This window comes from Caretta caretta, chromosome 23 (assembly GCF_965140235.1).
Source record: "Caretta caretta isolate rCarCar2 chromosome 23, rCarCar1.hap1, whole genome shotgun sequence".
Classification (NCBI taxonomy): Eukaryota; Metazoa; Chordata; order Testudines; family Cheloniidae; genus Caretta; species Caretta caretta.
Window position 1 is genome coordinate 10,160,122 of NC_134228.1, and position 72,089 is coordinate 10,232,210.

Sequence of the window (72,089 nt, forward strand, 5' to 3'; positions counted from 1 at the left end):
TGGTTTTGTGTACATGTATGACAAAACACTGACATGATGTAAAACAAGACTTCTTCATTTAGGGTGGAGAAGGAGGGCCATGTTTACCATAATGCTAACTGGCTGTTGTGGATATCTCCCTTGACCCACTGATAAACTTGACTGTCATTGGCCACATTAAGGACAAATTGTTTAATTGCATCCCAGCTAAAATTACTTATATTTTCTGACATGATGATTTCCCCTCTAGTCTTCTAGACTAACCCATTCAGAACTTTGCAGTGTGTCCCTTTTGTAAATGCCATTGGCCTTCTTGGCAACAAGGGCACACTGCTGACTCATATCCAGCTTCTCATCCACTGTCACCCCTAGGTCCTTTTCTGCAGAACTGCTGCCTAGCCATTCAGTCCCTAGTCTGTAGCGGTGCATTGGATTCTTCCGTCCTAAGTGCAGGACTCTGTACTTGTCCTTGTTGAACCTCATCAGATTTCTTTTGGCCCAATCCTCCAATTTGTCTAGGTCCCTCTGTATCCTATCCCTACCCTCCAGCGTATCTACCTCTCCTCCCAGTTTTTTGTACGTGGTTTTGTGTACATGTATGACAAAACACTGACATGATGTAAAACAAGACTTCTTCATTTAGGGTGGAGAAGGAGGGCCATGTTTACCATAATGCTAACTGGCTGTTGTGGATATCTCCCTTGACCCACTGATAAACTTGACTGTCATTGGCCACATTAAGGACAAATTGTTTAATTGCATCCCAGCTAAAATTACTTATATTTTCTGACATGATGATTTCCCCTCTAGTCTTCTAGACTAACCCATTCAGAACTTTGCAGTGTGTCCCTTTTGTAAATATTTTTTTGCCTGGTTAGCTTTGAGCAGCTGCTTGTTTTGTGTCTAAAGGGAGCTGATAGTTATAACATTATTTTCCTTCAGATTGCAGCTAATTTCCTGTTTGTCTCTGTGTGCTTTGCCATGCTTCCAGGGTGATGAATCGCTTCCGTCGGGCTGCCCGCCTGGCTTTAATTGATTCCCGCTCTGGTCTCTTATGTTTTGACTCTATGGAATCTATGGAATCTGGTCTCTTATGTTTTGACTCTATGGAATTAGTGCACAGCAAGCTGGTGTGTGCTACAGTGTGTTAGCCTGCTGTGCATTAACTGGCTTTGTGGACCCCCACTAAATGCACTAAAATATCTCTAGTGCACTTAATCTACTGCTGCGTTGCTGCTTCCACAGCAGTGCTGGACTCACCCGTGTGAGTCACAAGGACTTGTGGGGCAGGTCCCAGGGTTCTTAGTGCTGCCCCAAACTGTGCCACTCTATGAATTTGTTCACAGTGTATTGTGGGGATGTGCATTGAGCCCACCAACTGAGAAAAGAAAATTGATTCCTGGATGCGGCCTCCGTTGCAACTGGTGGACAGGCAGGGTTCCTACTCTGGATGACCTGTTCCAGCTGTTGGCCTTGATAAAACAACATTTTGGCAACACCAGGCAGTTATAGGATTGAGATACTACAAATGGCATTTTGACAGTGGCTTGTTGCCCAGAGAAGGTGGCTGCATGCCCTGGTAAGGAAATGGTGCAGACTGAATACAGACATGGAACAGTGGAGATAGCTGATGCAGGGGTTAATAGCTGTGGATTCTGTTTGTGCTAACCAGTAGCTCTGGTACAGGGCCACAAGCTGAGAGCGGTGGGATCACATTTTCATGCATGATGCAGATCTTGGATGCTCAGCAGTGAGTCCAAGACTTCCGTATGAGGAAGGACACTTCCATTCAGCTGTGTGAGGAGCTCCCCCTACCCTCCAGCACTGGGACATGCAGGTCAAGGAGGTCATACCAGTGCAGAGGCGGGTTGCTGTTGCCATCTGGAAGCTGGCTGCCCCAAACTGCTACAGGTCTGTGGCTAATCAGTTTGGTGAAGATTGCTAATGTCCCCCAAATAATAGTTGGCTTTGAGCAAATGGGCTTCCTGAATTATACTAGGCTCATCAAACATTGTCTCCCCTGCCCATCTCCCCCCACCCCCACCTGCCCAAGGTGCACATGAATATGTAAACCAGAAAGGTCCCTGATGGCTCCATTTGTAGGGCTTGGCTGACCATAGAGACAGAGGTTCATGGCCACCAGTGTGGGATGCACTGGCAGAGTACATGATGCCTGGATACTCTAGAGATCCATTGTTTTCCAGATTGAACAAAATGGGGTTTTATTCCCAATCAAAGATATGGATGCTGTGATGTTGCACTTTATATGATTTTATGAAAATTTGCTAATGAGTGTGAATATAATGTAACTGGAATACGCTTCATGCAAAAGATCTCTTGTAAGGTATCATTACAAAGCTTATAATCTACTGAGTGTGGTCATCCAATTTTTATAAATATATCATTCTTGTATCTGAAACTAGAAATATGAAATATAACTCAAAGGTCCTATTGTAATTATGCAAAGTGTGGGCCATTAATGGTAGCTTGGAATCTTGATGGCTCCCATTAACCAGGACAATTGGTTGTAAATGGCTCTGTTTACTTGTAAGCCTTCCTGTATACATGTGTGCTGGCAAGTGGGTAATGAAGTCTTACAGTGACATGTGATCATGTCACCAGAACAGGAATCCATCTTTAACCTGGTGCTTTTCCATTTAGAAGGAGGGGTGGGAACCCAGAGAGGGACAAACGATTCCTGCCTTATGCACAAGATATATAAGGGGGTGGAACAGAACAAAGGATCTTAAACATAAAAAAGAAGCTTACAAGAAGTGGAAGGTTGGACATATGACCAGGGAAGAATATAAAAATATTGCTCGGGCATGTAGGAATGAAATCAGGAGGGCCAAATCGCACCTGGAGTTGCAGCTAGCGAGAGATGTCAAGAGTAACAAGAAGGGTTTCTTCAGGTATGTTGGCAACAAGAAGAAAGCCAAGGAAAGTGTGGGCCCCTTAATGAATGAGGTAGGCAACCTAGTGACAGAGGATGTGGAAAAAGCTAATGTACTCAATGCTTTTTTTGCCTCTGTCTTCACTAACAGGGTCAGCTCCCAGACTGCTGCGCTGGGCATCACAACATGGGGAATAGATGGCCAGCCCTCTGTGGAGAAAGAGGTGGTTCGGGACTATTTAGAAAAGCTGGACGTGCACAAGTCCATGGGGCCGGACGAGTTGCATCCGAGAGTGCTAAAGGAATTGGCGGCTGTGATTGCAGAGCCATTGGCCATTAACTTTGAAAACCCGTGGCGAACGGGGGAAGTCCCAGATGACTGGAAAAAGGCTAATGTAGTGCCAATCTTTAAAAAAGGGAAGAAGGAGGATCCTGGGAACTACAGGCCAGTCAGCCTCACCTCAGTCCCCGGAAAAATCATGGAGCAGGTCCTCAAAGAATCAATCCTGAAGCACTTAGAGGAGAGGAAAGTGATCACGAACAGTCAGCATGGATTCACCAAGGGAAGGTCATGCCTGACTAATCTAATCGCCTTCTATGATGAGATTACTGGTTCTGTGGATGAAGGGAAAGCAGTGGATGTATTGTATCTTGACTTTAGCAAAGCTTTTGACACGGTCTCCCACAGTATTCTTGTCAGCAAGTTAAAGAAGTATGGGCTGGATGAATGCACTATAAGGTGGGTAGAAAGTTGGCTAGATTGTCGGGCTCAACGGGTAGTGATCAATGGCTCCATTTCTAGTTGGCAGCCGGTGTCAAGTGGAGTGCCCCAGGGGTCGGTCCTGGGGCCGGTTTTGTTCAATATCTTCATAAATGATCTGGAGGATGGTGTGGATTGCACTCTCAGCAAATTTGCGGATGATACTAAACTGGGAGGAGTGGTAGATATGCTGGAGGTCAGGGATAGGATACAGAGGAACCTAGACAAATTGGAGGATTGGGCCAAAAGAAATCTGATGAGGTTCAATAAGGATAAGTGCAGGGTCCTGCACTTAGGACGGAAGAACCCAATGCACAGCTACAGACTAGGGACCGAATGGCTAGGCAGCAGTTCTGCGGAAAAGGACCTAGGGGTGACAGTGGACGAGAAGCTGGATATGAGTCAGCAGTGTGCCCTTGATGCCAAGAAGGCCAACGGCATTTTGGTATGTATAAGTAGGGGCATTGCCAGCAGATCGAGGGACGTGATTGTCCCCCTCTATTCGACATTGGTGAGGCCTCATCTGGAGTACTGTGTCCAGTTTTGGGCCCCACACTACAAGAAGGATGTGGAAAAATTGGTCAGAGTCCAGCGAAGGGCAACAAAAATGATTAGGGGTCTGGAACACATGACTTATGAGGAGAGGCTGAGGGAACTGGGATTTTTTAGTCTGCAGAAGAGAAGAATGAGAGGGGATTTGATAGCTGCTTTCAACTACCTGAGAGGTGGTTCCAGAGAGGATGGTTCTAGACTATTCTCAGTGGTAGAAGAGGACAGGACAAGGAGTAATGGTCTCAAGTTGCAGTGGGGGAGGTTTAGGTTGGATATTAGGAAAAACTTTTTCACTAGGAGGGTGGTGAAACACTGGAATGCATTACCTAGGGAGGTGGTAGAATCTCCTTCCTTAGAAGTTTTTAAGGTCAGGCTTGACAAAGCCCTGGCTGGGATGATTTAATTGGGGATTGGTCCTGCTTTGAGCAGGGGGTTGGACTAGATGACCTCCTGAGGTCCCTTCCAACCCTGATATTCTGTGATTCTATGATTCTATGAAAGCAGGCTGCAGTCATGAGAAATCCCCTAGCTACCATCTGAGCTGGAACAAAGACTGTACTAGGGGAAAGGATTGGGTCCAGACTAGGAAGGCAGCCAGTCTGTGAAAGAAGCTTATTGAAACATCTCTGAGGGTGAGATTTTATCTGTATTCAGATTTCTACTGTATTAGGCTTAGACTTGTACGTTTTATTTTATTTTGTTGGTAATTCACTTTGTTTTCTGTTATTACTTGGAACTACTTAAATCCTACTTTTTGAATTTAATAAAATCACTTTTTACTTATTAATTATCCCAGAGTATGTATTAATACCTGGGAGGGGTGAGCGGGAGAACAGCTGTGCATATCTCTCTATCAGTGTTATAGAGGGCAAACAATTTATGAGTTTATGATGTATAAGCTTTATACAGGGTAAAACGGATTTATTTGGGGTTTTGACCCCATTGGGCGCTGGGTATCTGAGTGCTGGAGACGGGAGCATGTCTTAAGCTGTTTTCAGTTAAGCCTGCAGCTTTTGGGGGATGTGGTTCAGACCTGGTTCTGTGTTTGTAGCAGCCTAGCGTGTCTGGCACAACCAGGCAGGGCACTGAAGTCCCAAGCTGGCAGGGAAAATGGGCTCAAAGGTAGTCTCAGGACATCACGTGACAGCTCCCAAGGGGGTTTCTGTGATCCAACCCATCACAGATGCCAAAGGAGATGACTGAGTCACTGTTACTTAGGGTAACTCAGCCTATCCTCTACTACCTTGGCTCACAAAGCCTATCTTGACTAAATTCACAGCTTCTCTATCACTCTGATAGTATTTACATTCTACTAAGGTGAGAGATCTGGAAGCAAATGCAATAGGTCTTCCATTGCGATCTTCCAACACATTTGAAATCTCTGCTCCTATCTATATGGGGAAGCATTGTAAGCATCAAAGAGGCACTATAGTGTGTAAGGATCTTTTAGGAGGATACAGCTTCTTGGTCCCATCCCACATAGTGTGTGGGCCAGCACCTTTCCTGTCCAACATTTCATGTGGAGGATGTAACTCTGTGTTAGGCAAGAACCTGTGGTAATTGTGGCAGGCTGAAAATTTCCTGTAATATCCAGAATGAACTTTATCAAATTAACATCAACATTACTGAAGGAAATTTTATGTCTCTGCAGTTCATTGCAGTAACAATACAAATATTTATACAGTATTCTGGGATTGTGTGGAACTTCAAAGGACGTTCTGGAACAGTGCATGTGAAGTGGATTTCCTAGGAAATCCCTTGAGGTGCTGGAAGTACATTTTCCCCACTGAGGCCAGCCATTGAAGCAACCCCACTGGGGAGGTGTGCATATACTAGTTCAAACTGGATGTCCAGGGACCAACAGACAAAGAAAAGATTTTTGGATAAATAACCTGTTTAGACTGGGTACTTTTCCCCGGATCCTGCACATGGACAGGACCTCTAGCTCACTGACTGCCTCAATCCTTAAGAAAGGACTGAAAGTACGTGGCCTAGTGCAGCCACATAAGACTGAGGGGCTGAAGCTGTGATGAATTTGTGACCACAAAGGAATCCACTTGGGTTAGGGTTTGAAGGATACATCCTGCCAGAATCCATGATGGAGTTGGGGTTGAACACTGATAAGCTTATTAGCATGTGTGTAAATTATTTTATTGTTTTTAATGTGTTTTCTCTGTAACGCTTTTTACCTTAATGATAAAGGACGCTTGCTGTCATAAATATAAAGGGAAGGGTAAACCCCTTTAAAATCCCTCCTGGCCAGAGGAAAAATCCTCTCACCTGTAAAGGGTTAAGAAGCTAAAGGTAACCTCACTGACACCTGACCAAAATGACCAATGAGGAGACAAGATACTTTCAAAAGCTGGCAGGAGGGAGAAAAACAAAGGGTCTGTGTCTGTCTGTGTGATGCTTTTGCCAGAGACAGAACAGGAATGGAGTCTTAAAACTTAGTAAGTAATCTAGCTAGGTATAGCTGTGCTGAATAGAATGAATATTCCTGTCTGTGTGTCTTTTTTGTAACTTAAGGTTTTGCCTAGAGGGATTCTCTATGTTTTGAATCTAATTACCCTGTAAGGTATCTACCACCCTGATTTTACAGAGGTGGTTCCTTTTTACTTCTATTAAAAGTCTTTTTGTAAGAAAACTGAATGCTTTTTCATTGTTCTAAGATCCAAGGGTTTGGGTCTGTGGTCACCTATGCAAATTGGTGAGGATTTTTACCAAACCTTCCCCAGGAAGTGGGGTGCAAGGGTTGGGAGGATTTTGGGGGGAAAGAGGTGTCCAAACTACGTTTTCCCAGTAAACCCAGATAAAGTTTGGGGGTGGCAGTGGAAGTTCAAGGGTAAAATAGTTTATACCTTGGGGAAGTTTTAACCTAAGCTGGTGAAAGTAAGCTTAGGAGGTTTTCATGCAGGTTGCCACATCTGCACTCTAGAGTTCAGAGTGGGGAAGGAACCTTGACACTTGCATACAATGTGATGTGTGATACATTATAACTGTGGAAGTTACACCCGATAGCTGTTTCAGAAGAGAAAGCAAGCTGGTGTCCTGGGCCATCTCTCTGTGCTGGGAAATACATAGGGAAGGCAGGGAACTTTGCAGCTTCGAAATAACCTGGTGAGAAGGGACAGAGACATGGGTTTCTGTCCAAGAGAAATGATGGCTGCAGCTAGCAAGGGATGTAAAGAGTAACAAGAAAGGTTTCTACAGGTATGTTGGCAACAAGAAGAAGGTCAGGGAAAGTGTGGACCCATTACTGAATGGGGGAGGCAACCTAGTAACAGAGGATGTGGAAAAAGCTAATGTACTCAATGCTTTGTTTGCCTCTGTCTTCACAAACCAGGTCAGCTCCCAGACTACTGCACAGGGCAGCACAGCATGGGGGGGAGGTGACCAGCCCTCTGTGGAGAAACAAGTAGTTCAGGACAATTTAGAAAAGCTGGATGGGCACAACTCTATGGGGCCGGATGAACTGCATCCGAGGGTGCTAAAGGAGTTAGCGGATGTGATTGCAGAGCCATTGGCCATTATCTTTGAAAACTCATGGTGATCGGGGGAGGCCCTCGATGACTGGAAAAAGGCTAATGTAGTGCCCATCTTTAAAAAAGGGAAGGAGGAGGATCCGGAGAACTAAAGGCCAGTCAGCCTCACCTCAGTCCCTGGAAAAATCATGAAGCAGGTCCTCAAGGAATCAATTATGAAGCACTTGGAGGAGAGGAAAGTGATCAGGAACAGTCAGCAAGAATTCACCAAGGGCAAGTCATGCCGGACAAACCTAACTGCCTTCTATGATGAGATAACTGGCTCTGTGGATGGGGGGAAACTAGTGGACGTGTTATTCCTTGACTTTAGCAAAGCTTTCGATATGGTCTCCCACAGTATTCTTGCCAGCAAGTTAAAGAAGTATGGGCTGGATGAATGGACTATAAGGTGGACAGAAAGCCGGCTAAATAGTCGGGCTCAACAGGTAGTGATCAATGGCGCCATGTCTAGCTGGCAGCCGGTATGAAGCAGAGTGCCCCAAGGGTCGGTCCTGGGGCTGGTTTTGTTCAATATCTTCATTAATGATCTGGAGTATGGCGTGGATTGTACTCTCAGAAAGTTTGCAGATGACACTAAACAGGGAGGAGAGGTAGATACGCTGGAGGGTAGGGATAGGATACAGAGGAACCTAAACAAATTAGAGGATTGGGCCAAAAGAAATCTGATGAGGTTCAACAAGGACAAGTGCAGAGTCCTGCACTTCGGATGGAAGAATCCCATGCACTGCTACAGACTAGGGACTGAATGACTAGGCAGCAGTTCTGCAGAAAAGGACCGAGGGGTTACAGTGGACAAGAAGCTGGATATGAGTCAACAGGGTGCCCTTGTTGCCAAGAAAGCTAACGGCATTTCGGGATGTATAAGTAGGGGCATTGCCAGCAGATCGAGGGACGTGATCGTTCCCCTCTATTCGACACTGGTGAGGCCTCATCTGGAGTACTGTGTCCAGTTTTTGGCCCCACACTACAAGAAGGATGTGGAAAAATTGGAAAGAGTCCAGTAGAGGGCAAAAAAATGATTAGGGGGCTGGAGCACATGACTTATAAGGAGAGGCTGAGGGAACTGGGATTATTTAGTCTGCAGAAGAGAAGAGTGAGGGGGGAATTTGATAGCAGCCTTCAACTACCTGAAAGGGGGTTGGACCAGATGACTTCCTGAGGTCCCTTCCAACCCTGATAGTCTATGATTCTATGTATAGGGGCCCGAAAGCCTGAGATTGGTTGCCTTGGCTGCGCTGCTGAGGGGAAATACAGGTGCAGTTGTCCTGACCTGTGACAATCATAACTGACTATCGCTACAAAGGGCCACAACTGTGACACTTGTTGTGCTTGAGGTGCCACAAAGACATCTTCAGTTGTGTACTGTGATTAATACAAACCTCTTCAATCAATGGTGTGCCTGCAGTATGCAACTGAATCTATAAATATCATATTTCTCCCTGTTTGCTCTAAGCCCACAGTCAGACAGCCTTATGGGTACCTTGGGAAGTGTCCATAGTGTTCTTAATCACCAGCTCCCATGATCAACTATTGTCCAACTAACATCGGTGCCAGGAGTACCCTTTAATATCTAGTATCAGAGGGGTAGCCGTTTTAGCCTGGATCTGTAAAAGCAGCACAGAGTCCTGTGGCACCTTATAGACTAACGGACGTATTGGAGCATAAGTTTTCGTGGGTGAATACCCATGCATCTGACGAAGTGGGTATTCACCCACGAAAGCTTATTCTCCAATATGTCCATTAGTCTATAAAGTGCCACAGGACTCTTTGCCGCTTTAATATCTAGTCATTTATTGTCTTCTAAACTAAAGAGTCATAGAGATGTTATAACATTCTCAGTGGGCACCATGTTGTCACCTGCACGCTAATGCATCCAAAATCCTGTGGGTAGGGCTCTTGTGTTGTAATTATTGTGCATTGTTCACGGACATCCATATTACTGTGTGAGCCTCAGTTTTTTGTGGTTTCTACAGGTTTTCTCCTTAAACCAACAGTTAGTTGCACTGTGAGACGGTTTTCCAAATGAAAACACCCAGTCTGTGTGTGAGCACTGTCCATGTTGTGCTTCCACTTGACTGCCAGTTTGTTTATTGCACAGATCACATGATGTGGTTGCAGCTCCATGATGTCTTCAGTAGCAGTTTCCATTGATACAGCAGGTTCGAGCACATGTTGTAGGGTCCAATCAGCCTCAGTCAATAGTTTGTTTTGGATTCCATCATTTTGCTTATTACACAATTACATCATTTAAATTCTCCCGAAACTGGCCATATTCTGTTAATATCCTTGAATCAGCCACAGATTCAGGGATTGTTTCATTTTCTTTTTATTTCATTTATAAAATCAGAAATGCTCTGCAATTGCCAGTGGCTTTGGCGAGAGGTGATTTTGGAGAATTTCCACAATCTCAGCAAATGCTCTGTCTGCTGGTTCAACGGGAGCTGTCAGGCTACACGGCATGTTGTAGGCTTTAGACCTCATTACACTCAGTAAAATTGACACCTTTTGCTCAACACTGATACCATTAGCTATTATACTATGTTCCAGTCTCTCATCACAGCTCAATGGAGGGCTGACCCACTTATCAAACAAATCAATTTTCCCCAAACAGCGGGACTCTTATAAACTTTTTTTTTTTTTTTTTGGAATGATCAGTTTTCTCACAGTCCAAGTGGCTGCAGTTTCCTTTTAGTTTAGGACTCTGCTGTTATTCTCTGTTCCACTGTACTCTGGGATTGGGCTTTCCTCCTGGTTACCAATCATTATGTCATCTGCTTGTTACAAAGCCAAAACAGTATGAAGAAAACACAGGCTCCAAATATTCCAAATAAACAAGTTATTCCAAAGAAATGAGTTTTCTAAATATACACAAGCTTGCATGGCCTTCATCCATACATATTGCTGCACTGACTGGTTTCCATCAGCTTCCAATTCAGAGACTAAGGTGAACACAAACAGAGAGCTCATAGATGATTTAAAAGGATATTACTCTATATACTACAGAACTGCAAAATAAAAATACTTAGAATTTTAAAAAGGCTTTTGGTCATCATTGGTCACAGTTTCCTGAAAGGAGGATCAAGCAGGTGCCCAATCTGAGATGGGACTGATGGGTGGTAAGTGGATGGTATGACCAGCTTACTATAGTCAGACTCCCCATGTAAGAGTTGAAGACTCATGAGATTCCACGCTGAGATAGGTAAGGTCAAGAGACCTCAGGGTGGGGTGCTCTCAGAGGGACTAAAACGGGGTCAGCCGTTCATCTGCCTTGTAACTATGACAGTAAATCTTGTGTGGCTGTGTATAGAGATGGGAGTTATTTTATATTCCCTTACCTCACTGTGTGGTACACAGGCCAGTGACACGCCATTAATTTGTTATGTTATAAGTTTGGTGATGGTGTGCCTCTGAGATAAAGATGACTGTGTGAGACAGGATGGTTTTTTTCTCATTAATATCCACCCAGCATCTCCCACTGTGACAGTTATTGTCAGGTTTTCTGAGAAGCTCTTTATGCTGGGTAAAGGGCAGCTGAGCTCTTGAACATAATGAAATCTTGAAAACCTAATTTTGGTGCTGATTTCTCTTGAAGATCTGCAACATTAATATATTTTTCTTAACAGCCTAGTCAAATAATAATATTTTTCAGAAGTGACAAACGAGATCATTTGTGGTTGAAAGCAAGGAATTAAGATGGCAGCTCACAAAGTACAGAGTAAAAACTACAGTTCAAGTTTTATTGGAGTGAAATTTGATGTTATAGGTTCATAGCCATAAATTGAATAATGGTGCTGTTTTAGAGATGATACTATGGATAATATAGACACAAAGTGTAATTCAAATTCATTGATGGGAAATTTGATTTCATAGATACAGTGGGATGAGTGAGTGGCAGTGCCACATTAAGCTCATTCATCTTCTCTTATAGAACAAATTCTCATTGCTGTTTCTTTGTTTGAATTTTTAAAGAATGGATAAACAGCACCTGAGAATGAACAATTGTTAAATGTGAACATCACAGACATGTCAGTTACATTGAAAAAGGTCACCTGCCTATCTTTGTAATTAACGTAAACTCCAATTTTCTTGGCCTTTTTTTGCACCATGACCTGGGTCCATGGATCAGTTTTTGCCCAGTAATCTCCCCCGTTCAGACCAAAAGCTCAGAATTCCTCTTTAGGGGACAGGGAAAGTTTTCCTTTTCTCTGTATGGATTTTCTGGCCACTCCCAGGTCCCAGTCAGTGCTGCTCACAACCTCCACCTCCCAGTAGTGCTTTCCAGAGGAGAATCCTTCTGAGCTCAACACACAGACAGTCGAATCAAACCTCTCTGGATTTGGTAGAACTTTCTGAGGTTGAGCTTCATGTTTCAAACTCTTCTGATTCCCAGAAATGGAGAGGTTGGGGTGGGCTGTGCCTGCATCAAGAGTGATGCCATCTGCAAAGAGATTTGGATTTAAGAAAACTGTGTCTCATGCAAGAATAAACTGAAACTTGGGAGATATGGCTTGTGGGCCAATTCCTGCTGTCCTTACTCAGGCAAAACTCCCATTGATATCAGGTTTTGTTTTATTCTGACAATGTGGTTACACTGTAATATTTCAGAAATTGATATTTGATTGACCTGTACTGAGAAATGGGAGGGATCCTGAAATGTTTATCTTATTGCTACTCAAATGTATAATGCCAGATTCTGATATAAGTTACACTGGTAGAAAGAACAGAACGAGTAAGGCCTGAGAGGAAATGGAGTAATGCTCTAGTTGTTATCTCCATGATAGCAATATGTTCTGTTTCTAGGTTTTTTTTTAATTATGAGGATGATTTCTGATTACCAGGAGAGTTATGTCTCCCAGAGTCAAGGATTGCAGTGACCTGGCAGATCACCAGTCCAGATAATACCAGAGGGGAACATCACAATTAATATCTCAGGCCCAGGCCTACAAAGCGACTTAGGTATTGCTGACTGTTTCATTTTTCTGTGGGTGAAACTGGAAAGTTGTTTTTGACTTTTTGTAACTTGTCTCAAAAAGGTCACCATTGGTTCTGTTACCACAGGTAAAATCTTTTGCAATATCTGGTTAGCCTTAAAGAGCCAGGATAAAAGAAAGTGTCTTTTCGCTTCCCCACGACTCCCAAAAGGAGTGACTGCAAAAGGGCTTTTAGCACAGTAGAACCTCAGAGTTACGAACACCTCGAGAATGGAGGTTGTTTGTAACTCTGAAATGTTCATAACTCTGAACAAAATGTTATGGTTCTTTCAAAAGTTTACAGCTGAACATTGACTTAATATAGCTTTGAAACTTTACTATGCAGAAGAAAAATGCTGCTTTTAACCATCTGAATTTAAATTAAACAGCACAGTAACCATTTCCTTCCCTTGTCAAATCTTTTTTAATCTTTCCCTTTATATTTTTTAACAGTTTACATTTAATACGGTACTGTGCTGTATTTGCTTTTTTATTCTATTTTATTTTATTTTATTTTATTTGTCTCTGCTGCTTCCTGATAGTGTACTTCCAGTTCCAAATGAGGTGTGTGGTTGACCGGTCAGTTTGTGACACTGTTGTTCATGGCACTGAGGTTCCACAGTATATCAAAGATCTATATTCCTGCTTCTAACTTCCCATCCCATGAGTCTCTCCCAAGGAATGAATTATCTGGGCCAAAGATACTAAGTTTAGGAAGTTAGCCACTAATTAATATCTTCTAAAACCATCTATTGACAAAAAGCAATTGAGAGAATAACCAGATAGACTGAATGGCTGGTTCAGGAAACTGACTTTCATTTTTGAAAAATTGGAGAGGTCCCAGTAAATTGACAAAAGGACTAAAGGCCAGACAGCCTCACCTCAGTCCCTGGAAAAATCATGAAGCAGGTCCTCAAGGATTCAATCCTGAAGCACTTAGAGGAGAGGAAAGTGATCAGGAACAGTCAGCATGGATTCACCAAGGGCAAGTCATGCCTGACTAATCTAATTGCCTTCTATGACGAGATAACTGGCTCTGTGGATGAAGGGAAAGCAGTGGACGTGTTGTTCCTTGACTTTAGCAAAGCTTTTGACACAGTCTCCCACAGTATTCTTGCCAGCAAGTTAAAGAAGTATGGGCTGGATGAATGGACTATAAGATGGATAGAAAGCTGGCTAGATTGTCGGGCTCAACGGGTAGTGATCAATGGCTCCATGTCTAGTTGGCAGCCGGTATCAAGTGGAGTGCCCCAGGGGTCGGTCCTGGGGCCGGTTTTGTTCAATATCTTCATAAATGATCTGGAGGATGGTGTGGATTGCACCCTCAGCAAGTTTGCAGATGACACTAAACTGGGAGGAGTGGTAGATACGCTGGAGGGTAGGGATAGGATACAGTGGAACCTAGACAAATTGGAGGATTGGGCCAAAAGAAATCTGATGAGGTTCAACAAGGACAAGTGCAGAGTCCTGCACTTAGGACGGAAGAATCCAACGCACCGCTACAGACTAGGGACCGAATGGCTCGGCAGCAGTTCTGCAGAAAAGGACCTAGGGGTTACAGTGGACGATAAGTTGGATATGAGTCACCAGTGTGCCCTTGTTGCCAAGAAGGCCAATGGCATTTTGGGATGTATAAGTAGGGGCATTGCCAGCAGATCGAGGGACGTGATTGTTCCCCTCTATTCGACACTGGTGAGGCCTCATCTGGAGTACTGTGTCCAGTTTTGGGCCCCACACTACAAGAAGGATGTGGAGAAATTGGAAAGAGTCCAGCAGAGGGCAACAAAAGTGATTAGGGGACTGGAACACATGACTTATGAGGATAGGCTGAGGGAACTGGGGATGTTTAGTCTTCAGAAGAGAAGAATGAGGGGGGATTTGATAGCTGCTTTCAACTACCTGAAAGGGGGTTCCAAAGAGGATGGATCTAGACTCTTCTCAGTGGTAGCAGATGACAGAACAAGGAGTAATGGTCTCAAGTTGCAGTGGGGGAGATTTAGGTTGGATATTAGGAAAAACTTTTTCACGACGAGGGTGGTGAAACACTGGAATGCGTTACCTAGGGAGGTGGTGGAATCTCCTTCCTTAGAAGTTTTTAAGGTCAGGCTTGACAAAGCCCTGGCTGGGATGATTTAGTCGGGGATCGGTCCTGCTTTGAGCAGGGGGTTGGACTAGATGACCTCCTGAGGTCCCTTCCAACACTGATATTCTATGATTCTATGATTTTAATACTGTATTTAGGCTCAGAAAGTTTAGATTTTTTTCTGTAAATGTTGGTGAACATAGATTTCAGCAGACACACAGAAACCAATGAAAAATAATTTCTTTCATAATAATAAAAATGTACAGATAGGCCAGGTAAGAAAAATGCTATTCGACTTTGACAATTCATTGGACTTTGATTTAAAGATACTTACTTTATATTTTTTGACATGTTGTCAAGGTTCCTCCCCCACTCTGAACTCTAGGGTACAGATGTGGGGACCTGCATGAAAACCTCCTAAGCTTACTTTTACCAGCTTAGGTTAAAACTTCCCCAAGGTACAAATTAATTTTACCGTTTGTCCTTGGAATTTCCACTGCCACCACCAAACTTTAACTGGGTTTACTGGGAAATGTAATTTGGACACGTCTTTCCCCCACAAATCCTCCCAACCCTTGCACCCCACTTCCTGGGGAAGGTTTGGTAAAAATCCTCACCAATTTGCATAGGTGACCACAGACCCAAACCTTTGAATCTTAGAACAATGAAAAAGCATTCAGTTTTCTTACAAGAAGACTTTTAATAGAAGTAAAGGAATCAGCTCTGTAAAATCAGGATGGTAGATACCTTACAGGGGAATTAGATTCAAAACATAGCGAATCCCTCTAGGCAAAACCTTAAGTTACAAAAAGGACACACAGACAGGGATAGTCATTCTATTCAGCACAGTTCTTTTCTCAGCCATTTCAAGAAATCCTAATCTAACACATACCTAGCTAGATTACTTACTAAAAGTTCTAAGACTCCATTCCTGTTCTGTCCCTGGCAAAAGCAGCATACAGACAGACACAGACCCTTTGTTTCTCTCCCTCCTCCCAGCTTTTGAAAGAATCTTGTCTCCTCATTGGTCATTTTGGTCAGGTGCCAGCGAGGTTACCTTTAGCTTCTTAACCCTTTACAGGTGAGAGGATTTTTCCTCTGGCCAGGAGGGATTTTAAAGGGGTTTACCCTTCCCTTTATATTTATGACACATGTGATGTGGACAATTTTGTGTTTTAATGGTTATAAAGCATTAATGTTTTGAATCTCAGTGTCTACTGTCATTAAATAATTATTGTCTACCCCCTACTATTGTCTGACACCCCCCCCATTATCTCCCACAACTCTGAAAATTTAAATTGGAAAAATAAAAAATGCTTAAAAATCATTGAAATCATAAATAAATAAAATTCAAATTGTGTCAAGCCTAACCATACTTACTTTTAATAATAGGAACATATGCTAGAAATGAGGTGTTAAATATAATGGCGCTTTTGAACCTTAATTATAAAACATTCCTGTTGTTGATGCTATAAAGTAAACAAAACTGTAGTCCTAGCTATCTTTCTAAGGATTTTTTACTGGCAGACATCACTTGAATATCTGAGTGGCCCTGGCATATAAAATCAGTAACAATAGCGAACTCCTTAGTGGATTTCATTGAGACTCTGGTACTTTTCCCTTTCTGTGATAAAGACTATCTAGCAAGGAGGAGATGGAATAAGGAATTTGTATATATTGATGCTACCTGGTCATCCAGGTTTAATGAGAAATAAAACAAGACGCCAATGTTATGTACCACTTTGATGAATGGGGGCTGCACCCAGGAAGGTGGAAACTAAGTCCAAGCTATTTCTTCCTCTTTCCGAGCAGTATTGCTTCAGGCTTATCCAGCTGTTCTTCTTCCCAGAATTGATCTCTCATAGATGTTCTGGCTTCTTAGCAGTGGCAGTGGTTGCATCAGTTGAGAAATGAGATGTATAGCTGAGAGCCATCAGCGTACCATTGGCAGCTAAGACCATGGTGTCCGACTTTCTCTCCCATTGGTCTCATGTAGACATTGGAGAGAAGAGGAGATAGTTTGGATCATGAGGGACCCTGTAGGTGAGGGCCTTCCGATAAGAGGAGCAGTTCCCCTTTCCCACTCTCTGATGTTCTGCTGGAGAGGAACGACTTGAGCCATTGTAGTGTTTGGCCATTTATCCCTGCTATGTCATGTAGGCAGGTTAGCATTATGCTTTGGTCTGCTGTGTCAAAAAACTGCAGAGATGCCCTGCAGTTTGAGCAGGGAGATTTTGCCTGTGACATAAGAAGGTCAGTCTTTTTGAGCCACCAGAGCTGTCTGTGCTGCACCCCAGTCTGAACTGTAATAGTGAGGCATCCGGAGTGTTGGCTGATATCACATGTTGTTGGAGCTTGATGTTTAATTCTCTCTCATTATTGAGGAGACAGGACTATGTTTGCAGAGGTTGAATAGTGACTTCTTGAAGACTGAGCAAACTATTGTGGGGGTTTTTTTTTAACAAGTTAGGGGAGAATTGCATTCCTATTTCCTATTTGGTTATATTAGTCAGGACCAGGTACATTATATTAACTACAGTAGGTTGTTCTTTCCAAGTTAATCAAACAAGACACCTGATACTATTATGACAACAGGAAATATTTAGAATGTAATGCACCTCAGTCTCAGCCAACTCTCAACCTGGTTTCTAAAACTGAAGGAGAAATTTTATTTCCATCATCAAATGAGTGTTCAAAAACACCCAGAATTCAGGTAGTCTGGCACCCTGATTGGTGTAATTTCAAGGGCAAACAACTATTGACCCAATTTCACACCTGAGATTATATAATGTGGCTGGTCTATAGAAGATTACAACCTATTCCTTCTGCTACCTATTACAGTTAATCCTCTAGCTAAATTTCTAGAGGTCTGTGCTGAAATTCTGAAGACCCAGGGTTCAAAGGCTGATGATGTAGACGTGAGGGGATTACAGTTGCTCAGAACATATTTTACTTTTTTAAAAAAAGTTTGAAAAATATACTAAAAACTCTGTTAAAATATTCTTGTTACATCTCAATAGTTAAGCACTCAAAAAGTAGGAAAAGCCAGAATTCAAGTTGCCTGTGTATTTTGAATATGTTGGTTGTAACAATGAATATTATTTTATGTTGAAATTCTTAGTGAACCATTTCCCTCTACATCAGATGAAAATGATGATGATGGAAGTAAGAACTAGCATAAAATACAATGGCATCCATTCTGCAACAGAAAAATTATTTATGAATTCTTGAAAATTCCATTTACTGTACTGTGTATTATCGTTAGATATATATTTCCATTTTAAAAATGAAATAAAGTGAAATCTTGCTTGAAAATAGTTAATATTATTTGTTATTATAATATATTTGTGTTATCATAGCACCTTGTCATTGGTTGATTTGATTTTATATGATGAGTAAAGAAACACCACAGAGAATCTTTTGTTGTTTTGGGAGTTTATGAAACTCCTATCTTTATTCTCTAGTTCACTCCATATCTGAGCTGTTAGATGGATATTTTTAAAAGAACCCTCAGGGAGTTAACATGGACATCAAATTCCCTGTGGCTCATTGAAAAAATGGCTGCAGTGGTTAAACAGTCTTATGGAGGGCAGACAATTTCAAGCAGGAAACCATTTCACCTGTCCAAGAATTACACCCATAAACTGTGAATTTGATTAATAAATAATAGGGCTGTCAAACTATTAAAATCAATTGTGATTAATTGTGCGATTAATTGCACTAACAATAGAATACCATTTATTTAAACATTTTTGTATGTTTCCTACATTTTCAAATACATTGATTTCAATTACAACACAGAATACAAAGTGAACACTGCTCACTTCATATTTATTTTGGTTACGAATATTTGCATTGTAAAAAAACAAAAAAAAATAGTATTTTTCAATTCACTTCATACAAGTCCTGTTGTGCAATCTCTTTGTCATGAAAGTTGAACTTACAAATGTAGAAGTATGTACAAAAAAACCCAGCATTCAAAAATAAAACAATGTAAAACTTTAGAGCCTACAAGTCCATTCAGTCGTACTTCTTGTTCAGCCAATCGCTCAGACAAACAAGTTTGTTTATGCTTACAGGAGAAAATGCTGCCCACTTCCTGTTCACAATTACACCTGAAAGTGAAAACAGGCGTTCACATGGCACTGCTATAGCTGGTGTTGCAAGATATTTACATGCCAGGTGCGCTACAGATTCATATGTCCCTTGATGCTTCAACCACCATTCCAGAAGACATGCATCCATGCTGATGACAGTTTCTGCTCAATAACAATCCAAAGCAGTGCGGATTGACAAATGTTCATTTTCATCGTCTTAGTCAGATCCCACCAGCAGAAGGTTGATTTTCTTTTTTTGGTGGTTCAGGTTCTGTAGTTTCCACATTGGAGTCTTGCTCTTTTAAGACTTCTGAAAGCATGTTCCACACCTCGTCCCTCTCAAACTTTGGAAGGAACTTCAGATTCTTAAACCTTGGTCAAGTGCTGTAGCTATCTTTAGAAATCTTACATTGGTACCTTCTCTGCGTTTTGTCAAATCTGCAGCAAAAGTGTTCTTAAAATGAGCAACAGGTTGAATCGTCATCTGAGACTATTGTAACATGAAATATATGGCAGAATGCGGGTAAAACAGAGCCGGAAACATACAATTCTCCCCCAAAGAGATCAGTCAAAAATTTAATGAATGCATTTTTTTCAGTGAGCATCATCAGCATGGAAGCATGTCCTCTGGAATGGTGGCCAAAGCATGAAGGGGCATATGAATGTTTAGCATATCTGGCATGTAAATACCTTGCAGTGCCAGCTACAAAAGTCCCATGTGAACGCCTGTTATCACTTTCTGGTGACATTGTAAATAAGAAGTGGGCAGCATTATCTCCTGTAAATTTAAACAAACTTGTTTGTCTTAGTGATTGGCTGAACAAGAAGTAGGACTGAGTGGACTTGTAGGCTCTACAGTTTTGCATTGTTTTGTTTTTGAGTGCAGCTATGTAACAAACAAAAATCTACATTTGTAAGTTGCACTTTCATGATAAAGAGTTTGCACTACTGTACTTGTATGAGGAATTGAAAAATACGATTCCTTTTGTTTATCATTTTTACAGTACAAATATTTGTATTAAAATAATAATAGAAAGTGAGCAGTGTTCACTTTGTATTCTGTGTTGTAATTGAAATCAATATATTTGAAAAAGTAGAAAAACTTCCAAAAATATTTAATACATTACAATTGGTATTCTATTGTTTAACAGTGTGATTAAAACTGTGATTAATCGTGATTAATTTTTTTGATTTTATCACATGAGTTAACTGTGATTAACTGACAGCCCTAATAAATAATAGTCAAGAAATGTGATATTAAAGGAGATTGCACAGAACCCTGATACAGTAAATACAAAAATGTAGCTATGTAGTTTCCATTAGGTTCTAAAAAACAAAAAAAGAGAAGAAGAAAAAAATAGGAGAGAACCCATTTCATTGTTTTTCATTAGAATTGCTTGGACAATGGTAATTTTTTTTCTGGTGGAATTTTCCAGTGGGAAAAAATCCTTTCAAAATTTCTCTGTTGATTTTTTAAAAATTTCCTATGAGAGTTTCCAAAATGTTCATTTTTATCATGAATTTTATTTTTCACGGTTCTCTCACCCCTTTCCCCCCCTTCCCCTTTTGTATAGACTCATCGGCTTTCAGGAAAGAACAGACCATTAAGATAGCCTAGTCTGACCTACATAAGAGCAGCCAGAGAATTTCATCAAGTGATTCCTCCATAAAGCCCATAACTTCTGGGTGAACTAGAGCACATCATTCAGAAAGACATACAATCTTGATTTAAAAACCTCAAGTGATGGAGAACACATCACATCCCAAGCTAAGCTGTTGCAATCATAAGTTACCTTCACTGTACTTTTTGTTTTATTTCTATTCTGAATTTGTCTAACTTCATTTTCCAGTTATTGACTCTTGTTATAATTTTGCATTGTTATAATGAAAGTGCTACTCTTATTTAATATGTTCATTAATGACCTTGGCACAAAAAGTGGACGAGAGCTAATGAAATTTGCTGATGCTACAAAGTTCGGAGGCACCATGAGTACAGATGAGGATCAGACCATTGTACAAGAAGAAATGGGTGACCTTGAGAACTGGAGTAATAGAAATGGGATGAAATTTAATTGTACAAAGTGCAAGATCATGCACTTAGGGACTGACAACAAGAATTTCTGCCATAAGCTGAAAGAAAAGGAGTACTTGTGGCACCTTAGAGACTAACCAATTTATTTGAGCATAAGCTTTCGTGAGCTACAGCTCACTTCATCGGATGCATTCAGTGGAAAATACAGTGGGGAGATTTATATACACACAGAACATGAAAAAATGGATGTTATCATACACACTGTAAGGAGAGTGATCACTTAAGATGAGCTATTACCAGCAGGAGAGCGGCGGGGGGGAGGGAGAAAACCTTTTGTAGTGATAATCAAGGTGGGCCATTTCCAGCAGTTAACAAGAACGTCTGAGGAACAGGGGGGGTGGGAGGTGGGGAAAATAAACATGGGGAAATAGTTTTACTTTGTGTAATGACCCATCCACTCCCAGGCTCTATTCAAGCCTAAGTTAATTGTATCCAGTTTGCAAATTAATTCCAATTCAGCAGTCTCTCATTGGAGTCTGTTTTTGAAGTCTTTTTGTTGTAATATTGCGACTTTTAGGTTTGTAATCGAGTGACCAGAGAGATTGAAGTGTTCTCCGACTGGTTTATGAATGTTATAATTCTTGACATCTGATTTATATTGTCCATTTATTCTTTTACGTAGAGACTGTCCAGTTTGACCAATGTACATGGCAGAGGGGCATTGCTGGCACATGATGGCATATATGACATTGGTAGATGTGCAGGTGAACGAGCCTCTGATAGTGTGGCTGATGTGATTAAGCCCTATGATGGTGTCCCCGAATAGATATGTGGACACATTTGGCAATGGGCTTTGTTGCAAGGATAGGTTCCTGGGTTAGTGGTTTTGTTGTGTGGTGTGTGGTTGCTGGTCAGTATTTGCTTCAGGTTGGGGGGCTGTCTGTAGGCAAGGACTGGCCTGTCTCCCAAGATTTGAGAGAGTGATGGGTCATCCTTCAGGATAGGTTGTAGATCCTTGATGATGCGTTGGAGAGGTTTTAGTTGGGGGCTGAAGGTGATGGCTAGTGGCATCCAGCTTTCCAAGGGTTAGCTATAGGCAAAGGAATTGTAAGGACCTCTTTAATGTGCCAAGGGAGTCCTGCACCAAACGGCCTTCTTGAAAACTGCCTTAGCATATTGTATAAATTTTGAGCAATAAAAAATTATCCCATAAATGTTAAGAAGAATATAATACAGAAATTTATCATGTGTTAATTTCCCATTAAAATTACGTCAGCTCAAATTACCATAATATTCTGATATCAATCCAGTCCTTAAACCTTATAGAAAGAGCAATTAAGCCTGTGAGTTAACCTTTCTTCTCTAATTAATTTTCACACCCAACACTGTGGGCTCCAAATACCTCTTTTCTACCTAGAACAGTCTGGGTATGTGGGGGAATCAATCAAGGTCCCAATAATATGGAATATAAAATTTGGTGAAAATATTTTAAATCAATGAATACTTACTTAATGGCATCTTGTGTTTTTTTTCTGAAAGAGAAAAAATCAATACCCATTGTCAAATTCATGACTAGAAAGTGTATCTTAGCAACAATAAGATATGATAATGTATTACAGGAAGAGTGGCCATACTACACCTTAATGTGCTTCTTTTTTATTATTATTTGGAGGTTAGAGGCATTCATAAATCTCAAACATGCTTGACTGTTAGATGAATATATTATGTATTGAAAATACGTTAAATGTTAAGGTACCAAAGCCAAACACTCAAAAGTTAGGAAATGTATGAATTAAGGTTGCCCATACAACCTTAACACACACACACTCCTTATGAACTGTGATATCATCTTTTGTTACATGATCTCATACTATTTTTTGCCCACAGAACCCCTGCCTCATTCAGTGCACAGGATGGACCATGCTCTGGCTATGAATCAGGCTTGTGTAGTAAAGAAGGCTATTGTCTATACGGCGCTACTTCATTTGTTGCAGAAGTTAGAGGACATATAGTGAATGAGAGAGGGGATTTCCAGGAAATAAAGGAAGGTCATAGAGTCATAGAAGATTAGGTTTGGAAGAGACCTCAGGAGGTCATCTAGTCCAATCCCCTGCTCAAAGAATGACCAACACCAACTAAATCATCTCATGGTGTCTTCATCTTTAGCTCATCTTTAGGTCTCATGCTTAGGGCAGCTGATTGCTGCCCGGGAGAACTGAATTCTATCTCTGTCTCTGCCATGGAGTTCCTATTTGATGCTGGGAAAACTTTTCACCATGAACTAACCAACTGGTCTGGTTTTCTGCTCAGCAGGTTGCTTCTATTTTCAGGGCTGCTACCAAGGCTCCTTCAGGGATTTGAGTCCCCTCAGGTTCACCTGCTCCTACAGATTGGAATCATTTAGCCCATCCACAAACTGCTGCAGCATCCTCTCCTCGAACATTTCCCCAGAAGCCATAAATAAGCCACTCACACCAACTGCTGCAACCCCCCAGGAACACTTCAGAGCTTCTCTGCTGTGTCCCTCCATCATAACCAGACTTGGATGTGGACATGTCCGTCGGCTTCTCCACCCCAAACCGGACAGCAAGGGACTCCTGTGGGGCCTGGTAATTGTCACATTCCTCCATTCCTAAAGACCTAAGAACTGGTAGGTCTTCTCCAGTCAGGCCTGTGGCCAAATAGATTCTTTTCTCCTTCTCTGACCAGCAGTTTAGCTTACTTGTGAGTTTAAAGTGCATCAGCTATGCTTCCCAGCTCATTTTGCTATCAGATTTGTGTGCTTTCTGCTCCTGGTGTTCCCCATCATCTTATCTGAAGAAGGCAGTATCCCTGTCCCTGTTTTTCCCTGGCCCTGTCAGTTGGTCGGACATCTCTGGAACTTCTCCATCCATCTGTGTCTCATCTTCTTTGATTTACAGCCCACCTGTGGCCCAGCCTGCTCCATCTTGGCTCCTCCTGATCATACCTGTTGCAGTGTCTTGGTATGGCTTGCTTCTGTTTGCCAGCATAGGTTCGTTTCATCACCATCCCACAGTTTTAATACCAATATGACATCATGGGAAACCAAAGAAACGAGGCGAGAAAATGTCTAAAATCCAATAAATGTTAATGCAGCCACAGCCTAGCACAGTAGGCTGATACAGGCTGCTCCGTCCACTAAACGAATGCTTTATTTCAAATCCCATTCTCCCAGCCTCTGTCTCAAACCACCCACACACCAACAGTACAGCCAGGGAGGGAGGGGGAAGCCAAATACACTATAAAGTAATTATGAACTAGAAGTGGCATAATAGTAACATCCAGAAATAAGGTTGTCTATAATTTTCTATTAGAAACACCTGTTTGCAGTTGCTTAGAACTGTGCCATTTCTTTTCCCCTTTCAGAATGGAATTTTCCATGACTGGTGACTGATATGTCACATTTTTATTTAAAGTTTGATTAGTTCAGCCATTTTCAAAGCACAAAGTTAGTGAGAAAAAATGTATGTTTGTTTTTCCCAGTATGCCACTAATTTTTAACAGCTCTAGGCCTCAGGATACTGGATTAGGAACTTGAAACTAGATGTGAGTGAAAAATGGATTTTTAAGTTTGCTGGCAAGACTGAAAACCTAAAAAAACATTTTGGGTCAAAAATGAAGAGTTTTTTAAATAAAGAAATAATCTTGGGTTGAATGTAACAATTAGTTCAACCCAAAATGAAATGTTTCATTTTGATTCTGAGCATTTTTAATTAAATAAAATTAAAGGAAATTTCTAAACAAAAAGTCATTTTGAATAGTATAATCAAAACATTAAAACAAATTAGTTCCCTTTTTTCCCATTTTTTCCCTGAAACATTTCAGCAAAATCTACACAAATTCATTAAATGTTTCAGTGCCACTGAATATGTATTTTTTGCCTACAATACAAAATAACAAATTTTTACCTGGATCTATCTGAAATCCTGTAGGCAGATAGCCCTCAGGTCACAGTAGTATCTTTTGCAGCCTGTGTGAAAATGTGTCCAGATCTGGCTGAATTATCAGTTGCAAAAAATCTCCATTTCCCATGTGCTTGACGTATCTGAAAATTCACTTTTGACCCATTGTGCTGCATTTGCTCCCAGACCCTCCTGAGCCTCCTTTGTCGTTCTAAAATGACTGCAAAAGTCTCAGGCATGATGGCTCCTCCTGCCACTGTTGCGAGTTTGCTCTATCAACTATTTTGTGGCAGGAGGAAAAAGGACACTGGCCTGGGTGTTAGGAGGGCGTGATTTCTAGTCCAACCTCTTCCACTGACTGACCCAATAATTCTCTGCACTTCACAACCCTTGTTATTTAGGAAGCAATGTATGTAAACAAATATCAGTCCCCCAACACCACCGACACATACAACATTTTATAGCAGTGGTAACTGAGGATCAGAAAGGTGACACAAAGTTATTTCTGACAGAGCTGAGACTAGAACCCACAATACTGAGACCCAGCATTTTTATTGTCCAGCACATGGGTGCACATAATGGAATTTAATAAGAAAATAACATTATGTGATTAAGATTGCAATGTCCAGCACTAAAAATGCCAGAATTAAGGTTGTCTTTGCAACCTGAGTTTGCTACTTTGTGTGCATGCATTATGATAGACTTTAATTACATAATCAATGTTATGTTTACAGCATACAAGCAGTGAAATTAGATTTTAAAAAAACCCATAAAATACTTTTCCTGGAAGATTGCAATGTAACACTACCTTATTTCTTAGAATCTTGAACTTTAACATGCAAGAACCAAAACCAGGGAGAGACAAAGCAGCCTGCTCCCTTAGGCAGCGATGCAAAACTTACACCAGCTTGCTCTAGGTTTGTTCTTTGCAGACTGACCGCTGAAGATGCAATTGGACACTTTCCTATAGAGCCCCCTAGCCTGCAAGCAGGACCAGGAATAACTCCTGACAATTTAAAGTGATAGCCTATCCTTTTAACAGTTTTCAATACACCGTAATCGCATAGGCTTTAATACACCATAATCAGATTGGATGATTCAGTTGGGGATTGGTCCTGCTTTGAGCAAGGGTTGGACAAGATGACCTCCTGAGGTCCCTTCCAACCCTGATATTCTATGATTCTATGGATAGTGTTTTCCCCCTAACCTAATTCTCAGAAATGACTGGATCATTTTTACTTAAACTTTCTAAAAATAGTTTAACCTGAAGCGGAAACCAAGTAGGAAAATTTCAGCGCAAACCGTTAAAGTTTGGAAAACATACAAGCCACTGGGGGGGGGAAGAGCGGGAGAAAGCAGGGCTTTGTAAAGGAAAGTTAGACAATGTTAATTAAAGTGCCATTGCCAGCTCTTCCTGTACTTAAGACTAAGTAGGTACATTGCAAAATTTGCTCCATTACACATATTCTCATGTGATAAGGAGATGAGAAGCTTTAAATTAACACTGACTGCAGGTTAGAGTATAAAGTTTCAGCATACCCTTTCCCCTAACAGCTTATACAGTTGAGAAACAAGGTAGGTGAGATCTGATCTGTCAGTCCTCATCCTCAAAGGAAACCTGCATAACATTTTCAAAAGATGTGCCGGGAAGCTTAAATTCATAACATTGCTAGACACTAAAAAACATGAACTGACTAGAGACACTGGATCTATGGCTTATTACAACAATCTATAACCCACTGACACCCCCTACCCCACCTCCAGCTGCCTTTCCCACCTATTCCTTCCTCTCACCCTTGTATTTAGCAGTGACACTCTGAGCTAGTTTCCCAGAACTGAAGGAGAGCTCTCTGTAATATCGAAAGCTTGTCTCTCTCACCAACAGAAGTTCGTCTAACAAAAGATATTACCTCACCCAATTTCGCTTGCTAATTTCCTGGGACACACAAGGGTCCATAGCTAATACAGTTGTCACACAACATTGTAGAAAAATTAAGCTGGGATTTTCAAAGGGCCTAACTGAAAATCGGTGGAACATGGGTGCCCAACTCCCTTAACCTCATTTGAAAAATCCTGGATGCAAAACAGGATGATTCCGTAGTTAAACATTAAACCCTGCCACACAGCATTTCTGGATGATAAGAGCACAGTGCAGGTGGAATTAAAAAGCCAGTGTCCACAGGATAAGTGACAAATCATCCAGGCATGGCAGTGGTCCCTCACGGACAAAACCTGTCTGATCTCCTTTGGGAATGGAAACTGGTCCCTGCAGAAGCACTTGTTGGGTTCCACTGTGTTAGGCAGAGGTGGCCAAAACTCAGGATTTCTGGTTCATTCAGTTTCACTCTGCAGCTTCTGGGACTCCCAAGGGCTGCACCTCCAGCTCACCCAGAAGCCCTGGGTCTCTAGCCTCAGGTCAGCCCGCATGGCTGGCTGTCCCAGAGTTGCAGACCCTGGGAGCCTATCCCAGGACCTCGAGACTCCCAGACTTGCAGCAATGAACCTGGAAAACTTGAGAGCCCCCTGTATTTCCAGGCTCCCTGCTGCAGAGTTGGGAGCCTAGACTCTGGGAGCCCTAGAGTTTCTGCTATTTCCAGAGCAGCTCAATCTATAAATATTAACTTTTCCTCTTAAATTTAAGGGCAACATGTCAGAACACAGAGCAACACCAAGTGGGAGGGCAAGATCTATCTCTGTGATGCTGTCATTGAACAGAGGGAGAGCTTTCTCACACTAAAGCCTATTGCCCTACAAATAACCATGATTCCATTAACATGCTGTAGGTACCAGCAGGGAGAAATGTGGCAGAAACCAACTTAAGAACATAGGAATAACCAAAGATTTTTTTTTTCAAAATAATATTTTTCATGGAAATATTGATTTAGTTGAAACTATTTTGTTGTTTAAATTTTGCTTTGATCAAAAAGATTCAACTTGTCCTGTTACTCGGCAGGAACACTGTGATGCAAAAATCATGAGTCAAGACACTAATATATTAATTATAGGTTTCAGAGTAACAGCCGTGTTAGTCTGTATTCGCAAAAAGAAAAGGAGTACTTGTGGCACCTTAGAGACTAACCAATTTATTTGGTTAGTCTCTAAGGTGCCACAAGTACTCCTTTTCTTTTATATTAATTATAGTGTATTATAATCTCAAGTACCAAATACTGAAAGACTCTGGAACATCCCCTTATCAGTGACCATCTATAATTCCAAAACTGCAGGCCAAGACAATAGTGCTTCAGATGCACTGAGCGTGCCTCTGAACAGGACAGACAGAAACTAGACAAACAACAGGAAAACTGAGAGGAAGCTGCTACTGATAATACATCGTAACAGCTCCTGCTAGTCTCAAATAGAGCAGAAACAGATTAATAATACGAAGAGTATCGCTAATATTCAGACTCACATTTGTCTGGAATTTCAGTCTGCCTATTGGCCTTATAGAATCTCCGTGAGTGTAACAGACCCAAGCAAATCTCTCTGTTCTGTCTGATTCTATCTCATAGAAAATGGTTTTCAGTTTTATTGCAATATTTGGTTGATGAATAACTATAGGCTGGATGATGAATCGCTCTGCAAAGGTGCCCAAGGGCTTAAGGTTTATAAACCTCCCCTTCCGCATATGCTCCTGCAAACCCTCCTGAACTTTGGATCTGGGTGTGCAGGTTTAAGCTGCTGCTGTACACCTGCTATTCCTGTCTGAGGGGGAGTGGGCCGACCTTTGGCACTGACAAGAGCATCTGAGCCAGTAACAAGATTAGGGTAATACTTTGCTATTGGTAAAAGACCAATCACCAGTTATTAGTGTTATGTTCATAGCACACACACAGAGAAAGTAGATAAAAAACATAAAATATTATTGTTGGAAAGTTGCAACATAACACTGTTTATTGCTCAGAATCCAGAACACTACCAGACAAGAACCGCAAAACAGAGAGAGACAGAGCAGGCTGCTCTGTAAAAGAGAGAGGCAGAACTCACCCCACCTTGCTCTAGGCTGGCTCTCTGTAGACTGCCTGCTGAAAGACACAGATTGCACAACTATCTGCAGAGCCACCTAGCATACAATCAGGACCAGCAAACCCTTTGCAAACTGAAAGTGATAGCTTGTAATTTAAACACAGTTTTCAACACACTACAATTAATCCCTGGAGGAAGTGGGGCAGGGATAGTGTTGCTCCTTTGTCACGATTTCTTCCATACGCTGATTCCACTGAGCAGATTGTTAAACCACAAACTCACACTAGATAAATACAGAAGAGTAAAGAACAAAGTTCAATAGCCATAAAAGGTATCTGTAACAGGAGAAAGCTTCGTCTCAGCCCTAATCCCTGTACAGTTTGTAATGGCTGTCCCGGATTCTGCTATTGAGGTAAGAAATGACATTTTAGCTAAAACAGAAATAAAACTCATTATGTTTACAGGGATATTCAGATGAATGTTGGCCTAGTGATCTGGTAAAAACAAGTCTCACTGGCTGATTGAATTTGAGAATTAAAATTAGATTCTTCCAGGTCTGAAACTGCATGACAGAGAAACATTACTGCCATTTGCAGGTAAGAAGGAATTTGCTCAGAATAGTATGTTTCACCTTATTTCAGGCATTAATCTCAGGAATAAAGTGAACTAGCCAACAGACATGAAGAAAGATGAGGAATTTGAGGTTGTCTCTGTATGGGAGAGTTTTCTCACAGCTCCTTATATTAATAGCGGGGTGTGAGCATTGTGCTTTTTTTATAAACCAGTAACGATGCTTAAAAGAGCTGTGTTGTCAAATCAGCCAAGACAAAGAAGATTGTGTTCTCCCCTGCAATGCATTGGTTTTGCCACAAGCTCACACAAAAAGATTGTCTATAAATGCTGTCCTTTTGTATTGAAAAATTAAATATGTCCGGTGTTTTCCAGGCAGTTCATACATAAAATTATGGATGTTCAGCCTTTTTGTATATGTATCTGTATCAGTCTGTGGATGCAATTTTAAATAAGGTCTATGGGTGCTTGGCACTCAAATGCCATTGAAAGTTAATAAGCCTTTATTTTTTAGCATTTTGTCTGTGTGTGAGTAATCCCCTTTCTGGTTTATGTGGCAAAGGGTACCTGGAGATAGTGTTAGTTTCTGATTTCTTTTTTAAAAGGGAATAAAATATTTTGAAAGTTAAGCCAGAAACATTTGACCCTTTTTTATATCGGATTCTGCTTTCACACAGGTGTAAATCTGGAGTAACTATGGATTATATGAACAGAGAATCAGGCCTATCTATTCCCTCCCCCCCTTTTAAATCTTTTTTTCCCTTTACTTCCTTCCAAATCTAGTGAAAAGCACACTCTGATCTTAACTTCTCTGTGCCTAGAGAGTGTATAGACTGATCGACAGAAAGATGCATCGATAGGATTGAGAAGTACAGTAATGGGAGTAAAAAGAAAAGGAGTACTTGTGGCACCTTAGAGACTAACCAATTTATTTGAGCATAAATTTTTGTGAGCTACAGCTCCCTTCATCGGATGCATACTGTGGAAAATACAGAAGATGTTTGTTTTTATACATACAAATCATTAAAAAATGGGTGTTTATCACTACAAAAGGTTTTCTCTCCCCCCACCCCACTCTCCTGCTGGTAATAGCTTACGTAAAGTGATCACTCTCCTTACCATGTGTATGATAATCAAGGTGGGCCATTTCCAGCACAAATCCAGTAGTGATAAACGCCCATTTTTTCATGATTTGTGTGTATAAAAACAAACATCTTCTGTATTTTCCACAGTATGCATCCTATGAAGTGAGCTGTAGCTCACGAAAGCTTATGCTCAAATAAATTGGTTAGTCTCTAAGGTGCCACAAGTACTCCTTTTCTTTTTGCGAATACAGACTAACACAGCTGTTACTCTGAAACCAGTAATGGGAGTGGATATGTAGTTCCATTTTGTTCTGCAGGAGAGCTGGCCTCCATTTGAGCTCTGATCTTTCATTTTCCTTTGTTGGGAGAACTCTGGAGTGCATATACTCACACTTACAGAGGACTCAGTGCCTAGCGTGCTTTGCAGGGTGCCCTTTTGTCTATCCAGGAGCATTGCTGGACTCCCAAGAGAATCCAGTCCCATTCCAACCTGTGTATGTGTGTCTGTGTGTGTCTGTGTGTGTGTTGTGATCACTTCATAGGTGGTATACAGATGTTACTTTTCTCATGTTAAGTACCTGTCTAGTTAGCTCAAGCAGTAACAGTTTATGATTTCAGTTCTGTAAATCCTCACTTTAGTTCCCAGTGTCAGTCAAGATGGGAGTTGTTCCACAATAATCTTTTAGTGCTAAGAACTTGCATACAGGTTTTTAATTAAATATATATATATATATATATGTATCTGACAAAATCCCTTTTTTTAACCCCCGGGGCACTTCCCAAGGGCCCTGGTCAGCACTACCTATTCCTTCCTTCCTGTGCGAAAATTATCAATAAAGATAGTTCTGCACACATTAGAAAGGCTAAGTAGGGTCTGTAAGGAGAATATTTCTTCAGCACAGCTCAGCGTACATAGCAACATTGGTCCCAGTCCTGCTCCAATTAATAGCAGGATCAGGTCCCTTGTCTATAAGTTTCTTTTCATTTTTCCTACAATATTGAGATATTTCTACCCTCACTGCTGTTGTTTTGTGTTCTGCATCTGAAGAGACTGGAAGACTCATAAGGATTTCCCTTGGATGTTTCATCACTGTCCTATTGATACAGTCTTGAAATACAGTCTTGAAAGCCTGCACAGCGATGGGGTCCGTATTTCACTGGGTGACAGCTGTTCACATACTGTCTTTTCTACAGATGCCACATGTGATTACAGGTAAATAGAGTTCTGTGTTAAACATATGCAAAGAAACAATTAATCATTTCCATTACTATGGAAAACCATAGATTCCAAAAATGATGTATTCATGTGTCATCCTTTACTTTAAAATGTATAAGGTTTCATTAAAAAAAACCTGTCTAATATTTTTATTTTCCAGGTACATTCCCATAAAACCAGTCCCCTCTGTCCTGTTCACCCTCACGTAGAATCATAGAATATCAGGGTTGGAAGGGACCTCAGGAGGTCATCTAGTCCGACCCCCTGCTCAAAGCAGGACTGATCCCCAACTAAAGCATCCCAGCCAGGGCTTTGTCAAGCCTGACCTTAAAAACTTCTAGGGAAGGAGATTCCACCTCCTCCCTAGGTAACGCATTCCAGTGTTTCACCACCCTCGTGGTGAAAAAGTTTTTCCTAATATCCAACCTAAATCTCCCCCACTGCAACTTGAAACCATTACTCCTTCTTCTATCATCTGCTACCACTGAGAAGAGTCTAGATCCATCCTCTTTGGAACCCCCTTTCAGGTAGTTGAAAGCAGATATCAAATCCCCCCTCATTCTTCTCTTCTGAAGACTAAACATCACCAGTTCCCTCAGCCTATCCTCATAAGTCATGTGTTCCAGTCCCCTAATCATTTTTCTTGCCCTCCGCTGGACTCTTTCCAATTTTTCCACATTCTTCTTGTAGTGTGGGGCCCAAAACTGGACACAGTACTCCAGATGAGGCCTCACCAGTGTCGAATAGAGGGGAACGATCACGTCCCTCAATCTGCTGGCAATGCCCCTACTTATACATCCCAAAATGCCATTGGCCTTCTTGGCAACAAGGGCACACTGGTGACTCATATCCAACTTATCGTCCACTGTAACCCCTAGGTCCTTTTCTGCAGAACTGCTGCCTAGCCATTCGGTCCCTAGTCTGTAGCGGTGCATTGGATTCTTCCGTCCTAAGTGCAGGACTCTGCACTTGTCCTTGTTGAACCTCATCAGATTTCTTTTGGCCCAATCCTCCAATTTGTCTAGGTCCCTCTGTATCCTATCCCTACCCTCCAGTGTATCTACCTCTCCTCCCAGTTTAGTGTCATCTGCAAACTTGCTGAGGGTGCAATCCACACCATCCTCCAGCTCATTTATGAAGATATTGAACAAAACCGGGCCCAGGACCAACCCCTGGGGCACTCCACTTGATACCGGCTGCCAACTAGACATGGAGCCATTGATCACTATCCGTTCAGCCCGACAATCTAGCCAGCTTTCTATCCACCTTATAGTCCATTCATCCAGCCCATACTTCTTTAACTTGTTGGCAATAATACTGTGGGAGACGGTGTCAAAAGCTTTGCTAAAGTCAAGGAACAACACGTCCACTGCTTTCCCTTCATCCACAGAGCCAGTTATCTCGTCATAGAAGGCAATTAGATTAGTCAGGCATGACTTGCCCTTGGTGAATCCATGCTGACTCTTCCTGATCACTTTGCTCTCCTCTAAGTGCTTCAGAATTGATTCCTTGAGGACCTGCTCCATGATTTTTCCAGGGACTGAGGTGAGGCTGACTGGCCTGTAGTTCCCAGGATCCTCCTTCTTCCCTTTTTTAAAGATGGGCACTACATTAGCCTTTTTCCAGTCGTCGGGGACTTCCCCCGATCGCCATGAGTTTTCAAAGATAATGTCCAATGGCTCTGCAATCACATCCACCAACTCCTTTTGCACTCTCGGATGCAACGCATCCGGCCCCATGGACTTGTGCACGTCCAGCTTTTCTAAATAGTCCCAAACCACTTCTTTCTCCACAGAGGGCTGGTCACCTCCTCCCCATGCTGTGCTGCCTAGTGCAGTTGTCTGGGAGCTGACCTTGTTCATGAAGACAGAGGCAAAAAAAGCATTGAGTGTATTAGCTTTTTCCACATCCTCTGTCACTAGGTTGCCTCCCTCATTCAGTAAGGGGCCCACACTTTCCTTGACTTTCTTCTTGTTGCTAACATACCTGAGGAAACCCTTCTTGTTACTCTTAACATCTCTTGCTAGCTGCAACTCCAGGTGTTATTTGGCCTTCCTGATTTCACTCCTGCAAGCCCGAGCAATATTTTTATACTCATCCCTGGTCATTTGTCCAATCTTCCACTTCTTGTAAGCTTCTTTTTTGTATTTAAGAGCAGCAAAGACTTCACTGTTGAGCCAAGCTGGTCGCCTGCCATATTTACTATTCTTTCTACACATCGGGATGGTTTGTCCCTGTAACCTCAATAAGGATTCTTTAAAATACAGCCAGCTCTCCTGGACTCCTTTCTCCCTCATGTTATTCTCCCAGGGGATCTTGCCCATCAGTTCCCTGAGGGAGTCAAAGTCTGCTTTTCTGAAGTTCAGGGTCTGTATTCTGCTGCTCTCCTTTCTTCCTTGTGTTAGGATCCTGAACTCAACCATTTCATGGTCACTGCCTCCCAGGTTCCCAACCACTTTTGCTTCCCCTACTAATTCTTCCCGGTTTGTAAGCAGCAGCTCAAGAAGAGCTCTGCCCCTAGTTGGTTCCTCCAGCACTTGCACCAGGAAATTGTCCCCTACATTTTCCAAAAACTTCCTGGATTGCCTGTGCACTGCTGTGTTGCTCTCACAGCAGATATCAGGGTGATTGAAGTCTCCCATGAGAACCAAGGCCTGCGATCTAGTAACTTCTGCGAGTTGCCGGAAGAAAGCCCCGTCCACCTCATCCCCCTGGTCTGGTGGTCTATAGTAGACTCCCACCAAAACATCACCCTTGTTGCTCACACTTCTAAACTTAATCCATAGACTCTCAGGTTTTTCTGCAGTTTCATACTTGAGCTCTGAGCAGTCATACTGATCTCTTGCATATAGTGCAACTCCCCCATCTTTTTTGTCCTTCCTGAACAGTTTATATCCATCCATGACAGTACTCCAGTCATGTGAGTTATCCCACCAAGTCTCTGTTATTCCAATCACATCATAATGCCTTGACTTTGCCAGGACTTCCAGTTCTCCCTGCTTGTTTCCCACGCTTCGTGCATTTGTGTATAGGCACTTGAGGTAACCTGCTGATCGCCCCTCTTTCTCAGTATGAGGCAGGAGCCCTCCCCTCTCATGCAATCCTGCTTGTGCTTCCTCCTGGTATCCCACTTCCCCACTTACCTCAGGGCTTTGGTCTCCTTCCCCCAGTGGGCTCAGGGTTTAAAGCCCTCCTCACTAGGTTAGCCAGCCTGCTTGCGAAGATGCTCTTCCCTCTCTTCGTTAGGAGGAGCCCATCTCTGCCTAGCACTCCTTCTTGGAACACCATTCCATGGTCAAAGAATCCAAAGCCTTCTCTCCGACACCACTGCGTAGCCATTCATTGACTTCCACGATTTGACGGTCTCTACCCAGGCCTTTTCCTTCCACGGGGAGGATGGATGAGAACACCACTTGCGCCTCAAACTCCTTTATCTTTCTTCCCAGAGCCACGTAGTACGCAGACATGCGGAGACCTGACTCAAAAGAAAGCCAAACAATCACATTATGTACTATTCTAATACAGCTTATCCATACAGACAAATGTATTCCCTTTGGGAGAGCAATTCACTTCTCTGCACCACTTAAGTCATACTCAATCCCTCACATAGAGTTAATATAGGGGTTCTCATATAAATTTCCAGGGCTGTTCTTCAGGTTCCTTACATGATCACTAAAATTCACAGAGCAGATCATATGGGCCCACATCATTGAAGCCCCCAGTTATAGAAGAGCCATGCAAAACATATAAGGACAAAATCCAGTGGGCACACCTTTCGATATGCAAAGTGAGATACTTACTGATGTTAGGTAGTACCTATTTCCAGTGATAGCCCCACTTGAAGTTAGTGCTACAAGTCACAGGGTTAGTCATTGTGAAAAAGGACTGCAGAATATGGCATCTGTGACTAAAATACCAAATGTGTGATAGTATTTCAGACTGTTCAGATATAAATGTTTAATGGTGAGAGTAACTAATCAATTTTCCAAGGGCCATGGTGAATTCTCTATCACTGATAATTTCTAAATTAAGATTGGAGGTTTTTTCTAAAAGATCTGATCTAGGAATTATTTTAGGGAACTTCTTTGGTCTGTGTGATACAGGTCAGGCTGGATGACCACAATGGTCCCTTCTGGCCTCAGAATTTATGGATCTATGTATGTGCATAAGTGTGCCCATGCATTGTTGTGCAATTTCCATCCCAGCTGGTGGTTTTTCCCATGTAGGAGGCTTTGTTGCTTTGGCTATTCATTACCAGTTCCATTTTTTCCTGTATAAAAGTGCAGCTAGAGTGGGCTGAAATATTTCAGCCAAATAGTTTATTCAATGAAAATTGCAGTTTCACTTGACCCAAAACTATTTACCAATTTGACTAATAGTTTTGGTGATCGACAAAACAACAGGAGAATGTGGTGGTGGTACTGCCGTAGCCCTTTTCTTCTTATAACATAGCTCCTTTCTTCTTACAACATTTATCCTCCTGGTTAGGGCTCTCCCCGGGGATATGAAGGATCCAGGTTTGAATGACCTCTCTGGAACAAAGCCCAAAGTGACTTTACTGAGTCACCAAAAATTCAAAAAACTTTAGATTCACTTTGACCCAAATCAAATTCTTTCTTCAATTTTTCCAAATTGCTACTAAACCAGAAAATTTGTTATTTTCCCAGCTCTGTGAAACATCAAGAGCTGTAGAAGCTTTTATGAAATCAAGCAAGCTTTTCCTCTCTGCCTGCAGTGATCACTGTAAACAGTAATTCCATTTACCAGATAATATATGGTGGAAGAAACATTGGTAGCCTGTGAATTTCTGTCCCTGTTCAATACTGTTAAATGAGAGATCAAAGTCCCTTTGCCCCCCTTGGGAGGGTGGGGGAATCTCTATTGCATTCAGTGTGATATGTGAAGAGCAGGCCCTTCCTCAAACGGTGGGAAATTAACTGGAGCCATTTTTGCACCTTCTGATTTAAATTTCATATCTGTCTCCTAAGTGGAAGTGATCATCCTGGGCCAGATTCTGAAATCGGTTGTGTGCCTCTGCAGGAGAGTAAGGGGAAGTGACAACCCACTTATACCTCTGTGCAGGCCACCCAGACCTTGGGACCTGGCATAGTGGCATAAGCAGGAGCTACGCTCCTGCAGCCAACTCCCAGAGCAGCTGGATCATGAGTGACGGGGCCTTAGCTCCTCCCCCTATACATCCATCAGCACAGCTGAATCAGCACAGGTATTTTAATTTGCTGCTAGTGTAACATATCGGCAAGTGGCTACCCCCTCTGCTCCAGACCAACCAGGAAGCAAGTGTGGAATTGTGCTTCCTCTCTGTGATGTTCTGAGGGCAACACAGCTACACACAGCTTCATCCACAGGGCTTGAGGCAGATCCACACTCTGGACTCACATAGTTTCCTATAGAATCTACAAACGAGGGCATCTGCAATGGATACAACTTCTGTTTTCGTCCACACACAGGTCAGTTTAAAATCATCCCTCCTCAGAATCCTGTCATTGCTATCATTGGAGAAGCGGTTGTCCTGCCTTGCCAGCTGACAGGTCAGAATAACCCTAAAACAATTACTGTCCAGTGGATACTTTCTAGACACTCGGCAAAAGTAGATGTGAGCTCCTATGATGGAGTAACAAAAGAGGAGAGACAGGATGAGAGATACCGGGGCAGAACGCAGTTCTTCCAAACTGAATTTCAAGCAGGAAATGTGTCTCTAAACCTGAAGGATGTCGTTGTCTCCGACAAAGGGAAATACACCTGCAGTGTCTCTTTGGAGGCCTGGTACGATGAGGTCGTGGTTGAATTGGATGTGACAGGTGAGTGGAATGGCTCTCTGTCTTCAGTCTAAGGTAATATAGTATCTAACCAGGTGGGCAAACAAAGAGTGAAGGGACATGGGGGAGGGAGCTTCAGGGGTTCCAGGTCCAATGTCCTTCCTTTACCCCTTCTTCTCACCTAGAGAACAGTGTTCAGGGGAATCTGTCAGCTACTGCTCGCAGGCCAGGGTTTGATCCCTTGTTCCTCCCTCCCCTTTACTAAAGGGGGAAGATTTGGCTGGAACAAGGACCAGTCTCTCAGGCAGCCCCTAAGAGGATCATCTCTAAGGGCTCAGTCTCACAGAGACTGTTGCCCCTTTATGTGGTTTACTTTCCACCCCTCTTCCTGGGGTGTATTGATTTGCCCTCGATCAGGGTGGTTTTGGGGCAGTATGTCCTGTAGCTGTATCCTCCTTGGCTGGATTCCCTCTGCTGCCAGTAGTCCCTGGCTGGAGCAACCTTCTTCCTGTTCACTGCCCCTTCCTGTGGTAAGCTTGCACTTTTAAGCTCCTTCCCCTCCATAGAACATTAGGGTTGGAAGAGACATCAGGAGGTCATCTAGTCCAACCTCCTGCTCAAAGCAGGACCAACCCCAACTAAATCATCTGAGCCAGGGCTTTGTCAAGCCGGGCCTTAAAAACCTCTAAAGATGGAGATTCCACCACCTCCCGAGGTAACCCATTCCACTGCTTCACCAACCTGCTAGTGAAATAGTTTTTCCTAATATCCAACCTAGACCTCCCCAACTGCAACTTGAGACCATTGCTCCTTGTTCTGTCATCTGCCACCACTGAGAATAGCCAAGCTCCATCCTCTTTGGAACCCACCTTCAGGTAGTTGAAGGCTGCTATCAACTCCTAACCTCACTCTTATCTTCTGCAGACTAAATAAGCCCAGTTCCCTCAGCTTCTCCACATAAGTCATGTGCCTGAGCCCCCTAATCATTTTCGTTGGCCTTTGCTGGACTCTCTCCAATTCATCCACATCCTTTCTGAAGTGGGGGGCCCCAAACGGGATGCAATACTCCAGACAGAAAAGGAATACTTGTGGCACCTTAGAGACTAACCAATTTATTTGAGCATAAGCTTTCATGAGCTACAGCTCACTTCATCGGATGCACGAAAGCTTATGCTCAAATAAATTGGTTAGTCTCTAAGGTGCCACAAGTACTCCTTTTCTTTTTGCGAATACAGACTAACACGGCTGCTACTCTGAATACTGCAGATGTGACCTCACCAGTGCCAAATAGAGGGGAATAATCACTTCCCTCGATCTGCTGGCAATGCTCCTACTAATGCAGCCCAATATGCTGTTAGCCTTCTTGGCAATAAGGGCACACTGTTGACTCATATCCAGCTTCTTGTCCACTGTAATTCCCAGGTCCTTTTCTGCAGAACTGCTGCTTAGCCAGTTGGTCCCCAGCCTGTAGCAGTGCATGGGATTCTTCCATCCTAAGTGCAGGACTCTGCACTTGTCCTTGTTGAACCTCATCAGATTTCTTTTGGACCAATCCTCCAATTTGTCTAGGTCACTCCGGACCCTATCCCTACCCTCCAGCATATCTATGTACTTCTCCCTGAAGCTTAGTGTCATCCACAAACTTGCTGAGGGTGCAATCCATCTCATCATCCAGATCATTAATAAAGATTTTGAACAAAACTGGCCCCAGGACAGACCCCTGGGGCACTCCACTTGATACCGGCTGCCAACTAGACATCAAGCCATTGATCACTACCCGTTGAGTCCAACTATCTAACCAGCTTTCTATCCACCTTATAGTCCATTCATCCAGTCCATACTATGGGAGATCATACCAAAAGCTTTGATAAAGTCAAGGTATATCACGTCCACCACTTTTCCCATATCCCCAGAGCCAGTTATCTCACCATAGAAGGCAATCAGGTTGGTCAGGTATGACAGGTCCCACCAACTCCCTCAGATACATTAGATCTGGTCTCATGGGGTTGTGCATGTCCAGCTTTTCTAAATAGTCCTTAACTTGTTCTTTCACCACTGAGGGCTGCTCACTTCCTCCTCATACTGTGCTGCTCAGTGCAGTAGTCTGGGAGCTGACCTGTGAAGACTGAGGCAAAACAAGCATTAAGTACTTCAGCTTTTTCCACATCCTCTGTCACTAGGTTGCCTCCCCCATTCATTAAGGCTCCCACACTTTCCCTGACCTTCTTCTTCTTGCTAACATACTGGTAGTAACCCTTCTAGTTACCCTTCACATCCCTTGGTAGCTGCAACTCCAATTGTACTTTGGCCTTCCTGATTACACCCTCGAGCAATATTTTTTATACTCCTCCCTAGTCATCTGTCCAAGTTTCCACTTCTTGTAAGCTTCCTTTTTGTGTTTAAGCTCACTGAAGTTTTCTCTGTTATGTCAGGTGACTAACTTGGCTTATTTGTTATTCTTTCTGCACATCAGGATGGTTTGATCCTGCACCCTCAGGAAGGCTTCTTTGAAATACAGTCAGCTCTTCTGGACTCCTTTTCCCATATTAGCCTGCCAGAGGACCCTTCATCAGATCCCTGAGGGAGTCAAAGTTTGCTTTTCTGAAGTCCAGGGTCTGTGTTCTGCTGCTCTCCTTTTTTCCTATTGTCGGGTCCTGAACTAGACCATCTCATGGTCACTGCTGCCCAGGTTTCCACCGACTTCTACTTGCCCTACTTCTGAGGTGAGCAAATCCAAAAATAAGCGCAGGACCCACCAAGGTAGAGGAGGAACTTTGTCACAACTGTCATCGGGCTTTTCTCCAGTTTCATATTGTAGCTCTGAGCAATCATACTGCTCCCTTATATACAATGCAACTCCTCCACTTTTTCTCCCCTGCCTGTCCTTGAACAGTTTATACCCATCCATGACAGTGCTCCAGTCATGTGAGTTACCACACCAAGTCCAGGCTGAGCAAACCTTGCAGGTATTTCTTGTCAGCATGGAACAGGCCAAGAGGAGCTCTTTAGTTTCCCTCATACCAGGGTAAGAGGGTATCCCTTCACAGGACTTAATGTAATTCTGTTGAACTCAATTAAATTCTATGGAGGATGAGTTTTATACAGGGAGGGCAGGTGTTTATGTTAGAAGATTTCCCTACAGCACTAAGCCCCTATGTAAAATGTTACCTGACACATCTAGGTCACACCATGGTACAGTCCACTTAACTCCCAAATATTGTGTTCATGGCATACAAACACAGAAGTTAGACAAAAGCCATAAAATGCTCTTTCAGGGAGGTTGCAATATAACATTACCTAATTTCTTAGAATCGAAAACCCTAACACAAAATAACCAAAAAACAGAGAGAGAGACAAAGCAGGCTCCTTATACCAGAGAGGCCCAATTCGCCCCACATTGCTCTAGGCTTCCTCTTTGCAGACTGACTGCTGCTAAACCCAGATTCACACTTCTCTACAGAGCGCAGCAAAAGGGACCAGAAAAAACCCTGAAATTTAAAGTGACAGCTTACCATTTGAACTGAGTTTTCACTACATCTGCAGACCAAGATATCTGAATTAATAGGAGTATGTCCATAGAGGCTTTTTGACAGATTCTGATTTATATTGGGAAAAGAGAAACAGCTCCAATGTATAGGTTTCTTAAGATACAATGTCACTATTTTAACTTAACATGGGAAGAGTTCTTGCCCTGTAATTTCATATGAAAGGAGTCACAAATTCTGTCAGAATTCTCAGGCAGCATGTGTTCAAGGCAGTGTGAAATCCCCCAAACTCTGCACTGTTTGGGGAGGAGAAGGTAATAACAACTTTTGTTCTTTCTTTGTAGCTAGAGGTGGTGAGTCTTCCATTTTCCTGGAGGACTATGCAGACCAGGGGATCGGCCTCACCTGCAGGTCAGAGGGATGGTTCCCTGAGCCCCAGGTGCTCTGGTTAGACAGTAAAGGACAAAAACGAACAGAAAAGCCGACCACCATCAACACAAAGACACCTACTGGAATCTACAATATTGAAAGTGCCATTAACATAGAACCAGGCTCGGACAATGAAGTTTCCTGCAAAATAATCAACAATATATTAAAGACAGCAAGCGAGTCCAGAGTCCTAATTTCAGGTGAGTGCACTTTGAGATCAATGACTGTAAGGATCAATAACGAGGCTGCTTGGTTAATGAGATGGGTCCCATTTTTATCTCCCCCTTTGTTGTAAGAAATAGATGCCCAGAGTTTGTCTGGTCAAGCAGATGGAGCACTGGGTTAGGATTTAGGAGGCCTGAGTGCTCTTCCTGTATATGCTGCTGACCTGATGAGTGACACTGTGCCTCAGTTTGCCCAAAACTGTGGATAATAATACTGACCTCCTTAGTAAAATGTTTTGAGATCTACTGTTGAAATGCCCACTGTAAGAGCTAGGATTTATCTTCTTTTAAATACTTGCCTGTCAGTTTCCAGAAAAAAAAACATTTTGATTAGGCTGAGTTAAAAAGTTTAAAAATCATAATTTGCACAAGTACATTATTAAGTGTTTTCTTTCTACATAATGATACAATGTTCTAATAGATTTCATTGCACATGAATATGTAACAAAGTTGCATGGCATTTTCAGTATTACTAAAAGATACGGAAAACTTTCATTCAACGTACTGGTGCATCATTGAAAAAGAGGATAAAGTTAAGGTGGTGTGTATGACCTTCATTTTGGCCTCTCCTGATTCTTGTGTGCTTAATTTTTCAACATTAACGTTACTTTAAGTTTTCATTATTATTTAATGGTTATTGGGCAGATTCCATCGCCCTTACTCACCTTTGAAGTACCTTTGAAGTACTCACCCAGGTGAGTTGTCCTGTTTATATCTGTTGAATACAGAGATTCTGTATTGCATTCAAACCTTGCCACTGACTTGCTTTATGGCCTCAGAGAAGTTGCTTAACTTCTCTTACTTTCCCCATCTCAATAGGGAGGTAATGGTATTTATCCCACTTACTGCACATGGCTGTTAACAGGGTTAATTAATGTTAGTGCATGCAGAGAAATGGTTTATATCATTAAACTGAGAAACTCCACCAAAGATACTACTTTTAGGTTCTCTACCTCCCTTCCTCAGTAGAGGATCTTCCTTCCTTTCTTTTTATTTTATACTATTTCTGGTGGGAGTGCTCTGGCAAAGAGATGCATCTTGCATTTCCCCCAGTAAGCAGCAGGGGTTGTGCCCATGAGGTAGCTTGGGTATGACTTTCACCATTTCATGGACTGATGAGTTATAATTTATATATGTGCAGATTAAACCTTTTCTTAAATATGCATACAATTTCTGCATTACTACAAGTGTTGAAAGGGTATTTGAGGTAAATCCTGCGAAACTTACTCATGTGAGACACATGCCAGTGTCTGAGGTGTTTCTACCTGCAAGGGTAAGGTGAGCTGGGTGTGGCTGAAGGTGTGTGCTTTTCCAGAACACATTGGAGGAGCCCATAGCTCTGTTCTCCATGATATCTTTGAAGATGTGTAGAATCTTTTGATCTAAATTCATCTAGACTTTGTTCTGCCAGAAAGAAACAGAAGTCTTTAAATTCAAGTGCAATCTGATTTCACCAGATCTGCAGACAGACTCCATTTAGTTAGCCTTATAATTTTCATGATGTTTCTTAAGAATTATTGGAATGTAACTGACATTTTCACATATTTTTTCAGATGTTTTCTTCCCAGCCACCTCCCCTTGGATGGCTGCTTTCCTGGTCATTTTATTTCTTAGCATAGCCCTTATTGCTGCTGTAGGGTATAAACTGAAAAGTAAGTATTTCTTTGTATGTTTTTTTCAATAAATATGTGAAAATGTTTAAATAGATGATATGGAATTTATACTAAAACCAAACAAAAACTGAAATGAGTTTTCTAGGGGCAGATTGAGAAAATGAAATATAAGGGTCTGTAAATTATAATTCCTTACCAGATAAGTACCTTGTTCTGACAAGACAATTTTTAAATTCCTCACTTATAAATATATTCAAGGCCTGAATAGACAACCAATGGATGGTTAGGGATTACAGATTTAGCATTCATGCCAGTGATTGTTTCCATCAAAACTATTGTAGGATGCTATGAAAAATGTCTCATTTTCAAAAGACATTTTCATTTTTTTCAGATAATAATGACACAACATCTCGTTCAGGTAAGTAATTAGGCAGGTGAATACAAAATTAATATTAACATATTTTATATCTTGATTTTGACACAGTCCCAGGGAGCCTGTGGAATCCCCATCACTGGAGAGTTTTTAGAACAGGTTCAACAAACGCTTGTCAGAGATAATCTAGGTTTACTTAGTCCTGCCTCAGCACAGAGGGTGGGACTGGATGATTTCTCAAGGTCCCTTTCAACCCCTACATTTCTGTTCTGACCTGAGAAGCTGTTTATAAATTACAGGAGATGGGTGGGTTTATTCTATCTTAATTGTGGTCAACAGCTGTGTGTTTTTTCAATGATTTCATAGGAGACAGGGTCTATATTCAGGCATTGAGCAACAGCAACTATTGCCATTGGTAGCTCATCAGGAAAGTTTGTTTCCTTCTGTTATAAACAGATCTTGTCATTAAAATAGATCACATTCAGGCTAACCTTGTGCCATTCATTCCTATATGGGCATCCCTTGACATCGTTCCAGAATCATTAACAGTTGTAGAAAGGGCTGGCTTATGTACATGAAGAAATCACTTATATCCTCCAATATAGACTGGGTAAAGTATAAAGTTTGAGGCCTTTTATAACATAGGCACTGGAAACAGGAGTGATTGCCTCCTGCTGGTTATCTCTCTGGGAATTATGTTTGGCCATAGTGGATTTTCTCTTCGTCCACAAGATTCATTCAGGGCTAGGGCAAGACCTGGACTTTTTTAACAAGCTGGGTGAGAATCTAGCTCCTCTGATCACTCATTTCCCTTGTGGGTGTTCATGGGGTCGCCTAGAAATTTCAGCATCCCATAATATTTCTCTGTAAAAAAAATCTTCTTCCTCAATTAAAGTTTCACTTTAGTCTTCTTCAGCAGATTGTAGGACTCATGATTGGTCCCATTTATTTCACTTCACCTATACTTAATTGTTTTGGACTCCTTCCTTTATTTTTCAGCTCTTCCAAAACTTCAATCTGATGCCCCTCTTTTCCTACCCCCAATCATTGTACCAGTTGGTATCTGATCCTGTTCACTGGCGGTTTTGTCTGGCTCACTCAGAAGCTGTCCTGCCAGGTCAGGTGATGTGGGTTGGGTAGATGTGCTGAGGCAAGGGGCTTCTACAAGCATCCTGACATTTTCACAGATGATGGGCCATCCTCTGCTTTCTGTGGGCAGGTTTCAGAGTAGCAGCCGTGTTAGTCTGTATTCACAAAAAGAAAAGGAGTACTTGTGGCACGTTAGCGACTAACCAATTTATTTGAGCATAAGCTTTCGTAGTCTCTAAGGGAATGCATCCAATGAAGTGAGCTGTAGCCTTTTCTTTTTGCAAATCCTTTTTCTGTCTCCTAAAGCAGGATTTTCCTACATGGAGAGAATCTAGTCCAGTATTTTAAAGCTGTTTTTTGGTTGAAATAAGACTTTGGAAAACTTATAAGAGTAATTAACATTGCAATGTGATTCCATGTATTTACAGTAAATCAGAAGAAAACAATGGAAGAAGGTAAATATATTTTGATGTGATATAACATAATGTGTTAGGAGTATTTCCATGAGTCGGATTCATGAAAACAGTATTACATAGCATGCTGAAATTTCCCAAGACATTAACCACAGAGGTATCAGTCCTTACCTAGGTAAAGAAATCACTGAGGACTGGGACCTTTGTTAATATAAGAATCTCTGAATCTATCTGTCACTAAGGGATTACACCAGGGCTATTCACCACTAAAGACCCACTTACGCCCTCAAAATAAGGCTTAAGTGAGATTTAGCCTATGTACACAAAGTTTACATCAGTAAGTTATCACAGAATCATTGAATCATAGAAGATTAGGGTTGGAAGAGACCTCAGGAGGTCATCTAGGCCAACCCCCTGCTCAAAGCAGGACCAACCCCAACTAAATCAACAAGTCCAACCCCCTGCTCAAAGCAGGACCAACCCTAACTAAATCAACAAGTTATGTCACTCAGGGGTTTGAATAAGCACCACCCCCCCCAGTAACGTAAGTTACACCGACCTAAGTGCCAGTGTGGACAGCACTATGTCAGTGGGAGAACTTCTCCTGCTGACAAAGTTACAGCCACTTGTTGTATGAGGATGAATTAAATCAACTGGAGAGCTCTCTCTCCTGTCATCTTAGAATGGCTACACTAGAGAACTTACAGTGGCACAGCTGCACCGATCCAGCTGCACCTCTGTAAGCTATCTAGTGTAGCCATAGCCTGATAGAGCCAACACTAATCTTGTGCACGAGTTACGTCTCTCTTAAATCTTAGTCTGAGGTCTTAAATAGGAATTAAGATATTTACTCTGCACCCCTGGGAATTTTGCTATGAGTGAGCTTTGCTATCAAGCATGCCAAGTTCTCTCCATAGGGAAAGTAGCACACATAATAATTAGAAAGCCAGTAAGTGTGGGTAATTATGACTAAACCTAGACCTGCTGATGCCCTATCTTTCAGAAGGGAAGAAAATTTAAAATAAAATTTTATATTGGGGGCGGGGGGAAAGAAAGGAAAGAAAAGAAAAGAAGAAATTACAGTAAAGTCATTTCCCATTCTCATGAGCTTCCCTATTTCAGTCCCCCAGGTACTCTCAAAAGAAACTTCAAACTACAGGAACATTAATTAGATCACTGATACATTTAAGTGAAACAAGCCTAGGCTGAAATCCAACATAATACTTAAGCATTTACTCAATTTTAAACACACAAGTAGTCTCACTGAACTCTAAACTCAGGTGCTAATCTCCTATCAAATCAAAACAAACATCAGCTTCTGTATGTCACCACAAACAATCAAAGTAAAATTGATCAAAAGTGGATATGAACTACTACAAAAAACTTCAAAAGTGAATCTTAATCCACTACAAAAAATAAGAAAGAAATGAACCAACAAAGTAAATCACTCACAGTACAATTTATATAATTACTGACAGGTTTCAGAGTGGTAGCCATGTTAGTCTGTATCAGCAAAAAAAACGAGGAGTTATTCAATCGTTATAAAAACGAGGAGTACTTGTGGCACCTTAGAGACTAACACATTTATTTGGGCATAAGCTTTCACGGGCTAAAATCCACTTCATCCAATATCACTACAAAAGGTTTTTTTTTCTCCTGCTGATACTAGCCCACCTTAATTAATTGGTCTCATTACAGTTGGTATAGCAACATCCATTTTTTCATGTTCTCTGTGTATATATATCTTCCTACTGTATTTTCCACTTGTCATAAATATAAAGGGAAGGGTAAACCCCTTTGAAATCCCTCCTGGCCAGGGGAAAGCTCCTCTCACCTGTAAAGGGTTAAGAAGCTAAAGGTAACCTCGCTGGCACCTGACCAAAATGACCAATGAGGAGACAAGATACTTTCAAAAGCTGGGAGGAGGGAGAGAAACAAAGGGTCTGGGTCTGTCTGTATGCTGCTCTTGCCAGAGACAGAACAGGAATGGAGTCTTAGAACTTTTAGTAAGTAATCTAGCTAGGTATGTGTTAGATTATGATTTCTTTAAATGGCTGAGAAAAGCATTGTGCTGAATAGAATAACTATTTCTGTCTGTGTATCTTTTTTGTAACTTAGGGTTTTGCCTAGAGGGGTTCTCTATGTTTTTGAATCTAATTACCCTGTAAGATATCTACCATCCTGATTTTACAGGGGGGATTTCTTTATTTCTATTTACTTCTATTTTTTATTAAAAGTCTTGTAAAAACCTGAATGCTTTTTCATTGTTCTCAGATCCAAGGGTTTGGGTCTGTGGTCACCTATGCAAATTGGTGAGGCTTTTTATCCAACATTTCCCAGGAAAGGGGGGGTGCAAGTGTTGGGAGGATTGTTCATTGTTCTTAAGATCCAAGGGTCTGGGTCTGTAGTCACCTAGGCAAATTGGTGAGGCTTTTTACCAAACCTTGTCCAGGAAGTGGGGTGCAAGGTTTTGGGAAGTATTTTGGGGGGAAAGACGCGTCCAAACAGCTCTTCCCCAGTAACCAGTATTAGTTTGGTGGTGGTAGTGGCCATTCCAAGGATAACGGGTGTAATATTTTGTACCTTGGGAAGTTTTGACCTAAGCTGGTAAAGATAAGCTTAGGAGGTTTTTTATGCAGGTCCCCACATCTGTACCCTAGAGTTCAGAGTGGGGGAGGAACCTTGACACCACTGCATTCATCCGATGAAGTGGGTTTTAGCCCACGAAAGCTTATGCCCAAATAAATTTGTTAGTCTCTAAGGTGCCACAAGTACTCCTAGTTTTTATAACGATTGAATAACTGTATATGATAGATTAAACAAGACTAATCTTTAGGCTGTCGTATAACACCAGAAAACCGTCATTTGTAAGTACAATGTAAGCATGAAAATTTATTATGTAATTTACTTCAAAAAAGTACTAATAGATTTTGATTCATGAATGATGAGGATCTGTTTGATACTGGTTGGTTACATAGTTTCATTGAGATATAGATAGGTAGATAGGGCATTCATCATAGACTCTTCCTGTTCCTGGAAGCTGTCCAGATTGACTTAAAATAAATATATTATGTTGGCCGAGATAAAACTTTTGTCCAAGGCAGTACTCCTCTGTCAATGAAATATATTCTAATGTCTAAGGCTGTATGTGAGTGACATATCAAATCACGGGAATACCGCATTTTTCAACAAGGGCCAAAGGTTGGCCTGGTCAAAATTTGGGGGGGGGGTTTCACTATGTTTTTTCAGAAAGTGTTTATGTTCTGTGGAAACCCTACAGTATTCATACAAACACTGAGCATTTCTAAAATAAAAACTTTTGTTTTTTGCCTGAATACGTTAAAATTTTAACTTTTTGACAATCAAAATTTTCCATGGGGAATGAAAAATATTTTCTGACAAGGACTACAAACAAGGCCCATTTTCAATTACTCCTAAAAAATGTAGTGAACTACACAAATATTCAAATAAAGTAAAAAACATTGTGGTATGCTCATGGATTGAATCAATGATTTTACACTGGGTTTGCACCAGTGTAACTGAGAGCAGAATTTGACCCATACAATATGAATGATTGTATTTTAAAATAAATTATAGATATAGGTGTAAAGTGTAATGCATATTCATAAATGCCATAAAATATACTAAACAACATTTGCCTTCTATCTTACAATGATATTTAAAAATAATTTCTTTCAGACAAAGAACGTCTGTTCGGCAGACTAGGTGAGAATACAAATGCTCTTATGATTTGTCATTTCTATTGTGTGTGTGTTCATGTGCATGTATAGAAGGAAGGCCACCATCCCCAAGTATTTTTGTCTGGTTGACAGGCCCAATCAAGTTCTTATATGAGTTTAGATTTTCAAGATTAAATTTGGAAAATTGAATGCAGTTCATTTCCAAATGGAATGCTCTTTCTTGGATGTGTGTGGAGTCATTTTGTTTTTGTTTTTTTTTAATTTTATGGGTTATTTATTATTTTAGAAATTGTTTTCATATCCATTTTGCAAAGACTTGAAGCTGGTTTAACAATGGAATAACATGAAATAAAGTTTCTGAGTAACAGCCGTGTTAGTCTGTATTCGCAAAAAGAAAAGGAGTACTTGTGGCACCTTAGAGACTAACCAATTTATTTGAACATGAGCTTTCGTGAGCTACAGCTCAATGCATCTGATGAAGTGAGCTGTAGCTCACGAAAGCTCATGCTCAAATAAATTGGTTAGTCTCTAAGGTGCCACAAGTACTCCTTTTCTTTTTATGAAATAAAGTGTCACAGCCAATCTCACAGCTTTTCACCCAGGAATTATTTTGGGGCAGTTTTCTGGCCTGTTATAAAGGAGGTCAGGCTAGATTATCACAATGGTCCTTTCTTCCCTTGGAATCAAGGAACTCTCTCAGTTAAAGCCAATCAATCACTACCCCAGTAATATGCATTTGTTCTTGTTTTTCCATTCATTTACTCTTTTAGAGTCAGACAAAAGGACAGGTAAAACAGGTAAGTCTCATTTTATTAAAATGCTCAGTGTAGACAGACAGAGCTTTGCCATACATGAAAAAAGCTGCTGTATAAAAATGAACAGCAGCATATTTTTTATTTGAATGACTATTATATGTATTTTATTTTCAATCACTGTCTGAAATTATTAATAAATGTGGCTGAACATTAGAAAAGGTGATCATATATAGCTGCCTACTTACCGACATCATAAACATTGCTCCCATACTAGGGACTGGATAGAGATCTCCACTGTTGTCCCTATGCCTTTGACCCTCTCGTATGCTCTCTCCCTGTGGGACATCATTTGGACATACATCTTCCACTAGCTCTTCTAAAACAAAGACTCATAGATTATCTTCTTCACCTCTTATCTTTTCCCTCCATTCAGTCACACGTCTCTGACTCTCTTTCAGATGCCACAACCAAGCTGTCTTGCCACTAGCAACTGAAAAATGAATTTATTTTCCTCCAAATCCCTGCTCCCTCCCTTCTCTATTACCTTCTCTATGGAATGCAGCTTTGTTATCATTTCCCTCTCCTCTCTCTCCATTTTCCCATAGGTTGATGGAGTGGGCAGGATTTGAATATTTTGTGTTCTTCCACAATGACATTGGCTCATTCTACTCCATTTCCATCACGAAAAGTCTTGTCCAGCTTTCAGCTTGACCACCGCAACATCCACCTTCACAACCTGCTAGACCCTCACCACATCCCCTCCCACTTTCCATTGACCCACATTCTGCTTGACAAGTCACCTAATTTCTCCCCTCATCTAAGTCCACCCTTCTCTCCATATTCTTTCACTGGCTTTCCCTTGCAATCTACAACAAAGTTGAGATTGTTGTCCTAACTTTCTTCTTCTGTCTGACCTCTCCAATATAGTTTCTCTCCTCTCCTCCAGCACCTTCTTTGTTCTACCTGCAACTGCAACTTTCATGTCCATTTTTCATCCATGACTCCTTCCCACGTGTCCCCTGTGCTTCAAACACCTCACAGACCAATGATCCAAAGTGCCTCCACTCCATCTAGTTGCAAGTCGCTTATTAAAACACATTTCACTTCTAATGCCTATAAACCAAGCTCCAGAAAGTAGAGCTGCTTGAAAAACTTGAAACAATTTTCACAAACATTTTTTTTCAATTCTCCCCTTTTTCCATGTATTTCTTCACAGTTCTGAAACAAACAAACAAAAACTGATCTGCTCCATCATATAATGAGAAAATAAATATTAAGAAAACTTACCAGCATTTAAAGAATAATTGTGGAACTAATTAAGAGGAAGTTGCTAAACATCTCTGTCAATCACTCTTTTTGCACAGCATCCTTCATCTCTACAGGAAATTGTCAGTGTATATTGCCTGCTCTTAGTGGCAGGAGCCTCATTGAGTTCAATGTCTTAAAGCACGTAGCATGCTGTTGGCATGCTACAAATAATAAAAATAATGACAGAGATAACTCAAAGACTCTTCAAGTGTTTGCACTCTATTGTTTGAAATAAATGGGTCCCAGACTGAGTCGTAAAAACAGATGGCTATTAAATATGGAGTGAGAATTTAGCAGGTTCCATGCCATGAATGTGTAATAGCAGAATTCTCTATGAATAGTTTTTACAATGTTCTCCATGGATCACTATCTCTTTGCTCGCTCTCTCAGTTCTTATTCTCTCTCTCTCTGCTGTTCAGTGCACTAATTTAAATTACTATTTTGCAGCAATTCAAGACATACAAGAAAATATTGGTAAGGAAACTTCTCTATTTTGTTACTTGGCTTAGAGTAAAAGAGATGAGTGTTCTGGTGAGTCTGTCTATGGCATCTTGAAGGTGAAGCTCAATAAATGTGGTCAAATACCAGCCAGTGAGACTCTGCTTCTACTTCAGGAATGTAAGATCTGCCATTCTGGGTCACAGCAAAGGTCCATCTAGCCCACTATCCTGTCTCCTACAGTGGCCAGTACCAGAGCTTCAGGGGGAGTGTACAGAGCAACCAATTCTGAGGAGATCCATCCAAACCTTCCCCTCCTGGCTTCTGGCTATCAGAGATTTAGGGCCACCTACAGCATGAGGTTGAACCCCCGATCATCTTGGCTAACAGCTGTTGATAGACCTATCCTCCATAAATATATCTAGTCCTTTTTTGAACCCATTTTACAATTAGCCATCAAAACATACCAGGTTAACAGGGTGTCAAGGTTCCTTCCCCACTTTGAACTCTAGGGTACAGATGTGGGGACCTGAATGAAAACCTCCTAAGCTTACTTTTACCAGCTTAGGTTAAAACTTTCCCAAGGTACAAACTATTTTACCCTTTACCCTTGGACTTCCACTGCCACCACCAAATGTTAATCTGGGTTACTGGGAAAATGTTGTTTGGAAATGTCTTTTCCCCAAAAAAATCCTCCCAACACTTGCACCCCACTTCCCGGGGAAGGTTTGGTAAAAATCCTCACCAATTTGCATAGGTGACCACAGACCCAAGCCCTTGGATCTTAGAACAATGAAAAAAGCATTCAGTTCTTGAAAAGAAACATTTCAATAGAAGAAACAGTAAAAAGAACAGGACCACCTCTGTAAGATCAGGATGGTAAATACCTTACAGGGTAATTAGATTCAAAACATAGAGAATCCCTCTAGACAAAACCTTAGGTTACAAAAAGACACACAGACAGGAATATTCATTCTATTCAGCACAACCTATTTTCTCAGCCATTTAAAGAAATCATAATCTAATGCATATCTAGCTAGATTACTTACTAAGTTCTAAGACTCCATTCCTGTTCTGTCCCCGGCAAAAGCATCACACAAACAGACACAGACCCTTTGATGTTCTCCCTCTTCCCAACTTTTGAAAGTATCTTGTCTCCTCATTGGTCATTTTGGTCAGGTGCCAGCGAGGTTATCCTCGCTTCTTAACCCTTTACAGGTGAAAGGATTTTTCCTCTGGCCAGGAGGGATTTTAAAGGTGTTTACCCTTCCCTTTACAGGGTGTTGGGTGAAAACAGTACTTCCTCTTTGTTGTAGTTAACCTGCCTATTAATTTCACGGGGTGACCCCTGCTTTTTGTATTTTGAAAACAAAGCATGTGGCCCATTATGCCCACTCTTTTGGGATTGAGAAACATTCTCCTTTGATCATGAGTCTATCTTGCTTAATACATTGTAACAAAACTGTGGGCTCAAATTAATTAATTACTTTATTATTTATTATTATTATTATTACCATAACACCTAGCCATACTCCACTGTGCTAGGAGCTGTACAACATGTATTGCATGATTTACAGTAGTATCTAGGATCCCAGTCATAGCACTTCCAGGTGGCATGTATTATTTGTTAGTTGAGTTACAGTAGCACCTAGTATCCACAGGAATAACCCAAGACCCCATAGTGTTAGGTGCTGCACATTACTTATTTGGTGTATTATGGTAGTGCCTATGAACCCCAGTCATAGAGCAGGACCCCATTGGGCTAGGTGTTGCACAAACACAGAACAAAAAGACAGCCCTTGCCTCAAGGGGATTACAATCCAAGTAGCACTACAGATGTTACTATTCTACACATCATGGCCACTTGGACCTTCGTGACAAGAACACAGATGGAACCCAGATCTCTCCTATTTCTATAACACAGGCCCCTGTTGCTTCAGCTAAACAAATATCTTCAATAGCTGTAAAATGTATAGGGCTTGTGAAATGCAGTTGAATAGTTCCGATTCCATCCAGCAGAAGGCACTGGTGATACACACACTTGCAAAATCATTAAAATATTCTGTCTCTGTCTTCCTTAGGATTATAGCCTAGGTGCTAAGGGTAATGCGATCTTTATACTTACACAGATTCAGATATATAATGATTGTATGTGCACTAACCATAGTGCTGAGATTACCAACATTAGTGCTTGTGAGGTTTTTTAATTTTTTTTAAAAGAAATTATCTTTGTTTTAATTCTGTGGCAGTCATTGGAACTGCAACGGGAATGAATTTGGCTCATTTAGTTTTTGCAACAGTGCTAGGAGGGAGACAACAATCATATAAGCTAACACATTCTGCACTGTACTTCAGTATCACACAAAAATTGGGAGGCAGGACTCAACGCTGCTAGACAATAGCACTGGCAAATGATGATATTTCAGATAAGAACTGAAAACATTGATTTCTGGTGCCTGTTTGTATGATACAGGTACAATAATGTATGTAAGATTTATGAAGCTAGAACCAGAAAAACAGACCCTGGTAGTCACCTTTGGCTAGAGGCACTTTGAATGGCTGAGTTAATGTGGGACTGCACTGCAGACAATTGAATATAAAGATGTTGGGGAAGCATTTATATAATGGAATGAACTGATATTGCTCTCTGCTTTGTGTCTTTGATAGTCACAGCACAGAGACTGTAATATAGCATTGCTGATAACATTTGTGCCTAGGATTTTCAAGGGAGCTTAAGGAAAAAGTTGCCCACCTCTCAGAAATCTCAGCCTCAGTGGCCATGTTATTCCCACTCTTCCTGTAAACAAGCGCTGAAACTAAGAGCGCAGTTCTTACTTAGGTAAGTAGTTCCATGAACTGTAATGGGACTGTTAGTGTAGTTAAAGAACTACGAGCACAAATAAGAATTGCATGACTGAGCCCCATTGTCTGAGCATTGTTTGTACAGAGTTCTCAGAATTTTAAAAACAGTATCAGAAAAGAACAAGTTAAGGTCACTGACTGGAGTATCCTTTCATTTCAGATCGACTCTCAGGAGAGCTGGGTAAGTTGAGTTGTTTTAAATTATCCACTTATTCTTTAAATGAAAATTATAATTATCACTCAAGTATTAACTAGATTAAAACAGCATGGAGATGAGTGTGCTATAAACACACAGTAAGCAGACAGAAGATATTTTAAACTCCATTGTATTTCACTATGCCATAGATTGTCAAGGCAGTAATTGCTTTTTCCCTGTGTAGATTTCAGAAGAGCTCAGAGCTATGCAGGTAAGCCGCAGTGCATACAGTAAACTTGTTATCTATAAATTCTGAGATATTTTCTTTCACAGATTAACATTTGAATTGAAAATCATCCCTTGTGCATTAACTGGACATATTTACAGATGATATAAACATATGTTATATCTCCCAATCCATCTGTACCTTAAATTCTATTGTATTTACCTGGTTTCCACAGCAATAATTATTTGTTAAGCACTAACTACAAGCTCAGTGCTGTAGAAACACAGGGAAGGTCTGGTCCCTGTCAAGAACAGTTTACAGTTGAAGACCCCAGTCCAGCACAGTGTTTAAACACAAGCATAACTCTAAACATATGAATAGCCCTGTTGTCAGTTGTGGGCTATGTGTGCATTCTCCCTGTGTGCTATGCCGTCTCTGCGCAGATAGCTGACACAGCAAATCTCGATCGAAATGCTCAATAAGACCACAGACATGGTTCAGTAGTGAATCATAGAATATCAAGGTTGGAAGGGACCTCAGGAGGTCATCTAGTCCAACCCCTGCTCAAAGCAGGACCAATCCCCAATTTTTGCCCCAGATCCCTAAATGGCCCCCTCAAGGATTGAACTCACAACCCTGGGTTTAGCAGGCCAATGCTCAAACCACTGAGCTATCCCTCCCCCCCAAACCTCCTGGCCAGGTTTATTGTCAATGAAGCATGGTAATAGCAGCTGGCAGACTCTACGGGGATATTAAGACATGTATGCCTGTTACAATGGACTCAGTTCAGTGAGCAGCAGGACTCTCCGCTCCCCCCTAGTGCAGACAGACACCCCCTCTGTGACCGCTCCTTTATACACTGATACAAAAACGTAATGTGTCGCTCCTCTGAAATGGTTAGTTACCACCCTTTACCTCATACCTGTTGGTTCACTCAAAACATCTCTATCCATCACACTGTCATCCTGACCTTATCTTTAGGAGGGGTCAGTGTGTCCCGGTACTATCTTTGGGGAGTTTATTTACAATGAAACCTTGTATCTGGGTGTTCTGGTACTTCCCATCTGGAATGTGTTTACCTGAATACTTTGTGTTTAGGAGTGCTTGTGTTTTTGCAATGCTAGTGTTTTTCCTTGCCAAGTACATGTTGCTGGATATGAGTCAACAGTGTGCCCTTGTTGCCAAGAAGGCCAACGGTATTTTGGGATGTATAAGTAGGGGCATTGCCAGCAGATCGAGGGACGTGATCGTTCCCCTCTATTCGACACTGGTGAGGCCTCATCTGGAGTACTGTGTCCAGTTTTGGGCCCCACACTACAAGAAGGATGTGGAAAAATTGGAGAGAGTCCAGCGGAGGGCAACAAAAATGATTAGGGGACTGGAACACATGAGTTATGAGGAGAGGCTGAGGGAGCTGGGATTGTTTAGCCTGCAGAAGAGAAGAATGAGGGGGGATTTGATAGCTGCTTTCAACTACCTGAAAGGGGGCTCCAAAGAGGATGGCTCTAGACTGTTCTCAGTGGTAGCGGGTGACAGAACAAGGAGTAATGGTCTCAAGTTGCAGTGGGGGAGGTTTAGGTTGGATATTAGGAAAAACTTTTTCACTAGGTGGGTGGTGAAGCCCTGGAATGTGTTACCTAGGGAGGTGGTAGAATCTCCTTCCTTAGAAGTTTTTAAGGTCAGGCTTGACAAAGCCCTGGCTGGGATGATTTAATTGGGGATCGGTCCTGCTTTGAGCAGGGGGTCGGACTAGATGACCTCCTGAGGTCCCTTCCAACCCTGATATTCTATGATTCTATGTATCGGATAGTGAACCTGCAAGCAGGCATCTGCTTTGTAACAGGGACTGACTTTAGCTGATAGCCTCACTTTTGCTAACTTTGCTTTATAGCAGCAGGGCCTGACTTTACATTATTGGTACCTAATCAATAGAGAAAAATATTCACACACGACATGTTATGGATAAAAGCTAAATGGGACTTATGTCTTATAAAATGATTTTGTGTGTATGTGTGTTTCTGCAACAGCATGTTGCTGTTGTGGGTTAATATTAGTAATGTTTTACCTAAGAAGAAACTTCAGTGAAGAGAGGATGTGTGCCTTGCATACTAAGAGAAGAGGGGTCACCAGGAAAAAGAGGAAGCATGGAAAAAGGCATAAAGATGAGGGGGAGAAGAATAAACAGGGAATGTTGGGGTGAGAGTCTGGTGGAGTGAAAGAGGGAATAGTAAGAGATGAAGGTGGAGAGGCAGGTGCCCTGTGTAGAGGTTTGAAGATGTGGATGAAAAGTGTGATCCTGATGTGCAGGGTAAGAGGAAGGCAGTGGAGGGATTAAAGAAGGTGACTGACAGGTGAGGCAGTGAGACACAGAGCAGGTGAGGAGCCTGACTTGACCTCTTGTGGTTTAAATGGAAATTGGGAAGTGAGGTTCAAGCTGGGGCAGTGAGAGAGGAGTAGGTTGTGGGAGATGTGGAAGCATGAGATAACGAAGTACCGGAGAAGCGTTTTAGTCATAGGGATAGGCAGGGCATAGTGGATTGTTGAGATGTTGTGAAGAAAAAACAAACAGACAAGGTTTGTCAGCAAGGAGACAAAGTGAAGAAAACACCAAGGTTGTGAGTTTCTGCACCAAGGTGAAGACAAAGCTGTCACCAGCAGTGGAGAAAGGCAGGAGAGTGAAGGTCTTGGGAAGAAGACTGAGTTCAGTGTTAGCCATATGGCATTTAAACTGGCAGCAGGACAGACAGGGACTAATGTGAGCATTCCCAGAGCTCTCCAGGCAGAGCAGGGAACCCGACTGCAGCATCTTAAGTGACCGTGCTGCTTGATGCTCCCCTTCATGCTGGGAGCTCTGGCATGGACCGTGCCTCTGGAGGATCGAACCTGAAATAAGCCTCTTATTTAAAGACAAATAAAGCAATTCCAGAATAGAGCTTCACTCCAGGATTAATTCACCCTTTTAGTCCAGTTTTTAAAGCACTTGTGGTTTGTAACATAACACTAGAATTTCACATCCTTCCGGTCAGTTGTGGAGTCCTCACAACGTGGCAGAGCATTGTGTGATTTTTGCCTCAAGGTGTTTGCGTGTGTGCGTGCGCGTTATACGGCCGATAAGGTTTGGCCCTGTAAGATCCTGAGCACTCTGACTTCATCCAATGAAGCAGTTGCAGTCAATTGAACTACTCATGTTCTGATGCACTTTGCTGGGCTAGAGAGCTCAGCACATTTCAGGATCAGACCCCTAGTACTTTTCATAATAAGTTTTCCATAGCAACACATAAGAAGAATCCTGCTTCTCTTCACTAAAGGCGTGGGAACATCTGAGTAGCACGTCCACCAGCCATCCAGCCACAACAGGGCAGGGTGGGTCAGAATGATGTGTATGCAATATGCTCCTTATGGCTGCTCACATTTCTGGAGGTTAGACACAAGGAGCAGCTTGTGTCTAACCTCCAGAAATTGCTTCCTTCTGGCCCAAGCCAGCAGATATCGCTCCATTGGAGCGAAGATAAATCACGAGGGAACTTAGCCAGCGTTTCTGCTGCCTTACTTCAGTAGTGGAGTGTAAGATCAGGGAAAGCTCCCCATGCCCCGTCCCTGCCCCAGTGCTGGACTTTGCCTGCAGAGTGTGTATTGTCATACAGTACCCGTTATGTTGATTTTAAAATTCATTGCTCCCCTGGTTTATTCCCTGTCTCTTCTCCTTACACTGAGTGTCCCTGATTCACTCCTTACTAACCAGGGGACTATTCCGGTTTCTCTCCCCAGTTCCCATCACTCTGGATCCGGATTGCAAACACCCAGAACTCAAAGTGTCAGAGGATCAGAAAAGAGTCTGGCAAGAACCTGCATCTCCTGAGCTGGATGCAGCCTCTGGGGCCCTGCTCGTGGTGGGGAAGGAGGGGTTTGTGGCTGGGAGGCAGTACTGGGAGGTGGAGGTGGGGGAGAAACTGGACTGGGAGCTGGGGGTCCTTAGTCAGTCGGTGAGGGACAGAGTGAAAAAAGAGAAGGCAGAGAAACTCCCTGAGGAGGAATATTGGTCTCTGAAGAGGTCCCAGGGAAACTTTTTTTCAAGCATAAAAAATGCTGAGATTGAAAAGAAGGATATACCATATAAAGTGATTGGCGTATTTCTGGATCAGGAAGAGGGAAAAATCTCATTTTATGAGGCAGGGGTGATGTTCCTCATCACAACTATCCCTGTCAAGTTTACTGAGAAACTTTTGTATTACCCATTCCTCAGTCCAAGGAACAACAGAGGAGAGCAGAAACCACTAGCCATCCACCCCATCAGAGTCCCTATTCCTTTAAAGCCTCTGAGAAAGGAAAGATGAGATCTAGTTACTTTGGAGAAGTAAAACTCAAAACAGAGGGGAGAAAGGAATGTAAACATGAACCATCAGAAACAGTAAAATAAGCAAAGTAGAAATTGAAGATTAAATAAAACATAAAACAGAAGAAAGACAAAAACGCTTGTCATAGGCTGGGTGATTCAGAAGTTGAACTCAATACATTCTGAAAGGAATGAGACTTGTCTTCATAGAAATATTTTTATTTAACTTTCTGTTGCATTTTTTAAAAAATACTTTATGACAAAATCTTGCAGGGTTGTGTTGAGATGAAGGGGAAATGAAAGTGTGATATTGCCAATCAATGTAGCAATAGTCAGAAAAGACACCACTATGGATGGCTACCCACAGAGAAGAGGATAAAATCTTGCAGTTATTCAGTTGCTGGTTAAGAGTCATACAGGAATGGTTATGAAGAAAAATGAAATTTCTAATACAAACCCTGTACCCCAAAAAGCATATTAGTTCTTCCCTGTGACATCTAAAGCAATACTATTCAGAGAGAGTTTGATTATGCAATATATTTAAAAATTAAGGTTAAGAATAGAGTCTAACTTTATGCCCTCTTGGAAGTTCTGGGATGTTTTTACTGACATTTTAATGTGGTTAGACCACAAGGAATGGTGTTGTCATTTTGATGTATTTTTTATTAAACTGTCCAATATTTCAGTAAACCTTGAACCTGCCTCTGGATGTATTTCTCTGATGGGGACAATTTCCTAACTTTGGTTCTATTGATCTCAGTACATATAGTAGCTTTGTTAATACATTATATAAATCTGTAGGTACTCCTGAGTTTCTAATTTAGCTTAAGCAACAGAAAATTCATTATATTCATCAGAAATCTTGAAGTAGTTAGTTAATACATGACCCCTGGGCTTCATATTCTACATTTCCTAGCTCAAGCTATTTAGGAATTAAGATAAGTCACAAAGTGTTAGAAACTTTCTCAAGAAGCAAAGCCCCTTTGTGTCTCCAAAACACCTGCCCAGTTCATCTCAAATATTATTTAAAAAAAAAAAAAGCTTTTCTGCAGATGGAGGACAAAAGAGAGTAGATTATAATACTTGTCCTTACCAGATACCGAGAGGGAGGCAGTGTTGCTGAGTCGACTCCCTCAGGGAACGGATGGGTAGGATCCCCTGGGGGACTAACATGAAGGAGAAAGGAGTCCAGGAGAGCTGGCTGTATTTCAAGGAATCCCTGTTGAGGTTACAGGGACAAACCATCCCGATGTCTCGAAAGAATAGTAAATATGGCAGGCGACCAGCTTGGCTTAACGGTGAAATCCTAGTGGATCTTAAGCATAAAAAAGAAGCTTACAAGAAGTGGCAGCTTGGACATATGACCAGGGAAGAGTATAAAAATATTGCTCGGGCATGGAGAAATGAAATTAGGAGGGCCAAATCACACCTGGAGCTGCAGCTAGCGAGAGATGTCAAGAGTAACAAGAAGGGTTTCTTCAGGTATGTTGGCAACAAGAAGAAAGCCAAGGAAAATGGCTTAATGAATGAGGGAGGCAACCTAGTGACAGAGGATGTGAAAAAAGCTAATGTACTCAATGCTTTTTTTGCCTCTGTCTTCACAAACAAGGTCAGCTCCCAGACTGCTGCGCTGGGCATCACAACATGGGGAATAGATGGCCAGCCCTCTGTGGAGAAAGAGGTGGTTAGGGACTATTTAGAAAAGCTGGACATGCACAAGTCCATGGGGCCGGACGAGTTGCATCCGAGAGTGCTAAAGGAACTGGCGGCTGTGATTGCAGAGCCATTGGCCATTATCTTTGAAAACTCGTGGCGAACGGGGGAAGTCCCGGATGACTGGAAAAAGGCTAATGTAGTGCCAATCTTTAAAAAAGGGAAGAAGGAGGATCCTGGGAACTACAGGCCAGTCAGCCTCAATTCAGTCCCCGGAAAAATCATGGAGCAGGTCCTCAAAGAATCAATCCTGAGGCACTTACATGAGAGGAAAGTGATCAGGAACAGTCAGCATGGATTCACCAAGGGAAGGTCATGCCTGACTAATCTAATCGCCTTCTATGATGAGATTACTGGTTCTGTGGATGAAGGGAAAGCAGTGGATGTATTGTATCTTGACTTTAGCAAAGCTTTTGACACGGTCTCCCACAGTATTCTTGTCAGCAAGTTAAAGAAGTATGGGCTGAATGAATGCACTATAAGGTGGGTAGAAAGTTGGCTAGATTGTCGGGCTCAACGGGTAGTGATCAATGGCTCCATGTCTAGTTGGCAGCTGGTGTCAAGTGGAGTGCCCCAGGGGTTGGTCCTGGGGCCGGTTTTGTTCAATATCTTCATAAATGATCTGGAGGATGGTGTGGATTGCACTCTCAGCAAATTTGCGGATGAAACTAAACTGGGAGGAGTGGTAGATATGCTGGAGGGCAGGGATAGGATACAGAGGGACCTAGACAAATTGGAGGATTGGGCCAAAGAAATCTGATGAGGTTCAATAAGGATAAGTGCAGGGTCCTGCACTTAGGACGGAAGAACCCAATGCACAGCTACAGACTAGGGACCGAATGGCTAGGCAGCAGTTCTGCGGAAAAGGACCTAGGGATGACAGTGGACGAGAAGCTGGATATGAGTCAGCAGTGTGCCCTTGTTGCCAAGAAGGCCAATGGCATTTTGGGATGTATAAGTAGGGGCATAGCGAGCAGATCGAGGGACGTGATCATCCCCCTCTATTCGACATTGGTGAGGCCTCATCTGGAGTACTGTGTCCAGTTTTGGGCCCCACACTACAAGAAGGATGTGGAAAAATTGGAAAGAGTCCAGCGGAGGGCAACAAAAATGATTAGGGGTCTGGAACACATGACTTATGGGGAGAGGCTGAGGGAACTGGGATTGTTTAGTCTGCGGAAGAGAAGAATGAGGGGGGATTTGATAGCTGCTTTCAACTACCTGAGAGGTAGTTCCAGAGAGGATGGTTCTAGACTATTCTCAGTGGTGGAAGAGGACAGGACAAGGAGTAATGGTCTCAAGTTGCAGTGGGGGAGGTTTAGGTTGGATATTAGGAAAAACTTTTTCACTAGGAGGGTGGTGAAACACTGGAATGTGTTGCCTAGGGAGGTGGTGGAATCTCCTTCCTTAGAAGTTTTTAAGGTCAGGCTTGACAAAGCCCTGGCTGGGATGATTTAATTGGGGATGAGTCCTGCTTTTGAGCAGGGGGTTGGACTAGATGACCTCCTGAGGTCCCTTCCAACCCTGATATTCTATGATTCTATGAATAGATCTCTGGAGTGAGGTTCATTAGACCTGGTTTCTGTTCTCAGTTCTGCTGGGGATAAGGAAACTGACCTCCTTTGTGACCACTTTGAGATCTAATGATGAAAAGTGCTGTGTAAAAGTTGGATATTATTATTACTCTAAACACCAAATATATGTTCTTTTCCTTTTTTATTCTACTTATTTTAGTTTTATTTTCAAACATTATTCTTCCTCTATAGGGAATCTAAAGCTGCTTATTTCAACACAACTACAATTCAAAAATATCTGGTACTTTAAAATCAATTTGAACATCACCTGTCCAACAAATACAACCTGAAATAATCCATTTGGTTAATACAGCATCCTCCTATCTGTATATATTTACCATTTAGATTCCTGAACACTGGCTTTTCCATTATACCAACTTCCTTCCATTCTTTAGTGTATCCAAATAAACTGTCCTGAGTAAAATCCACCTTGAAGATTTGGTGCTCTTGTACACAGGCTGGGTGGGTCAATGGGCAGAGTAATTTTGAGGAGGCAGATTTACTGAGATGCAGTTGTGTCAGGATCAAATTATGCCATGTAAGTGCCCTAGAAGGTCAAATTTGGAGGGCTAATTCCGTATGAGCATTTACGGGGTGCAATTCCTCTGCAGAGTAGATTAGTGGAACATTTAAACCAGAAACACATTATGAAGTTTAATTCCCCCTGGCGCAGAGGTTATAACATAGAAGTCCACCAGGGTGAAAGATTGGGGGGGGCAGTTCATCTTGGGGGTAAATAATGTTATTTGGCCCCTCTTCTCTGGTTCATCTTTTGGGGGTTCTGGCCAGGCTTATACACCCTGCTATCAGCGGCTGGATGGGTAGGGCCACCAGTGGGGAGATACAGGGCCCTTATTATTGGGTGGTCCAAGTTGGGCAGAAGCTGCACCCCATCTGAGCCAGGCCCCTGCAGAACCTGGAGCTGCCTCAGGACCCAGTTGCCAGGGCAATGCACTGACAGAGCAAAAGCCCTGCCTGAGCAGCGTGACATCTGAATGCCCTGTGGGATGCAGAGAGGGCAGGAAGGGGAGGGGCGCACAGTATTATTAAGATGGGTTTCTGGGGCCTGTCCTTATTGTGGATTCGTCCTCTAAAAGTGAGGATCAATCTCCCCAGGGTCCATATGAGGGGTCACCCCCTCCCACAGCCTCAGCCCCATCACCTACATGTTAGGGCTCTCATGAAATCAGTAGCACCACCATAACTTGGCAGAAAACAGACTTCCATTCCTGCAAAAATGTTGGCGATTTCAAAACAATGTCCTGACCCACACTGCGATGAAATGAGATCTGTCAATTTTTTCCCAAAAGCCAGAGACAGAGATATCAGAGGAAGAAACCCAGCCGCCCCTAAATAGTTCACTCACCTGGCTTGTATAAAACAACTTCCTGACAGCCTTTGCAAGTGCTGATGAGACTGCCTTTGACAAAGATGGCCTCCATCTCCCATAGTTTGCTGTTAAGATGAAGCCATTCAGTTGTCAAAGGAGAAGGCCAGTTGTTGATCTGTCAAGAGGCGAGAGAATACTGTGAGGAGAAGGGAAACAGAAGGCATATAGGGAAGGAGGGTGAGGAACTAAGGTAATATTGGGAGAGGGGCAGGGCAAGCGAGGCCGGTGGGCCGGCTGCTCAGTGGAATGACTCTGTGTGGTTGAGTTTCAGGAGGAAGGTGCATAGATGGAAGTCTCATGGGAGACCCTGATATCTGCTGGGAGAGCAATACAGCAGTGCACAGACAATCCGGAAAATTTTTGGAAAATGTAGGGGACAATTTCCTGCTGCAAGTGCTGGAGGAACCAACTAGGGGAAGAGCTCTTCTTGACTTGCTGCTCACATACCGGGAAGAATTAGTAGGGGAAGCAAAAGTGGATGGGAACCTGGGAGGCAGTGACCATGAGATGGTCGAGTTCAGGATCTTGACACAAGGAAGAAAGGAAAGCAGCAGAATACGGACCCTGGACTTCAGAAAAGCAGACTTTGACTCCCTCAGGGAACTGATGGGCAGGATCCCCTGGAAGAATAACATGAGGGGGAAAAAGAAAAGGAGTACTTGTGGCACCTTAGAGACTAACCAATTTATTTGAGCATGAGCTTTCGTGAGCTACAGCTCACTTCATCAGATGCATACCGTGGAAACTGCAGCAGACTTTATATATACACAGAGAATATGAAACAATACCTCCTCCCACCCCACTGTCCTGCTGGTGATAGCTTATCTAAAGTGATCATCAGGTGGGCCATTTCCAGCACAAATCCAGGTTTTCTCACCCTCCATCCCCCCCCCCCCCCACACACACACACACACAAAGAGAGCTGGCTGTATTTTAAAGAATCCTTATTGCGGTTACAGGGACAAACAGCCCCGATATGTAGAAAGAATAGTAAATATGGCAGGTGACCAGCTTGGCTTAACAGTGAAATCCTTGCTGATCTTAAGCACAAAAAAGAAGCTTACAAGAAGTGGAAGATTGGACAAATGACCAGGGAAGATTATAAAAATATTGTTTGGGCATGTAGGAGTGAAATCAGGAAGGCGAAATCACACCTGGAGTTGCAGCTAGCAAGGGATGTTAAGAGTAACAAGAAGGGTTTCTTCAGGTATGTTAGCAACATGAAGAAAGTCAAGGAAAGTGTGAGCCCCTTACTGAATGAGGGAGGCAACCTAGTGACAGAGGACATGGAAAAAGCTAATACACTCAGTGCTTTTTTTGCCTCTGTCTTCACGAACAAGGTCAGCTCCGAGACTATTGCACTAGGCAGCGCAGCATGGGGAGGAGGTGACCAGCCCTCTTTGGAGAAAGAAGTGGTTCGGGACTATTTAGAAAAGCTGGACGTGCACAAGTCCATGGGGCCGGATGCGTTGCATCCGAGAGTGCAAAAGGAGTTGGCGGATGTGATTGCAGAACCATGGCCATTATCTTTGAAAGCTCATGGTGATCGGGGGAAGTCCCAGATGACTGGAAAAAGGCTAATGTAGTGCCCATCTTTAAAAAAGGGAAGAAGGAGGATCCTGGGAACTACAGGCCAGTCAGCCTCACCTCAGTCCCTGGAAAAATCATGGAGCAGGTCCTCAAGGAATCAATTCTGAAGCACTTAGAGGAGAGCAAAGTGATCAGGAAGAGTCAGCATGGATTCACCAAGGGCAAATCATGCCTGACTAATCTAATTGCCTTCTATGATGAGATAACTGGTTCTGTGGATGAAGGGAAAGCAATGGGCGTGTTGTTCCTTGACTTTAGCAAAGCTTTGACACGGTCTCCCACAGTATTCTTGCCAGCAAGTTAAAGAAGTATGGGCTGGATGAATGGACTATAAGGTGGGTAGAAAGTTGGCTAGATTGTCTGGCTCAATGGGTAGTGATCAATGGCTCCATGTCTAGTTGGCAGCTGGTATCAAGTGGAGTGCCCCAAGGGTCAGTTCTGGGGCCGGTTTTGTTCAATATCTTCATAAATGATCTGGAGGATGGTGTGGATTGCACCCTCAGCAAGTTTGCAGATGACACTAAACTGGGAGGAGAGGTAGATACACTGAAGGGTAGGGATAGGATACAGATGGATCTAGACAGATTGGAGGATTGGGCCAAAAGAAATCTGATGAGGTTCAACAAGGACAAGTGCAGAGTCCAGCAGAGGGCAACAAAAATGATTAGGGGACTGGAACACATGACTTATGAGGAGAAGCTGAGGGAACTGGGATTGTTTAGTCTGCGGAAGAGAAGAATGAGGGGGGATTTGATAGCTGCTTTCAACTACCTGAAAGGTGGTTGCAAAGGTGGTTCCAAAGAGGATGGACCTAGACTGTTCTCAGTGGTAGCAGATGACAGAACAAGGAGTAATGGTCTCAAGTTGCAGTGGGGGAGGTTTTGGTTGGATATTAGGAAAAACTTTTTCACTAGGAGGGTGGTGAATCACTGGAATGCGTTACATAGGGAGGTGGTGGAATCTCCTTCTGTCAAGATTCCTTCCCCACTCTGAACTCTAGGGTACAGATGTGGGGACCTGCATGAAAACCTCCTAAGCTTACTTTTACCAGCTTAGGTTAAAACTTCCCCAAGGTACAAACTATTTTACCCTTTGCCCTTGGACTTCCACTGCCACCACCAAACTTTATCGGGGTTCCTGAAAAAACGTAGTTTGGAAACATCTTTCCCCCCAAAATCCTCCCAACCCTTGCACGCCACTTCCTGGGGAAGGTTTGGTAAAAATCCTCACCAATTTGCATAGGTGACCACAGACCCAAACCCTTGGATCTTAGAACAATGAAAAAACATTCAGTTTCCTTACAAGAAGACTTTTAATAGAAGTAAAATCAGGATTACCCTAATTACAGGGTAATTAGATTCAAAACACAGAGAATCCCTCTAAGCAAAACCTTCAGTTACAAAAAAGACACACAGATAGGAATATTCATTCTATTCAGCACAGCTATTTTCTCAGCCATTTCAAGAAATCATAATGTAACACATACCTAGCTAGATTACTTACTAAGTTCTAAGACTCCATTCCTGTTCTGTCCCCGGCAAAAGCATCACACAGACAGACACAGACCCTTAGTTTTTCTCCCTCCTCCCAGCTTTTGAAAGTATCTTGTCTCCTCATTGGTCATTTTGGTCAGGTGCCAGCGAGGTTACCTTTAGCTTCTTAACCCTTTACAGGTGAGAGGATTTTTCCTCTGGCCAGGAGGGATTTTAAAGGGGTTTACCCTTCCCTTTATATTTATGACACCTTCCTTAGAAGTTTTTAAGGTCAGGCTTGACAAAGCCCTGGCTGGGATGATTTAACTGGGGATTGGTCCTGCTTTGAGCAGAGGGTTGGACTAGATGACCTCCTGAGGTCCCTTCCAACTCTGATATTCTATGATTCTATGTCCTACATTATACAGGAGGTCAGACATAATAATCCCTTCTGGCCTTAAAAACTATAGATTTAGCCTCACATGCTTATTAGCAAGATTGTCTAGTGAACCAACTCACTCAGCAATTTGGCTCTCTTAACCTCTTAGCCACAAGTGAGTAAGAGAGAGAGAGTTTGCCTACACAGGATTTCACTCCTCTTATAGATTGTGAAATGATATCAAGAAAAATACGTTTTCTTGAGGTACCACTGACTGCAGTGCACTTTGAGGCACAACATCTTTGTTTGAACTTGATGATGATGAAAGCTCCTCAGATTTACATGAGGGGAGAAACCCGTACAAAAGCTCAGTGGGAAAGAGAGGCTGGGAATTTCCCTCTAATGAAAAGATCAGTTCCCAAATTCTGATAGACCACATAAGCTACTTTTGTACACAAGGTGCTGCCACTGGGGCAATTCCCCCAGACTCCGGGCTGTTTAGGCAAGGCATGCAGGTCAGAGGGATGGTTTCCTGAGCCCCAGGTACTCTGGCGAGACAGTAAGGGACAAAACCGACCAGAAAAGCCAACCACCATCAACAAAAAGAAACCTGCTGGAACCTTCACTATTGAAAGTTCCATTAACATAGAACCAGGATCAGATAATGAAATCTCCTCCAAAACAATCAGCAACATGCTAAAAACAGCGAGCGAGTCTAGAGTCCTGATTTCAAATGAGTGCACATTGTGGTTAGTGACTGTAGAATCAGTAAAGAGGTTGTCTGATTAATGAGATGGATCCGAGTTTTTTCACTCCTGTTGTGGTAAGAAATAAATGCCCAGAGTTTGTCTGACCTAGCAGATGGAGCTCTGTTCCTCAGTGTGCTGCTGACCCACTGAGTGACACTGGGTGTCAAGGCTGAATCCCCACTCTGTCACTTTGAGTGCAGAAGGTGGGGGCCTGCAAGGATTCTAAAAATTAATACTTGCCACTCCAGGCTTTTATTACACTCCCAAGGTTACAGCTTCTTTCTGATCTTGGCTTGGTAAACACAGCCACCACCCAAATGCAAAAAAAAAACAAACCCTTTGAACTCAGGAAGGAGCACTTGGGAATTCCTCCCTGTGGGGTACCCTCAAGCCCTTTCACTCCCCCCATCCAGGGAAGAGCTGAGAAAGAAAACAAAGAAAATTATCTGTGGCTACCAGCTAATCAAACAACATGCACAAACCTCTTAGGACACCAAAAATCCAAGGTCCTGTTCTTAAAAAAAGATAAATTTTATTAAAAACAAAAAGGAAAAATAATACTTTCGGAACTTAGGTTTTTTGCTAGATCTTAAAAAAAAACAATTACAAAAATTAAGCACCCAAAAATAGCTTTCTTGGGGGTTCAGCTTAAAAGTTACAAGCAAACAAAAGCATCTGGGGTTAGCACAGAGGAGATCCACAAGCCAAATAAATAAATAAACCTAATCACATCTATTTAAACATGCCCTGTCCAATAATTTCTTCTAGGTATGGAGGATGAATTTTTATATCTGGTTCAAGCCTTACACAGCATTCCTGCTGCCCTCTGTTCTTCTCTTTCCCGGAGAGATCCAAAACACAAAACAAAGGGAAGTTTTTTTCCCCCATTTAAAAAAGTTCTAGCTCTCCCATTGGCTCTTCTGGTCAGGTGCCCACTCCTTTTTGTCTTTACCTGGGGGACTTTTTAAGCCTTTACAGGTAAAGCAAGTAAAGAACAGCTACCAAGAGAGATTTTACAGCTAACTGGCTGGCTGGCTGGGTGGGTGTCCATCAAAGGGAGCTATCCCACCACTTTATTTATCACAGGCCCCCAAATCATAGATGGTGCTGGCCAGCCTGGTTCAGGTTGGGTCCACACCAGCTGGGATTTCTTCCTAGAGGTTTAGGGAACAGAGTTAATAAGATATATGCACCTCTAATTTCACTAGTTACAGGAAGAACTAAACAGTACTTTTTACATTTCAAGGACTACAGTGACTTAGAATGCAGGGACATTTTCAGCCAGCTGATTCTGGGAAACCTTTCCTGGAGAGTGCATCAGCCACTTTGTTAGAGGCTCCTGAAATGTGTTGTATTTCAAAATCAAAGTCTTGAAGAGCTAAACTCCACTAAACTCCGCTAAACTCAGGAAGGACAGGCAGGGCAAAAAAGGTGGAGGAGTAGCACTGTATGTAAGGGAGCAGTATGACTGCTCAGAGCTCCGGTACGAAACTGCAGAAAAACCTGAGTGTCTCTAGATTAAGTTTAGAAGTGTGTGCAACAAGAGTGATGTAGTGGTGGGAGTCTGCTATAGACCACCGGACCAGGGGGATGAGGTAGATGAGGCTTTCTTCCGGCAGCTCACGGAAGCTACTAGATCGCATGCCCTGATTCTCATGGGTGACTTTAATTTTCCTGATATCTGCTGGGAGAGCAATACAGCGGTGCATAGACAATCCAGGAAGTTTTTGGAAAGCATAGGGGACAATTTCCTGGCGCAAGTGCTAGAGGAGCCAACTAGGGGGGGCGCTTTTCTTGACCTGCTGCTCACAAACCGGGTAGAATTAGTGGGGGAAGCAAAAGTGGATGGGAATCTGGGAGGCAGTGACCATGAGTTGGTTGAGTTCAGGATCCTGACGCAGGGAAGAAAGGTAAGCAGCAGGATACGGACCCTGGACTTCAGGAAAGCAGACTTCGACTCCCTCAGGGAACGGATGGCCAGGATCCCCTGGGGGACTAACTTGAAGGGGAAAGGAGTCCAGGAGAGCTGGCTGTATTTCAAGGAATCCCTGTTGAGGTTACAGGGACAAATCATCCCAATGAGTCGAAAGAATAGTAAATATGGCAGGCGACCAGCTTGGCTTAATGGTGAAATCCTAGCGGATCTTAAACATAAAAAAGAAGCTTACAAGAAGTGGAAGGTTGGACATATGACCAGGGAAGAGTATAAAAATATTGCTCGGGCATGTAGGAATGATATCAGGAGGGCCAAATCGCACCTGGAGCTGCAGCTAGCCAGAGATGTCAAGAGTAACAAGAAGGGTTTCTTCAGGTATGTTGGCAACAAGAAGAAAGCCAAGGAAAGTGTGGGCCCCTTACTGAATGAGGGAGGCAACCTAGTGACAGAGGATGTGGAAAAAGCTAATGTACTCAATGCTTTTTTTGCCTCTGTTTTCACTAACAAGGTCAGCTCCCAGACTGCTGCGCTGGGCATCGCAAAATGGGGAAGAGATGGCCAGCCCTCTGTGGAGATAGAGGTGGTTAGGGACTATTTAGAAAAGCTGGACGTGCACAAGTCCATGGGGCCGGACGAGTTGCATCCAAGAGTGCTAAAGGAACTGGCGGCTGTGATTGCAGAGCCATTGGCCATTATCTTTGAAAACTCGTGGCAAACGGGGGAAGTCCGGGATGACTGGAAAAAGGCTAATGTAGTGCCAATCTTTAAAAAAGGGAAGAAGGAGGATCCTGGGAACTACAGGCCAGTCAGCCTCACCTCAGTCCCTGGAAAAATCATGGAGCAGGTCCTCAAAGAATCAATCCTGAAGCACTTGCATGAGAGGAAAGTGATCAGGAACAGCCAGCATGGATTCACCAAGGGAAGGTCATGCCTGACTAATCTAATCGCCTTTTATGATGAGATTACTGGTTCTGTGGATGAAGGGAAAGCAGTGGATGTATTGTTTCTTGACTTTAGCAAAGCTTTTGACACGGTCTCCCACAGTATTCTTGTCAGCAAGTTAAGGAAGTATGGGCTGGATGAATGCACTATAAGGTGGGTAGAAAGCTGGCTAGATTGTCGGGCTCAACGGGTAGTGATCAATGGCTCCATGTCTAGTTGGCAGCCGGTATCAAGTGGAGTGCCCCAAGGGTCGTTCCTGGGGCCGGTTTTGTTCAATATCTTCATAAATGATCTGGAGGATGGTGTGGATTGCACTCTCAGCAAATTTGCGGATGATACTAAACTGGGAGGAGTGGTAGATACGCTGGAGGGGAGGGATAGGATACAGAAGGACCTAGACAAATTGGAGGATTGGGCCAAAAGAAATCTGATGAGGTTCAATAAGGATAAGTGCAGGGTCCTGCACTTAGGACGGAAGAACCCAATGCACAGCTACAGACTAGGGACCGAATGGCTCGGCAGCAGTTCTGCGGAAAAGGACCTAGGGGTGACAGTGGACGAGAAGCTGGATATGAGTCAGCAGTGTGCCCTTGTTGCCAAGAAGGCCAATGGCATTTTGGGATGTATAAGTAGGGGTATAGCGAGCAGATCGAGGGACGTGATTGTTCCCCTCTATTCGACATTGGTGAGGCCTCATCTGGAGTACTGTGTCCAGTTTTGGGCCCCACACTACAAGAAGGATGTGGAAAAATTGGAAAGAGTCCAGCGGAGGGCAACAAAAATGATTAGGGGTCTGGAACACATGAGTTATGAGGAGAGGCTGAGGGAGCTGGGATTGTTTAGCCTGCAGAAGAGAAGAATGAGGGGGGATTTGATAGCTGCTTTCAGCTACCTGAAAGGGGGTTCCAGAGAGGATGGCTCTAGACTGTTCTCAATGGTAGCAGATGACTGAACGAGGAGTAATGGTCTCAAGTTGCAGTGGGGGAGGTTTAGATTGGATATTAGGAAAAACTTTTTCACTAAGAGGGTGGTGAAACACTGGAATGCATTACCTAGGGAGGTGGTAGAATCTCCTTCCTTAGAGGTTTTTAAGGTCAGGCTTGACAAAGCCCTGGCTGGGATGATTTAACTGGGAATTGGTCCTGCTTCGAGCAGGGGGTTGGACTAGATGACCTTCTGGGGTCCCTTCCAACCCTGATATTCTATGATTCTATGATTCCACCAAAGAAGTTTTCTGTTAGTCTTTTTGACTGTGTGAAGCCACTTCAGTGCAGCATGGTCAGTCTGCAGGTGGAACCGCCATCCCCAAATGTGTGGGTGTAACTTCTCCAGAGCATACACAATGGTGTAACATTCTTTTTCTGAGACTGACCAGTGGCTTTCCCTCCCAGCAAGTTTTTTGCTGAGAAACATGACAGGATGGAATTGTTGATCGGTCCTTTCTGCATTAAAACTGCTCCTACGATGAACAGTTGGTCGAAGACCAGGGCCCTCAGTGCAGGGTCAGATGTAAGGGC

At 42.4% G+C, this 72,089-nt stretch overlaps 1 protein-coding gene across 1 annotated transcript; it reads left to right on the plus strand.

Annotated features, from left to right (window-relative positions):
* Positions 1 to 29,045: 29,045 nt before the first annotated feature.
* Positions 29,046 to 59,497, plus strand: LOC125629373 (butyrophilin subfamily 3 member A1-like). Its single transcript, XM_048834807.2, has 13 exons — positions 29,046 to 29,206; positions 31,498 to 31,662; positions 37,134 to 37,484; positions 41,272 to 41,556; positions 43,134 to 43,232; positions 43,585 to 43,611; positions 45,084 to 45,110; positions 48,768 to 48,794; positions 49,540 to 49,566; positions 51,280 to 51,306; positions 54,293 to 54,313; positions 54,513 to 54,539; positions 58,263 to 59,497. Exons 2-13 carry the CDS (start codon positions 31,590 to 31,592, stop codon positions 58,826 to 58,828), a joined length of 1,557 nt encoding a protein of 518 aa, XP_048690764.2. The 5' UTR covers positions 29,046 to 29,206; positions 31,498 to 31,589; the 3' UTR covers positions 58,829 to 59,497.
* The last annotated feature ends 12,592 nt before the right edge of the window (positions 59,498 to 72,089 follow it).

Bases quoted from the DNA above. Each gene is read 5' to 3' on its own strand.
- LOC125629373 (XM_048834807.2), top strand. From the start codon at position 31,590: ATGGGGTCCGTATTTCACTGGGTGACAGCTGTTCACATACTGTCTTTT. The intron at 37,485-41,271 runs GTGAGTGGAATG...CTTTCTTTGTAG, and splicing joins GGTTGAATTGGATGTGACAG to CTAGAGGTGGTGAGTCTTCC. The intron at 49,567-51,279 runs GTAAGTCTCATT...ACTATTTTGCAG, and splicing joins CAAAAGGACAGGTAAAACAG to CAATTCAAGACATACAAGAA.